The 70716-nt window shown below is 36.7% G+C and overlaps 7 protein-coding genes, 1 non-coding gene and 1 pseudogene across 11 annotated transcripts in view; 4 read left to right on the forward strand and 5 right to left on the reverse strand.

Annotated features, from left to right (window-relative positions):
- Positions 1-3547: 3547 nt before the first annotated feature.
- LOC147409171 (protein PLANT CADMIUM RESISTANCE 2-like) lies at positions 3548-6987 on the forward strand. Its single transcript, XM_086459153.1, has 4 exons — positions 3548-3775; positions 3880-3951; positions 4047-4256; positions 6612-6987. The coding sequence occupies exons 1-4, from the start codon at positions 3571-3573 to the stop codon at positions 6686-6688; spliced, it is 564 nt and encodes a 187-aa protein (XP_086315279.1). The 5' UTR covers positions 3548-3570; the 3' UTR covers positions 6689-6987.
- Positions 6988-8335: 1348 nt separating this feature from the next.
- LOC147409172 (calmodulin-like protein 30 pseudogene) lies at positions 8336-9508 on the reverse strand (annotated as a pseudogene).
- A 2254-nt stretch (positions 9509-11762) lies between these two features.
- TIC22-IV (Tic22-like family protein) lies at positions 11763-21513 on the forward strand. 3 transcript variants are annotated; one of them, XM_086426196.1, is made up of 9 exons: positions 11766-12228; positions 12317-12379; positions 16169-16243; positions 17301-17351; positions 17920-17979; positions 18085-18156; positions 18508-18543; positions 18623-18809; positions 18928-21513. In XM_086426196.1, the coding sequence occupies exons 1-8, from the start codon at positions 11827-11829 to the stop codon at positions 18713-18715; spliced, it is 852 nt and encodes a 283-aa protein (XP_086282322.1). In that variant the 5' UTR covers positions 11766-11826; the 3' UTR covers positions 18716-18809; positions 18928-21513. The 3 variants fall into 3 exon arrangements, with proteins under 3 accessions (XP_086282334.1, XP_086282327.1, XP_086282322.1); XM_086426208.1 differs by lacking the exon at positions 18928-21513 and having other exon boundaries at positions 11763-12228; positions 18383-18543; positions 18623-18754; XM_086426201.1 differs by lacking the exon at positions 18928-21513 and having other exon boundaries at positions 11763-12228; positions 18383-18784.
- Positions 19658-22413, reverse strand: LOC147409174 (Leucine-rich repeat (LRR) family protein). Its single transcript, XM_086426187.1, has 9 exons — positions 22257-22413; positions 21610-22150; positions 21049-21512; positions 20825-20960; positions 20664-20735; positions 20489-20557; positions 20322-20393; positions 20144-20215; positions 19658-19942 (listed from the first exon to the last, which is right to left on the reverse strand). The coding sequence occupies exons 1-9, from the start codon at positions 22327-22329 to the stop codon at positions 19906-19908; spliced, it is 1536 nt and encodes a 511-aa protein (XP_086282313.1). The 5' UTR covers positions 22330-22413; the 3' UTR covers positions 19658-19905.
- A 4172-nt stretch (positions 22414-26585) lies between these two features.
- Positions 26586-30309, forward strand: PGSIP3 (plant glycogenin-like starch initiation protein 3). 2 transcript variants are annotated; one of them, XM_086426168.1, is made up of 3 exons: positions 26586-26811; positions 26932-27556; positions 29203-30309. In XM_086426168.1, the coding sequence occupies exons 1-3, from the start codon at positions 26638-26640 to the stop codon at positions 30135-30137; spliced, it is 1734 nt and encodes a 577-aa protein (XP_086282294.1). In that variant the 5' UTR covers positions 26586-26637; the 3' UTR covers positions 30138-30309. The 2 variants fall into 2 exon arrangements, with proteins under 2 accessions (XP_086282294.1, XP_086282300.1); XM_086426174.1 differs by having other exon boundaries at positions 26679-26816.
- On the reverse strand, positions 27705-27777 carry TRNAR-CCU (transfer RNA arginine (anticodon CCU)). Its single transcript has one exon. It is a non-coding gene; the product is annotated as a tRNA-Arg (tRNA).
- Positions 30310-37577: 7268 nt separating the features above from the next.
- LOC147409177 (protein DETOXIFICATION 48-like) lies at positions 37578-40499 on the reverse strand. The gene is made up of 2 exons (XM_086426218.1): positions 39502-40499; positions 37578-39407 (listed from the first exon to the last, which is right to left on the reverse strand). The coding sequence occupies exons 1-2, from the start codon at positions 39658-39660 to the stop codon at positions 37965-37967; spliced, it is 1602 nt and encodes a 533-aa protein (XP_086282344.1). The 5' UTR covers positions 39661-40499; the 3' UTR covers positions 37578-37964.
- A 9412-nt stretch (positions 40500-49911) lies between these two features.
- LOC147409178 (initiation factor 4A-like protein) lies at positions 49912-54441 on the reverse strand. Its single transcript, XM_086426223.1, has 7 exons — positions 54292-54441; positions 54128-54176; positions 53876-54013; positions 51350-51583; positions 50508-50547; positions 50337-50434; positions 49912-50263 (listed from the first exon to the last, which is right to left on the reverse strand). Exons 1-7 carry the CDS (start codon positions 54366-54368, stop codon positions 50246-50248), a joined length of 654 nt encoding a protein of 217 aa, XP_086282349.1. The 5' UTR covers positions 54369-54441; the 3' UTR covers positions 49912-50245.
- Positions 54442-57588: 3147 nt separating this feature from the next.
- LOC147409179 (uncharacterized) overlaps positions 57589-70716 on the forward strand; it is a 15148-nt gene continuing 2020 nt past the window's right edge. Inside the window, exons 1-6 of the mRNA XM_086417559.1 lie at positions 57589-57837; positions 57887-58128; positions 58221-58371; positions 60146-60347; positions 60435-60773; positions 65032-65678. Of these exons, the coding sequence (XP_086273685.1) occupies positions 57589-57837; positions 57887-58128; positions 58221-58371; positions 60146-60347; positions 60435-60773; positions 65032-65678 (1830 nt within the window). The remainder of the gene's footprint in view (positions 57838-57886; positions 58129-58220; positions 58372-60145; positions 60348-60434; positions 60774-65031; positions 65679-70716) is intronic.

Genomic DNA, 70716 nt, shown 5'->3' on the forward strand with positions numbered 1-70716 from the left:
TCCATTCTCTTTAGATCCTCCCTCTATTATATATCCTATTTCTCAAGATCAGGATTTTTCTCTTTATTCGGGATTTGATCTCATAAGATCCCATGATCATGGGGATCTTACTCCGAAAAATGGAACGCTTCTTATTATGTTCTACAAATCTTGAGATTTTTCTTAAAATTTTGGAACTTTACAAGAAGGGCAAAGAATCATGCTAATATTTTGATTTGGTCTGTCCTATTAGTCAGGGCAAACTTTGATCCATGCCCTACCCTCGTGATGGGTAGAGCTGAACTATTGAGCTATCTTATATACCACTTGCCTTTCACAATCTTCTTTTTCTACTCGCCAATTCCTATCCTCAACAGGACACGTGTAAAGTCTTGATGAAATATCAATTTTACCCTTTACACGTAAATATATTTTTTCCTTGGAGAACTCATTTTGCTATGTTGCAATGAGACATATATACTTCAAAGATTACATATGATGTCAAATATTTGTAAGTGTGGTGTTAATTTGAGAATCGTCATATGCCAACAAGTATAAAGACTATTCGACCGACATAAATTCAAAAAGTAGAATGCCTACACTACCTTAAAAACCCTTCTTAATTAAGCTGTTCTTGAGGTTTGAAGGATGAGAACAATGGTATAAATTTGAACCCTAGAGTTTGAAAACCATTGTTTTCTTCTTCTTTTCAAGGGATTTTGTTAAGAAGTTGAAAATAGGTGTATTTCAGTCATTTTATGTAGGTCTTTAATAAAAGACCAAAGTCATGGATAAGCCATCATTTTAAAAACTCAAGGGGTATCGATCTCTCTAAGTTCCACCAAACAGATAGCTCAAAATTACCTCATGATCAAAAGCTGCAATTTAATGGTATGTGAAAGAATCCGTACATCAATTTTACCATTATTTTTCCCTTGAGCCCAACTTCACCATTACCTTCCCCAAAAAAAATTGAATCATTTTCTTTTAAGAGTTGCACTGGAGTAACATTAAAATTGACATTGCTGATATGGAGGTGGTATAGAACCATAGATGCCTTTCACTCGTATCTCAATGAAAAGCATTTATGGTTCTGTACATACATCCACATCGATAATGTGTGAATCGATGTTAATTTCAATATCAAAAATAAAAATAAAAATAAAAATTATTTAGGACTTGGACCAATAGCTCAGTTGGTGCGAGTGTGTAACACATTGCAAAGCAACTCTAAGGTCATGGCTTCAAGTCCAGCTAATCAATAAAATAAAAAGAATCCATAGATCAACGGCTACGATTACTTAAAAAAGTTGAACATTTTTTTTGTTGTCCTTGTCCTGATGTAATACGAACAATAGGAAAATTTTAAACCCACAAAGATTAGAGGAAAAATACAGATTAATTTTCAAAGAACACATGTTTTATCTATTTGTTTGAAGTAGATCCCGAAACATTATTATTTCAGACTTAGACTAGTATTTTCTAGATATTAATCACGACTTCTCTAATATTTATTTATTTTTAAGTTGACTTGACAAATACAAGACAAGAAAGGTGTGGCCAACCCAATAAAAATAAAAATGCTTCTCCGTCCCACACTCCCACTTGCCTAAATATATAGAGAAAAAATATAAAATATACATATATAATAGAAACTCACCAAACAGACAATTTGTCACTAACCTTCACTCAAATTATTAAATTACTACTTTATGCTTAATTTAAAAGATTCTTTTGTTGTATAATATTCTAATTTCAAGGAAAGTCTATTTGGGATTTGAGAAAACTACGATTTTATATGTTAGGATTATTATTATTGTAAAATGTAGAAGTAAATAAAATGGAAAAGATAGCTGCTATTAGGTCAAATATGGCAGCTAATTCTTCTTTTGAAATAATATAGTGAATTTGATGGTTTATAATTGGAAAAATAACGAATTCGCTGCTTTTAAAAGAGTTGTGATTTTTTGATGCCCCCTTTGACATACACCCCCATACACTCTATGACATAGCATGGACTAGAACCATAGATGATGTGCAGTTGTGTATCTCAAGGAAAAAGATCTATGATTCTAGCCCATGCCATGTCAAGGGGGATGGGGTGTCAGAAAATCATTGTTCTTTTCTAATGCCCCCTCCGACATACACCCCCATACATTTCATGGCATGGCATGGGCTAGAATCATAGATGATGTGCAGTTGTGTATCCCAAGGAAAAAGATTTATAGTTCTAACTCATGCCTCATCAGGAGGTGTATGTCAAAGGGGGGCATCAGAAAATCATTATTGTTTTTAAAAAGTAATAAATTTATTACTTTTAAAAGCAGTTGATTCTAAAGAAAGCATCGTTGCCCTTTCACTCAAACGGTTGACAACACCACCAAATTACTTTTTTTCCCCACTTAATGATTTTTTTCTAAAAACAATTTATTTTTTTAAAGAACGAGACACCATATTTTTCAATGAAAGATTAAATCTTTAAAAAAAATAAATATGTTATTCACCACTACAAATCTTCCAAAGTATTGCAATTGTTGTTTAAAATAGGGCTGCAACTTGAGTGGGTTGGGAATCAACCAGTGCCCAACCCACTCTTGACAAATGCTAGCCCGCGCTTGTGCTCAATCTGACCTCTAGAATAAAATGCTCAACCCAAACTTAGCCCAAGTCGGTTAATTCATTCCTAATTAATATTAGATAATTTAGTAATGATATGAGCTTATATAAAGAAAAGTGTTATATAAAAATAATATAAAACTTGTAATTAGTTGTCTTCCAGATATATTTCAAAGTTTACTTACATAAAATTATAAGCACATGTAAAATATGATGATGATAATCATTAACTAAAGTTTGAAATATGAATTTTTTATGAGAAAGAGAAAAAATATTTGAAAATATTTTTAAATGATAATCATATAAAGTTCGAGTTCGGGTAAACCGGACAACTCGATATCTATGCCCGAACCCAACTTGATGTGATTCAGTCAAATTTTTATTTGACCAGACCCAAGTTAATTGTGCTAAAACCTAACCCAAGGTCTGGTTCAACCCATTGAATGCGGGTTTTACCCAAGTTGTAGCCCAAGGTGAAAATCTCAAGAAAGGTAAAAGAAACAATTGTGAATTTTGTTGACTCAAGAAATATGACATGATCCTGATCATGTAAACACATCATCCAACGGTTGGGATTTTATTTGTATCCCGATAATACATATGTCGAAATAATTTATCTCAAGGATAACTCTTGAGTCAACAGAACCCAACCTTATGTTAAGTTGTCTATTGTCTAAACGACTTTGGTGATTATAAGATTGTTTGGTCACCAAGTTGGCCAAGCATTCGAGGGTCAATGGTTTCATTTTTCTAAAAGGAAATTGCACTGCAAGCAACCTTTCCTTGGATAAAGATAAAATATTAAAAACACAACTAGTTTGTCTTATTATATCATAATTTGTACTTGGAATCATATTGAAATTGCTTCCTTTGACCAAGTAACAATTTCCATGAAACTAGACCTCCTTCTTTGTCTATATTAGAGACATTGAGATCCCTCTTCTCCTTCAAAGAGGTACTCAAAAGGTCTTCAAAATGTATCCTTCACATCAACATGACCATGAGAGATACATTCCAGAGGCACATCAAGGTCATGTGCCATCTCCAGGAATTCCTAATAATATTCCCAAAGAAAATTACTATCCGCCATATAACGCATCAAGCTTGCGCATTCAAGTTCGGGTTCCCTCGCAACCGTGGTCCACTGGTCTTTGCCATTGTTGCGATGATCCTGCGAATTGTAAGAACATAAGAAAGGCCTCACTCAGCCTTAATCACTCTTATTGAAGAGTTTGGGTTGTAATATAATCTTTGTTATCTAATAATTTTGTTCAACTGTTTAAGGTTTGATCACTAGCTTTTGCCCATGCATCACTTTCGGACAGATCGCTGAGATAGTGAATAAAGGCTCCTCAAGTAAGATTAAGTAAAAACTCTTACAAGAATTTTGAATCAAACTAACACGAAGGATTTATTGCTTAATAATAATGCTTGTATGTGTGCATGTGCAGCTTGTGCCACAAATGGATCGGTGTATGCGTTACTGGGTTTTACAGGTTTGCCATGCTTGTACTCATGCTTCTTCCGATCCAAATTGAGGGGGCAATATGACTTGGAGGAGTCCCCTTGTGTGGACTGCCTGGTGCATTTCTGTTGCGAGATGTGTGCCCTGTGTCAAGAATATCGAGAGCTCAAGAATCGTGGATTCGATATGGGAATAGGTACAACTCATTGAAAAAAAAATTGCATATAGAAAAATCAATTCGGTATGTCACAGAAACTCGGATCAACCAATCACAGAAACCCTTGTGTATTGAGTGTATCCCCAATTTACAAAACTACTCTCATTACGTTCCGTGAGATTGGTCATCTAAGATTCTGTGAAATCTCAGATTAACTTTCCTGTGAACAAAAAATCTCTCTAACTCCAACTCATCTGATTGATAACCTTAAATATTTTTTTTTTCTCAATTTTTATTGAATTTCATAGGATATAATTAGACCATATGAGCCCATTCAACATCTTAATTTAAGGGGTGCTTGCATATGGGCTTATTTAATTGAATTAGGATCAGGTAATAGAATAGGAAAATTGTCTTCGAGGCACATTCTAATTGGATATTAGAACACATCAATTCCTAACCATGCCGTTCTCTATTGTACCTCATATTCCACATTTGGAAAGTGCGATATGAAGTACAACTATAATCTTGAGGTCACTTCAGCATTATTCTTGTTATTTTTATGAGTTGTGTTGGAGTGACCTTAAGATGGACCTCAATTCACACTTTGATGATGTGGAGGTGTGTATCATAGATGCTTTTATATTTGATGTTTTCTCTATAATATATATATATATATATAGCGTTCTTTTGACAAAATCCCAGATAACATTCTAGACAAAATTTTGTCTTATATGACTAAAAAGTTTCGGAATGGACTGATTTTTTTGTGAGGATGATCTCTACAATCAGTAGATCATCCTTACAAAAAATCAGCAAATTTTGAAGCTTATAACCCCATGAAAAGTGGTTACAAAGTAACAGTAAAAATTGATAATTCACGATTATTTATTTTATAAATTAGAGTTATAAATTTCAAAATTGGTAGATCATTCTCACAAAAAATCAGCTCATTCTGAAAATTTTAACCCATATGAGACAAATTTCTTTGTTTAGAATGTTGTCTAGGATTTTGTCAAAAGAAATCGAGCCTATATATATATATATATATATAATATTAAATTTTAAATAATTAGAAGTTTGTTAAAAATTCAATGAGGGTGCAAAACATCTTAAAGCTTCACGCTTCCTATTCCCATTCTAATAATGAATTCCAATCCCCAAATTTAGCTTTATTGATTTTGAAGACTATACCATGATTTTAAAACTCGGTTTCACGTCTCGTCTCATCCATGCCAGATACCGAGTCGTCTTGGACGATTTTTAGAAACGTTTGAGACGTCTTGTTCAAATAAATGAAAAATGAATGTAGGGTTTAAATTTCGTCCGAAAAATTGACTTTCCTGTCTGTCTCATCCATGCCTGACACCAAGATGACTCGGACAATGCGTCTCGGTCTCAGATGAGTTTTGAAACCATGGACTATACTCTCAACACTTGAGTCAGTAGAAATTTTGGTATAAAAAAAAATTTAGAATGGAATTACATACTTTTACGTACCTTCACCACTAATATTTATATAATTTTTGAAAATCTTCAAATGTATCTTGTTTTGATATGCTTGCATCGTTTTTACTGAAAATTGCATGGTATATCTTTTGAGACATTGTGGGGCTCTTCTGCACATAATGGACACATGATATTGTTTGATAGCAGTATCTCCACTTTATTTAATTGTGAGACCACGTGTTATTTCACTACATCACTATTTGCTCGTCACTTGGGATGAATGTTCTGAATTTTGGATCGTGACATTTATCTTATTGAAACAATTCTAATTGCACCATAAGAAGGTTCGGCATTTTACTTTTCCAACTTTGGAACGATGAAAATGGATTTTCTTGGGGACTGTTGGAGTCGATTTGGATCTAACGGGTCAACCCGCTCCACGCACATATGAAAAACTGGTCTTAAGACCATGAGTACAAACGCATGTCCATAATGTGGAAACCCTGCATCCAAACATCCATTGGTACCAGTAGAGGGCCTAGGTTGAGTTTGATAATATCATGCGTCATGATGACATCCAGACCCATGTCATCATGGATGATGCATGCAATGGGAACAAGGCCATTAAAAATCAAGAAGTTAATGTGAATTGTTTATTGGGTCAACTTAGAAGAGACAATGTTTATTTATATAATTAAGACACTTTCTTTCACACATTAATTAAGAGTGCTGCAATTAGCACACCAAAATTTTCGTATAACACACCAATCCATATTAAATTTCAAAAGGTTTGGTATGTTGTAAGTAAAAGTTGGTGTGGCACTAGAATTTTTCTTGATTAATGCATCCTGAACAAAGCAAACTCTCTTTAAATATAAAAACACAGCTGTTTATTTATAATTATTATTAATTTGAAGATTTTTTATTTATTTAAATAATCTGAAGGTTGGCAAGCAAACTTGGAAAGACAAAGCCGTGGCGTTACAGTAGCCCCATTTGTGGAAGAAGGCATGAGAAGATAAAAGAAAGATGTGCTATTCTAGTCCTGCATTTTGTGTGTTTTGTGTTGTATATTTGTTGGTGCACCTTCCTCTAAACTCTGTCTATGTTTTACACGTGTCGTCGAGGCTTGCTATCTCAATATCAGTGTAAGTTAAAGAAAAGTACTATCGTCCACTTTTTTTATTATTAGTAGATGTGTCCCAATCACCGAGCATTGCCTATACACGAGAGTCATCTTTGGAATCTTATCTTATCTTATCTAATTACTTGGCCCCACTGCTCCATCCAATGTTCCTAGATTGGCACTAAATGATATAAGGAAAATGAAACTTTTGTCGACTTTTTAAATCACTAGAGAGCTTCTGTTGGCACATCAAAAGTTATTTATCGAGTCGTGCTGGGTGACACAGGATTTATTGTGATTTTCACAATTTTGACGCGGACATACATACATAATCGTAGATGAATTTTACTTGTATCGCGAGAAAACACATCTATAATTATGTGCACATCTCACGTCAGACTTGTGAGAATCACAGTAAATACATTTTTCCATTTCAACATTTTCATTATTTATAATACCACAAATCCACAATCATTAATTTAGAGAGTTAATATTGCCACACCAACTGTGTGCAACTCTTTGATGATTTACTTAAGAATTGGCGTGGCATTAGTAAAAGTTGGTGTGGTAATAATAGATCTCTTAATTTAAATGAGAAGTTAGGGATAGAGGTACCTCTGATCTTTCTTGTCCAATAATAATGCCAATCCAGGAGACTTGAACAGATCCAAAGATGACATGCTCTTTTGGATCGGTAATTTAGGGTTATCTTTTATTAAAGGAAAATTATTAAAAGAGGGCTAAATATTTTAATATTTACAAAAGAAATCTATTTTTTCTTTTCAAAAATTACAAAAAACAAATTAAGTCACTGGACAGTCCAACATTTTAATAACTCGCTAGACTGTCTAGCGTTCATTCAGAGGACATTTTTTGAATCTTAACACATTAAAACACTGGACAGTCAATGACTTAATTTGTTATTGATAAATTTTTTTTAAATGAATTCTTTTTTATAAATATTAAAATATTTGACCCTCTTTTGATAATTTTTCCTTCTATCAATAAAGATGGTATTCTAAATTTTAGTTACTGGATCCTTTTATTAGGGACTTCGCTCCCAAATCTTGTTTAGAAGTTTTGGGAGCCGATCCTTCTCCGATCCCTACCCTCAAAATGAGGGAATCCACTCGTAAAATATTGGGAACTCACTTTCTATGAAGAATCTCGCTCCATCTAACATATTAAGTACTTTTTCTAGCTAAAACTTATGATGCTTTCCTTCCTTAAAAAACAATGATTGTAATAATATGTTGGCAACTGTTGCAACTAGAAGACAATTAAAGAATTCTTCGTAGGAGAAGTCTAAACTTAACAACACATTAAATATGTTTTGCGAATCCATAACAATACTAGTTGAAATCTAAATTGCTCCAAATACATTGTGTTCTTGCCAATCGGTAAGTTTCACGATTTTACCAATTTTCATTGGAGCAGTCGGGGTTGAGACTTGGATCGTGGTGGATATCAATTATCTATAATGAGATTCCCAACAATAGATTTCATATAAAGGGAGGGCTTTTAAAGTCGTTTATTAATCCAGTTTATGAGCCTTGTACCTGGTAGTAACAAGGATTTAGAACCATTCGATGGGGTCAAATAAACCGATTGAGGGATACAACTATGAGGATGAAGGTTAGAGAAATAAAAAAGCTTTGGATTGAAGGAATAAGAGAACTTGTCAATTGGGATTTGAGGTTGGAAATAATATGTGAGAGTCTCCATTCTGACTTCTAACTTCCCTCAACAGCTTAGAGAAAGATAGGATTGAGGATCAGAGAGAGTTCAGGAGGATGAGAGTGGAAAGTGGAGAGATTATATTTAATGGTGTGGTTGTTTATATATTGTGGGGTGGCATAAGATTTCATCATTTGGGGATGTTACAAGAAAAAGGTTGGTGTGGTTACATAAATTTTCTGCAATTATATTTCACAACCCAACACTAACATACAAGTGCAATCAAGCCAAAAAACAAAACTCTAACAGAACTTCATGGTGCTTGTCATCATTTTCATGAATTCATCCATGTCAATCAAACCATCCCCATCAGCATCCACACCTCGAACCATCTTTTGACATGAATCCAAGTTGCACCTCTCCCCCAATCTCTTCATCACCTCCAACAATTCCTCTGCACTGATCTTCCCATTTCCATCCAAATCAAAACTCTGAAAAGCTCTTTGTATGTCACTCTTCTTTACACCGCCTCCTTCCTTGTGCAAATCCATGAATTCTGTGAAATCGATGTACCCATCTCTGTCTACATCGGCAACTTTAAATGCCCTCGCCACCTCTGTCCCCACATTTTGCTTCTTCAGTGCTTTTAGTGCCGATTTGTATTCCTCTTGAGATATCTTCCCATCCTTGTTGACGTCGTATATATCGAAGACCCGCTTCATCTCCTCCACATTTGGTAGGAAAGTAGGTGACATGACACTGCTCTGTTTATCTTTGGATCCCCAACGCCCTAGTTTTGGAGGGAACCTCCTTGAAAGGTTGTAATGGAAATCTAGAAAACTCAATCTTGGCATTTTTCAGTGGTGTGGTAGTGAGTGAGTAAAAACCTGAAATGATGATCTTCTTCTAAATGTGCATAACCTTTATATAGAAGCAGAAAACCTCCTCTTTATCCCCTCTTTGAAGCATTATGTCATTGTTCAATTAAAATTATGGGCTTTAAAGAAAAATGTGTTCTATTCTTTTATTCCTCAGCCACTTTCATGCAATTTGGAAAGTAATGATTCTAACAGATGAACCCAAGTCAAAAGAAGAGAGTAAAAGAGTGGGTGCAATACAAAAGAATGTGGCCACAGTACAAGTTGTGTTGCATTTCCTTATTCTCCTTTCCACCATTTCAATGTCACCTCTAATCAAATCCCATTGCTAGTTTCACTGTTTCATGCTCCATTACTAGTTTAAATTTCTAAATGATAACTATTTCAAACCCAGTGGTGGCCTTCGTAAAATTGCGAAGCATGCACCATCATTGTCAATGGCTTGTTCCAGTTATTTGGTTCACCAACATGAAATCGGTTTCATTGCCTAGAGCCACATTTAGAGCATTTTCTTACTATCTCAATCCGCCCCATTTTCAGGTTACCTTTTTTCCATTTTAGACCTCTCAAATTGTGCCAAAGTACTTTTTATGTGCAATTATTATTATTATTATTTATTGGTAAGCTTGGTTTTAATGAGTTTAATAACTTATTATTGGCGGGATTTGAACCCAAGTCACTATTATCATCACTTAAAGACTTTACCAACTAAACTAACTGACACCTGCCTTTATGTATTATTATTGATTTTCATTGTACATGTCTAAACCATATCAACCAACTTCGTCTTTTGACCCCCTATTCCTAAATTCCCCAAACAATCTACTTTGATTGCATCTCTCCTAGTCTTTCCACTCATCCATTTCAACATGTTAACGTATGCTATAGATTAAAATGCCTCATGGTACAACATCACGATGCTGGGCTTTTTTACATTAGAAATAATAAAAGACAAAAATCATCATTACCAAGATAAAAAGATTATGTGAAAGAATCGTGATAAAATGACCCCCCCCCCACGTGGCATACTCAATTGATTCCCCCCTGGCATGACATGTACTAAAATCGTAGATTTATACTCCTCGAGATACACAACTACACTTTTATGGGGATGTGAAGTTGTGTATCTCAAGGAGTATAGATCTACGATTCTTGCACATGTCACGTCAGGAGAGTTGATTGAGTATGCCACGTGGGGGAGTCATTTTATAATTACTCTTCGTGAAAAGACGTTTTATCAGCATAAAAGTAAAAACTTTTGGTGAAAAGGAAGAATATCGATACAATGTTCTTAAGGAATCTACGTAAGAGGATATCTAAGGTGGCTCCATTGGGTTTGCTAGATCATGTATTTAGCATATACTGTTCTTAAGGAATCTACGTAAGAGGATATCTAAGGTGGCTCCATTGGGTTTGCTAGATCATGTATTTAGCATATTCTTTCACATATTTTATAGGGAGGGAAATTTTCCACAAAAGAATCTTGTTATCAATTTGGGGTCAGAAAATTTCTAGCCCATTGAACAGTGGATTCTATACCCTGCTTTTGTTCCATCCACCAAGTACCCCCATAAACATATGAAGGGGCATATCATGGTTAGTGGATGAACTATTGCATTGTGCACAAAGAAGTGTTAAATGGTGATTGGTGACAACTCTTTGGCCCTTTTTGACATATTTGTTTGTCTGAAATAAACAAAGAAGCCTCATCTTTGTTGGGAAAGATTATGCTTCTCAATTATGAGATCATAATCTATGTTTTTGGTTTTATGATTTTTTTTGCACAAACAATTCGAAAAGTTTAAATGAGCATGTTTTGAAGATTTTCTTTTCATTTTAAGAGTTGATATGTAACGAGAGATCCTAAATTCAGGGTTGGGTTTTGAGTTGTTGGTTTAATTGTTTCCTTCCTTGGTTTGGCTTATTTTTCTTTGTTCTCGATCTCTTTTTATATTTATTGAAAATATATTATATATTTTATTCTTCTAAAAAAATATATATATAAACATATGTTGTGAGCTCGATACTCAATATGAGCAATGTTTCCTCGAGGCCACTTGTAAGGACGTACCCTCACTTAATCAAAGCTCAATACCCATGTGCCTTGGCTCCAGTCCTGACTCTTCCAATCCCCCTAGTTGGATGCAAGTTTGGACTACACCCCCGTCATCAAATATATATATAAAATATCCATCTTATGGTCTTAATGTTTATTTACTTATTGTTTTACATCCCTATTTCACTATCAACATTGAACCTATCACCCAAATTTTTTTTTAATTTCTTTGATCGTTGGTGTCATCCAATTCCAACCCATAACAATACATACATGGGAACCAGTATTTTAAAAATCAGACATAATTAGGGGTTATTCAGTAAGAAGACCATAAATTAGGGTCTATAAATAAATTTCTTATATATAAAATCAACAAAAGAGTGAAGCACGAGAGAAGTGAATTTTCGTTCTTTCCTTTCTATCATGGAATTCCCCAAACCCTCAGGGCGCGCACCTCCTCATCCAATCTCATCAGTCAGCGCCTTCATCCACCAGCATTGGCTTCGTTTCGGGACAGAAATCAGTAGCCGAGTCGAAGAAGGCAAGCGATTCTTGGGAAATGTGGTCACAAATTGGCCACAGAAGAAGCGCGATCGATTGGCGCCTTCTCTATTCGCTTCGTTGACTAATGAATCGTGGCATCCAAAGCACGCATTCGACCTCGCTTTAAACACTGATTACGTGGCAAAGACACTTGCAGGAACAGCTGTGTACACTGTGAGCAATTCCAACAATGAATTCGTTCTCATATCAGATCCAAACAGTCTCAAATCCCTTGGTATGCTCTGCTTTCGTCAAGAAGATGCCGAAGCGCTTCTCGCTCAGGTTCCATTTCCACTCTTCGTCCTTATTGTCTCTTAATTCGACTAGTTTCATTTATATCTCTAATGCTCCATTGTGTTACTTATTTCAGGTTCAATTAAAGCAACCTGCTGTAGGGAGAGGGGCTCGGGTTGTTCCTATCACCCTTGATCAGGTATACGCCTTATTGGTTCAAAATTTAGGGTTTTAAGGTTCTTATTATGTGAATATATCTATATTTTTAAGTCCCAATTGAATTGTGTTTATCATGGAATGTGAAAATTTACTAGGAAGTGACTCGACATATGGAGATTGGACTAGGAATATAAAAATGTGTAGTTAAGGCATTTAAAATCCTCAGAAAGAAGGCACAGGTGTCAGAATAGTGAAGTTGTTCGGCAGGTGATTGTTTGAGGGCTTGGTGTGTTTACTGACTGATGAGTTCGAGCTGTGGTCGATAATTACTTGCAAAATCAAACTTGAACACATGAGTATCAGGTTGAATATCTTATGTTTCTCCAATGTCCTTCATGGTAAACTCTACGTTTGTGCTAACATACGTCTTAGTGGTGCTGTGTGGACATCATGCTTTTAAATCTTGTCTGAGATCGAGTTAACTCGTCTGATACGTCTTGGTATCGTCCACAAACGGGACGGATAGACAAGTCACATGTATCAGATGAGATTTAAAACCAAAGTTCATTATTTCTCATTGTTGAACGAGACGACTCAAATGTGTTGGAAAACTCGTCCGAGACGACCCGGTCTTGTTCATGGACGAGACAAGATGTCAAAACGAGTTTAAAAACCATGGTGGACATTGCACGAGCTCACATTCATGGGCATGCATGGAAAACCTTGTTCAAACTCCAATATAGAGAAGAAGTCCTCCCTCTAGTATTGTATAGGATAAAAGTCGAGTTGAATCTGGGCATTGCATGTGTCTAAATCAGAGAGTGAGTTAGCAGCAGGGTTGGTTAGGCACTAGTGCTCTCCAACCATGTGGTACCTGAGGTGCTTGACTGCCATGTGCAGAACAACGAGGCTGAGTTGATCACAATAGAATCGTAGGACAAGCTTTCATATTTTCTTTATGTTATGATAGGGAGAGAATCCCGAGAATTTTTAAGTGATCGACTATGTTAGTTACATTCTTTCCTACATGAATAATTTCCTATTATATAGGTGTTTTCCATTAGCAAGCCCGAGGCTTTAGAAAGATGTTATATCTAAATTGCCCTGAATAAGGAATATGGGGTGACTTGGCAAGGAGGGCGGTTAAGGAAAGATGGTGACCTATAAGTAGAAAAACAAATCTTCAGAGAAAGGACTTTTGGAAGGTGGTTGAAGCTTGTAACTATTATTTTCTGTAATTTCCATTCTAACTTGAGTGTTGGAGAGTGTTTGGTAGGTATCACACTGGTGCCTCATCTTGCTTTTGGAGGAAGAGAGTCCATCGTTGGAGTAATCTGAGTTGTTTGAGGTTAGTTTCAAAGATTACCCTTACAAGTACTATCTCTAGAGTATCAGAAAATAAAGGGGAAGAAAAGGAACTAATTGAGCAATGAAGATCAACCAGAGTTTTTTTTTTTGCTTACAGTTAATAGGGTCATCTACTCAAACAACAATCTACATTGTTCCCTTTCTTCTTCCGTTACAATTGTTGTGAACACCATTAGGGTTTGCCTACCCCTTGAACTGACCACTCAAGTCTCAATCTAGTACGCAAGTCTTGGGAAGACCTACAAAGTTGCAGGCCAACCTTTGCCTACCTCTCGATTTGACTCCTCGTGCCCCAAATCTTGTAATTCTTGGGGGTCTCAAGCGAACATCAACTTACCTTTTGACCAATCTCTCAAGTCTCAATACGAAATACCTTCAAAATCTCAGGTTAACCTATGCCTACTACTTGACATAATCCTTTAAGTCTTGACCTGGCTTGCATGTCTTAAGAAGACCTTCGAAGTCTTAGTGACTACCTATGCCTTAGCTAAATCTGTCAAGTATTGTCTTAGCTAAATTTTTTTGGAAAGACCTGCATGGTCTAAAGCCCACCTTTGCCTACCTCCCCATTTGAACCCCAATCTCGATCTAGCTCTTAAGTCTTGGGAATACCTAATAGCTCTTAGGCCAAACTCTCTCTACTCCTTGAATTGATTCTTGAAGTTTCAACTTTGCAAGTTTCAGGAAGACTTCCCAAGTCTTAGGCCAACCTCTCCATGCCTCTTGGGGACACATCTTAAGTCACAACCAATGTGACCCCCTTGACTTACTTCACATGTCTTGTCTTGACCTACAAAGTCTCAGACTAACCTCACAACTTCTTCAAGGTGTTTGGCTACTCAGTCTCTAGGCTGACCACACATTTACTATTGTGCATTTCAATTCCTAGCTTTGAAGGCTCGATGGTGACATGTGAAGACAAAGTATTTGCTCAATAGTTCCGCATAGTAATGATGCAGCATGCAAGTAGTCAAAAGCAAGGAACATCAACTACCAAGGAGACCTTGATTGGGGAAAATCCAACTGGACCTGGTGTTGTACAATGCTTTTGGCCTACCAAGGGCCACTGTTTGACTCGAACTAGAGAACTCAAGTGGACCCTTGGTTGACTCCTAAAGAGGCAAGTTGTTAATAGCAAGAGTTTGATCCTAAAGAGGGAGAAACACCTGGTTGAATCCAACTTGAGAACCCGAGTGGATCTCTCCTAGCAATAATGAAGATCAAGCATTCACGACAAAACTCTTGATGATGATGTGTGCTAGACTTTGCTAAAGCATGCACTCCATCATGGACAATAAAACATCCCACCAATATAAGGGACATTATTCCCAAAGGAGGCGAGCAGATGGTAAATGGTGTCGAACTAACTGTATGAATCACACACCAACCTCAAACCAACATACTATGAGACAATGGGGTAGTAGGAGTGCGGACGTTACATTAGTGATGGGTCAAAGTCACATGCTGGCCAACATGGGTCTTCTCTAGACTACCATAAGATCTCAGGTCTCAGACTGACCTATTTGCTTGGGAGTACAAGTACTAATTGGCTAGCTACTTGAAGGGGTGTAAGTCTCAGGTTGAGGTGTCAAGCTGCCACTTTAAGAGGTGCAAATCACAAGCTGACCTATCATTTGAATGATGCTGGTCTTAGGCTACCCTCCCACTTTGAGGGATGTAGGTCTTTGGTCAACCTGTCTTTTCTTCTTTGTGATGCTCCTTCATTCAAGTCCCAGGTCGGATTCAAACAATTCTGGCTAAGCCTGCATATCTAGACTTGAATTCTCCATTGGTGCAACGACACATGCGAATAATCCAACTTTATATATGAATAATTCATTAGAAATATTATCTATTGACGCATGTCTCAAATTAAATCACCACGTCCTAGGTCGAATTTGAACAGTTCCATCTAAACCCACATATCTGGACCAAACTTTTTTTTTTTTTGATAAACAAAATTTATTAATAAGAAAAGTGAAAGGTGGCCACAAGCAAGGCAATAAAAAGAACAGCAATCAGAATACAGATGATTCAAATATCACAATGAGATCCCAATTAAACAAACAAATGGACCAGACTTCTCCATTGATGAAACAATACATGCAAATAATCAAATAATCAAATATCAATATTCGACTTAGTAATACTGCCACTGGTACAAGATTCGGGAAACTAGGAGTGGATCAAATTTTTAAGCAATTGAGGATTTTGTACTAGAATTATCAAACTGTCAATGCTAATATTTAATGCATGAAATGTGAAGACTTTTTAGAAAACCATGAAATTACATCATACAACCATGGAAGCATATGTCGACTCTCTTCTTAACTCAAGTGGGGGCTACAATTTTGCACTTCAGTTGTTTATATAGTGTTCATTTCCTGGGGATTATTCTGTCTACCCTGTGAAATTGTCTGCTGAATTATTTGCTTCTAATTTTCTTTTGTTCAATATGTAGGTCTATATGTTGAAGGTTGAAGGAATTGCGTTTCGGTTTTTGCCTGATCCTGCACAAATAAGGAATGCATTAGAGGTTAGATCTGCATGTGTGGTAAAGGCGCTATTAGTTGTTGACTCTGGCCTCTGTAAAGAGTGATCATCCACATGTTGATGTCTCACAATTACATGAGATATCTGATACAACACCTTTTAGAAGTAAAAGTAAATATTTTAATATACCGTAATAATCTTTATAATCATCACCATCTTTTCCTTATCCCAATTTATTGGATTCAACATGTACTCCTTTCTGAAATTCAATTCAATCCAGAGACATGTCGTCAATCAAGGCATGTGCCATCAAATATTTTTACACTACCCCGGTAGAGCTATTCAGCAACTTGATAAATTTAAGTATCCCATTGTTGGCCGTATTGTTATGTATCAACAATCACAAGTAAAGACACAACATATTTATTCAAATATGTTGTTTTCAGCTAATACATTTGTTGTTAATATGATTTCATTGTATATCACCTTGTACAAGTATGGTAACATCGTATGATTTACGGACCATTAATCAAGTGGCTTTTAGAGTAATCTTCTGGATCATGTCTGGAGCTAAGGCTCCTGTGCTATAGTTTTTTATGCCAATGTAGAATTGCAACTCACTTAAATTGTTGTAGTTTTCCTAAACAAAATGTTGGTGCACAGAAAAACAAGTTATAGTCAGGGTATCTCACCCTTACTTATGCCATATTACATTCAACCTCAACTTTTTGTTCATTCAACATGTGACCTACGGACATGATACTCCATTTGCATGGCAATATCCAATGAAAAAAATATGTCAAAACTGAAGCCTGGGTTTTTCGTTAAAATATGTGGTTCACATTTTAGGTAGGTCTGTTTGAGCTTTCCCTCTCTCCTTTTTTGTTTTCAATAAATTTTTATGCTTATCATGAAAAAAGGAAAAAATAGCTTAAAAGTTGCAAAGAAGATACTTCACTTTAGACTTTAAAGTAGCTGGACATTTTTTAGGTATTGCTTACTTTTGCTGAGTTCTTGGGTGTTCAGTTTCATCCTCTTTAATGGTTGGAAATGAACCATTCTAGAGAGGAGGCTTACTCATAACCTTTTCTGATTTCTAGCTGAAAGCTTCTGATGTGAAGAGAGGGTTTGACGGAGTTCCTGTGTTTCAGGTATGCTTATAAAGCATCTTTCTGTTCGGATACTTGGTACTTTGTCTTTTAGCATATTTTATTCCAATCACTGAGATCTAATTGTTGATACATAGAGGTGGAAACACCAAATTTACAAGGCTGTACATTCTAAGTTTTTGTTACTTTTTCTTCTGCTGTCACAACGAAATAATGAATGATAAAAAATGAAAGAAAAAACAAATTTGGGTTGTTTCGATCATCCTGTTAGACACAGTTTTGACATGGGAGATAACCAGGTAGGTGTGACCCATTGAGTGGTGTCTTCCACTCTTCCCATTCCAGTCCTGGAACATCTGCCATTTGTGATTTCGCCAACTACAAAATCCAGTCACGACCTATATGTCTCGTATGTTTTACCATTCCTATGAGCAAAAGACTGAGATGTTGAATGAGCAGAATTTCCGTTAGTGTATGCTTTATCTATCCACTCATATGGTCCTTTTGCTTTTCGTTGCATGTTCATTTTTAGTTTGGACTTTTGTTTGTCTTGTACTCTGGCTTTGCACCCATGGCTTGATGACACATTCTAATCAGTTCATATCTGCAGTCAGACCTTTTGGTTGTGAAGAAGAAGAACAAACGCTATTGTCCCATATACTTCCAAAAGGTTTGTTCAACCATGGTCTCCCTGTAGATCTTGCCTTCTTGTAAACAATATAACAAATTGTTAATTGCAAATAAGTTTTACTGATAGTTTGGTTCTTGCCCACAGGAAGATATTGAAAAAGAGCTGTGGAAGGTCTCGAGGGGATCAAGAGGATCAAGCGTTTCTCAGCACATTATGGTACCACTGGCCAATCACAGCTTTTCTTTTCAGGAGTTTTTAAAGATATATACAGTAAATTTTTCAAAAAAAAAAAAAAAAAAAAGAAAACTAGAAAGAAATGATAGGACCACATGTCTCTAAAATACTTGGTTACAACAATCTTCTTGAATTTCAGGATGAGAATCAACTTATTTCATGATATCTAATTTGTACTGATTTTTTTTTCTCTGTTCCTTTTTTTCAGACTTGAAAAATATTTGAGATGTTTTTGCCAGGGCCCTGCTTATATAAACTTCCTTCATGTAACTGTTTGCTTCTACCGTGCTTATTGAGTTTACAACATTATCATGCATTTACTCCTTTCTACAGGTGGGAAGTTTGGAAGATGTTCTGAAAAAGATGGAGGTAAGATAGACCTGATTACTTGATTAATTTTAAACATTCATTCGAAGTATCGGGTTTGTGTATGTCTTGTTCAATGCAGATGAATGATAAGAACTCAGGCTGGGAAGATCTGATATTCATCCCACCCGGTAAAAGCCATTCCCAACACATTCAGGAAGTGGCAGTGGCATGATACATTGGTGGACGAAAAGCTTCTATTGACCATTTGAAAGGAGGATTCAGAAGCTGCCAAGTGCATTGAGTTTTCAGATTCCTTACGAAAGCAGGTCAGCCATCAACACTATTTAATAAACCGTCATAATTTATTGATCATTTAGATTTAAAATGTTACTTCATTCCCTAGATTAAGAAAATGGATTTCTTGACGTTCAGGTTACCAATCAGGTTACCAATCGGGAGTAGTTCAAAGATATGGCAGAGCAAGTTTTTTAAGAATTGCACAGCTAACCTGGACCTTTTGTTAGTGTGAGCTGGTCTTATTTCTTTCTGTACAGTTTAGTGGATTTAATGTTATTTGATCTGTGAGGATTGTACCTGTTATGACCAATTCATCAAAGAGCAATTATGTTTAATTGATAATGATCATTTGACACCTTTAATTGGTCCATCAAACACAAGACACTGAATCTCAATGTGTCAACCTGTCACCAAATAAAAGGTTTGCTCAGCTGTCACCGTTCAACACTGCGTGAGATACCATTGATGATATCCTTGGCCAACCATGGTGTACTTTCAACAGCTAAAACATGGTCTGCCACCATGAGTGAAAACATAGTTTATATCACGTGTGATGTGCTAAACTACTTTTGTCGACTATTCCAGGTCAAAAGAAATTTAAAAAAGAAAAAGAAAAAATATTGGCATGGAAATTCCCAGTATATAACTGGAGGACAGGTGAAAACAGATTAAACATGTTGAATCACTGTTCATTCAATTGTTGGATGGTGCTATGAAAGGGTTTGCATGGTTATTGGGTCTGTTTGATCCTTAAGAAAACTTTTTTTCGTGCTAGTGTCCGAATTCTATCAGCCTATGCATTAGTCAAGGTTGGGGGCATAGGCTGTGTAACCAATGTGGGCATAAACAACTTTCATGGCAGGGTAAGCAGAGAATATATGTATGAATATTTATATTTGGTTTATATAAAATTGTTATCTATGTGATACAAGGAGACATCAAAGTCAGCAAATTGACCCCACATCCATACCAAGTCAATCAATAAATACAGGAACCTTTGGCCCATAAAGCTTCTTTCTCCACCTCTTAACATCCGGTGCAAGTAAGCTCCCTAAATTTAACTTCCCCAATCTCTCATGTCATTGTAGATCACCTCTGTTGCTGCTCCAACCATTTGCCTCGCTTTCATGCCGATTCAGTAAGATGATTCCCAGGAGAAACCCTAGAGGACAATAAGCAATCAACTGTTAGAAGTAGATCAACAGTTTGGAAGAGCATCTATTAATCTGCTAATGTAGATGTTTTGTTTGTTTCATGATGGAGATCTTCCATGGGATTATAAGATGAAGTTGGTTTTTCCAAAAAAATAAATATTTGTAATAGTTTCTTTTACACGGAGAGATGGGTAGAGGTCTAGGCTTACTGAATGTTGAGTCCACTTCTCTTTTTCAAGGTATCAGGAAGCTGGCCCTCGAGGTTGTTGTTTTGGAGGAATCTGTCATACAAAACAATAAATTTTAGTTGGTAATTGAAAACGCTTGAGTGTTACTGTTCAAAATGACCCTTGTCTCGCACTTTACACAGACAGATATAAAACTTACATCTCCTGAAGGTTCTTCAGTTGCCCCAACGACCGAGGGATCAATCCCTCTAACTGGTTGTTCTCCAAATGCCTTCCATGAGGAATTACAAACCACAATAGATCATCAAAAGGTGCAAAGTTCAGAAAGAAAATTGGAACTTTTAAATGTGCTGATGAGGAACTCACAAAGAAGCCAACTCATTCATAGTGCTCATATCTGGGATGGAGCCTGAGAGTTTGTTCCCTCCAAGCCATCTGTAGTCATCATCAAGTACTCACCAAGTATCCGAGTTAGACAAACTAACTCAGTTTAGTTCAAGACTTTAACAAGATCAAAAGTTGGAAATGAGAGGGTTCTTACAGGCTTGTTAGTGCAGTTAAATTAGCTACGCTAGAAGACAATGATCCAGACAGTCCAAAGCCTGTTAAGTTCCTACACCAAGTGCAACATCATCAGAATGTTGTAGTTAATTCTCTTTTCTTTTCTACTACTGTAGAAGAGACTCATGTTGCAGAACTCACAACGAAGAGACTCGTGTTAATTCGCCTTGTGAACACGTAATCCCTGTCCATGCGTTCTGTTGAGGTAGACATGGATCTCCACTCCAATCAGAAGGCGGGTTATCCAAGCTTCTTGCCACTTCATTCATTGCCATTACTGCCATATCAAGATCAAAATGAAAGCTCACATTATAGATGAGTAAACAGATACATATTTTATATATAGAGAGAGGGATGACAGGTACCATCTCTTGGGAGTGTCCTTCCTCCAAGACGCATTATCTGAAAGATCTCTGCGGCGTTAATAACGGGTCCTACAGGTACCCCAATCTCAGGGACCATGGCAATCTCGGTCATCCCCGATAGAGGCCAATTTGTAGCGAACACAGTCACACCCGTATCTGAGACATTGAGGTCTGTATAGAAGTTCATTCCATTCACAGAAACATTGAAGACTCTCCAACTATACGGGCTTGGTGTCCGATTGTCTTGAAAGTAGAGGGAAATGTAGTAGTTGCTACTAGGTAGCGGAACGGTTGGCCATTGTACGTTCAGTATCTTGCCTCGGCTTGTCGTTAGAGCTGTCTCGAACACCTTTGTTGGTGGAAGATTCCAGAAATTTGATGAAGTTATATTGGAGTGGCTGGTGACTACGGGATTACTATCTTTGAAGGGTTGCCAATACCGGTTGAATTGATCATCTGGAAAACTAGTTCAATATTCACACATTCATCATTACACTCACTTAGATTTTGAAAGAAATTAGAAATTTCTTCATCCACATCAAGAAATATAAGTTTTCATACCAAATAAGATCCCCATCATGACCGAAGCTGTGTCGAGCAACAGTGCTAAGCGCATACTTGCTAAAATCTGTCGAGTTATACATGGAATCTTCCAAGAACTCCAATTCGAGAGCAGAGATGAATGGACTTGAGACCGTGTGCTCATTTCTTGCAAGACAGACACTCATTGTCTTCCCTAAAGCGGCTACAATAATTTCATAGTAGGAACTAAGCCCATTGGCGTAATCTTCCGTCGTGTTTACCGTGCTCCACTTGGTCCCTTCAATGATTTGATCGAACACTGGAGGCTCCTTCCCACCATCGAAACCTCCATAGTAATACGTCGTTCGCACTATATATTTTCGTCCTTTAATCACTGGAATCACATAGCAATACTTTCTTGCAGATTCATCGGGGAAGATCCTCATAGTAGTCAAAATGGGCATCAAATCGGGTGTGTTGAGGGTGGTTTTATTTCCCACTCTAATGAACCCATCATCGGTTATCCATTTGAGGTTACCCACATTGGTCTCCTTTGATGCACCACAGCTGAGGAGGAAACCTACCAAAGTATGTGGCCATGAAGAACAAAAGATCAATAACTAAAAGAAATTAAAGCAAACAAGGAAGAAATAAAAAAAGGACAAAAGCATGAATGTGTGTTTTACCTCTTGGGGCAGGAAGGGCATGGATGGAGAGAGGGATGGAAACAAGCCATAAGAGAAAGATTGAGAGAGACATTGCAAGGAAGAAAGAGTTACTGCAAGAATAGAATTGGAGGTTTTGTTAGGAAAGAGAGAGATCTTGGAATCAGAAATGCTGGTTGGCTTAGTTAGGGTCTTGCACATTGACACGTGCATGGATGTGCTCAAAGATCGATTACAAACAAAGAAGGTACGTAGAATTATTTGACCAGGGTTGAGATAGTGTACACCCAGGTGGAGGATTGGAACCCTCCTCCCACACCTCACTACATGCCACGAGAGAATCCAAGACGATTATGAAAGAGTCACTCTAGTCTCACTTAAGATTTAAAATCTTACGAAGGGTCGTGAGCTCAAATCTTGGCATTAAAAACATGATCCGATTTCACATTCGTGTAGAGGACAAATTTCTAATAAATTTTTTTTTTTTCAAAAAATCATTACTTTTCACTGTTAAATTTTAATTTTAAGTTTTGGAAATTTGATGACCATCCATTTTCAAATCAAGTTATTATTATTATTATTATTATTATTATCATTATTGTAATGTTTTTATGTTTTGAATATGAATTTTTCAATGAAATCTAGAAGACTGTGGTGTTGGATTGCCAATGTGGTAGCAACGACCCTTAGTAAGATTTGAAGTGTTACTAACTAGTAAAGAAAGTGTTTTCCATTGTGCAAAATTTTATGAACATAAAATTTCAAATAATATATCATTAATCTATCTATAAAAAAATCATTAATTTATCTATAAAAAAATATTAATTTATGTCCTAACTCCTAAAATAATTCATAATAAATTATTATATATATTAATTATTAATTTATTTCCTAACTCCCAAAATTGACTGGTTCTCCATTTTCCTAAATCAGAATTGAATCACAACTTGTTCCAAACTGAACCAAAACAAACCAAAGTTATTAGTTTGATTAGGTTCTCAGTTTGAACCAAACCAAGTTGCATCCTTACTAACAATGTCCAATCCAACTTGTTACTATATTGTATATTTATATATTATAGAGTTAGCTATATAATTTTGTAAAAAAAAAAAAAGAAAAAACTATACATATAATTAAAGAACAAGTTTACTCTCACCTCTAATAATTTTTCAACTAAGATGGAACTTGAATGTCTATTTTCATGAATTTAGTATTTTTATAAAGTCCAATAATAAATCTGGGTTTGCTAGGATGTCACTTGGGCTTAGCTGATTAGGCCCGATGAGAAGTTAGGGCTAATCTAAAATATAACTGTCCTCTTTACAATTGGGTTAGGGTTCATCCAAACCCAACCCAAGAACCACCTGTTAACAACCCTAGTCACAGGCCTAGTAAGTGTTTCCTTTTAAACCTTAATCTATTTTAAAAGTGTGTATATTCCCAAGGGAATGGTTCAACAGTAGAATTAATATAATAGGGATTTGTTCTATCTGTAATCGTATGTTCGAAATTGGGTGGTCTTCTCACTTATCTTGTTGTACGTTGGGAAACATCCATAAAATCGGGGCATGCGATCGTAGGGACTAATCCCATCCAACAAAAGTTATGGGAAACCAACATCATTAAAAAAAAATAGAAAAGATTATAAAGTAAATATTATAAATAAATAAATAAAAAAGGAAAAAGAACCAACTTCAACGTTTTTCCAATCGACCACTCTCATGATTGCAATTTTGTGATAGAGTTTGAACAGCTTTAATCGCCTAAGTACAAATCCAAAATACATAAGAGAAATAGGAAAAGGTGCAATTTAACAAAAATAAATGTTTAATTCACACCTAGGCATCGTACAATATTTTTGTGGAAGAAAATAAAAAATGTTGGTGTTGGTGTGGGTGTGGCGCATAAGCTCCCATTTTTAATTATCAGTTAGTAAAGTTTGGTACGAGAAGATAGACATTATTGTCTCGACTTGGGAGTTGTTAAGGGTGAATGTTCTTATAAGTCTCTCTCTCTATCTACAACCATACCTACTACCATGACTGTGTTCTCTTTAAAGGTATTTCGTAGTTTTATGAAAGAAGAAGGGTAAAAAGGACATATTCTCTTTAGTTTCGAAACTAATGGCTTTACGCGAAGTATCTTTTGCAGGCCTTCCAACTACTAGTTGGTTGCTCCGTCCATTTTCTCCTAGAAGATGTCACATTTTCCTGTTACGAAACGTGAGCGATCTCTCTCTCTCTCTCTCCATCCATGGTGACCATCATGGATTGGTACTGTAGACCATAGTTTTAAAACTGAACCTAACTTGAATGTCCATGGAATTAACTCGGATGAGTTAATTAAAAATATATTTTAAAATAAATACAAATATTTATATTTTATTCTCCACAAAAGTATTATATAGAATCATGATAATCTGACTACCCCATGGAACATACTCAATCGACTCTCCTGATGTGACAAGTTCAGAAACCATAGATTTGTACGCTTTGAATACAAAACTGTATTTCCTCTTAAAAATGTGTTTCCTAAGGCATACAGATCTGCGATTTCAGAATTTGTCACGTCAAGAGAGTCGATTGAGTGTGCCATGTGGTGTAGTTTATCATGACTCTATTATATTTAGTAGAATAACTCAATCTAATTTCTGACCAGACTCGATACATTTTTTAATTGACTTACTTGAGTTGAAGAGTTGACTTTTTGATTTGTAAACATGATTCCATGAGTTATGGGATCAAGTCATCTTAAAATTCAATCAAGTTGAGTCATCCTTTTATAATTTTAACGAGTAAGCTGGACTTGAACCCACGACCTCAAAGTTGCTTTACAAATGTGTCAAATCAATTGAGTTACGAGTCTAAACCCAACTCAATGGATTTTAAATCTATATATGCTTTCACAAGAATGGAGGCAAATATACATATATATATATATATATATATATATATATATATATATATATATATAATATATATATATATATATATATATATATATATATGGGAAATGTTCAGCAACAAACATTTTGACAAACATTTTGACAAACATTTTGGCAAAACATTTTTCAAAATATGGGTTAGAGGTTTTGGAATGGGTTGATTTTTGGTGAGGATGATCTCTACGGTGAGGAGATCATCATCACCAAAAATCAGCCCATTCCAAAACCTCTTACCCATCAAAAATGGCTTACAAAAAATGGACGGTCCACGATTTCCCAACTTGTAAACATGGGGTTAGAAGTTTTGGAATGGGCTGATTTTTTATGAGGATGATCTCCTCACCATAGAGATCATGCTCATCAAAAATCAGCCCATTCCAAAACCTCTAACCCATGTTTTGAAAAATGTTTTGCCAAAATATTTGCCAAAATGTTTGTTGCTGAAAGGGACCCTATATATATATATAGGGTCGGGTTCCTGCAACACACATATAGACAACGTGTTTGTCTTATATGGGCAAAAATGTTTGGAATGGGCTGATTTTTTGTGAGGATGATCTCTGTGATGAGAGAATCATCCTGGCAAAAAATCATCAAATTCCAAAACTTCTAACCCCATCAAAATTGATTTACAAAAATTGGACGGTCTATAATTTTTCAACAAAAATTGGACGGTCTAGAAGTTTCATAATGAGCTGATTTTTGGCAAGGATGATCTCCTCACCACAGAGATCATCCTCACAAAAAATCAGCCCATTCCAAACATTTTTGCCCATATAAGACAAAACGCGTTGTCTATATGTGTGTCTATATGGTTGTCGTTTGAACCTGATCCATATATATATATATATATATGGGTAGCGTTCAATGGCTAACTTTTTGGCAAAACATTTTTCAAAACATGAGTTAGAAAGTTTTGGAATGGGCTGATTTTTGGTGAGGATGATCTCTACGGTGAGGAGATCATCATCACCAAAAATCAGCTCATTCCAAAATTTTTAATCCATGTTTACAAGTTGAAAAATCGTGGACCGTCCATTTTTTGCAAATTATTTTTGATGGGATTAGAAGTTTTGGAATGGGCTGATTTTTGGTGATGATGATCTCCATTCCAAAACTTCTAACTCATGTTTTAAAAAATGTTTTGCCAAAAAAATTAGCTATTGAATGGGACCCCTATATGTATTTATCTTTTAAGGGAAGCTTAATCAGTTTACTCTAAAACAAGGAAAGGACACGTGGAGCTCTCAAAATGCATTACTTCCATTTACTCTTCTTCCACCACCAAGTCCTCTAACCACTACCAGCCAAAAACCAACCAATATGTGAAAATAATATTAGTTAATAATTAAGAATCAAGAAATCAAATATTGATGGGTAGACTCTTAGATAGATATATAATTATATATAGGTGGTATCACCCATGCCTAATGCATTTGGAGGACTTGGGTCTTCAAGATGATGAAGACCACTCCTTCAAAAGCTCTGATTATAAGGGTCAATCTGGTCTTCCTTGCTTTCTTCTTGATCATCTATGCTTTCCTTTTTCTCAAACCGTCATCTTCTTGGGCCTATCATGAAAATGCAGCATCTTTTGTTATGTGCTCGTTACGTGAGTGCCATCAGAAGAAGGTAAGGTGAGTAGACATTAGTGTTGTTATGTTGAGATATCGAATAAAAATGAAATTAAAAAAAAATTATATATTTAAGCAAAATTAACTACCCATTTCTTCCAATTAATTGATTTTGTAGGTTGATGAAGGAATAAAGATGAATGCAGTATTAGAGGAGACAGAATTGCAAGAGAAGAGAAAAATGGTGAAAAGGGAGAAACCAAGCTTCTTGAGTGAAATGGGTCAGGGAATGAAGATTGGAGTGGTGAATATGGATGAAGAAGATATGAGTGATTGGAAAGAAATCGGAGAAATTAAACGAATTGGGTTCAAACGGGTATCGGAGAATTTCGAATGGAAGGATTTGTTTCCTGAATGGATTGATGAAGAGGAGGAGAATGATACTCCATTGTGTCCTGAGATACCCATGCCGGATTTCACACGTTTTAGCGAAATGGACATAGTGATTGCTAAATTGCCATGTCGATATCCCGAGGAAGGGTGGGCGAGGGAAGTGTTTCGGCTTCAAGTTCATCTTATATCGGCTAATTTGGTGGTGAAGAAAGGAAAGAGAGATGAGAGAGGGAAAAGTAAAGTGGTGTTCATGAGTACATGTAGGCCAATGTTGGAACTGTTCCGATGTGATGATATGGTGAGGAGGGAGGGTGATTGGTGGTGGTTCGAGCCAGAGATGGGGAGATTGGAACAAAAGGTCTCATTTCCTGTTGGATCTTGCACATTGGCTTTGCCTCTATGGGCTGATGGTATGTGTTTAAACTATGAACTCCAATCATAATTTCTAATAATATCGGAATGTTTGGCCTTTTAATGATCGTATGGACGATATGCAAAATATCGGCCGATACGCATACAAAGCTTTTTTTTTTCTCCCATGAAAGTGCAAAACAATAACGCGCCAGGTAGGGGTCGAACCTACGACTTTCTGCTTAGGAAACAGACGCTCTATCCACTGAGCTACAGGCGCTTTGCTTTGAGTATTTTCGAAGATATTTTACCATAAAACAGATGTACAACAAGAATAAAATAAAGTTTTTATGGTTCTAAGGTATATTGGATTTTTTCAACAAAGATTTTAGTTTTTTTCTAAGATTACAACAAAAATAAAACAATTGTTTTTTATGGTTCTAGGTTATTTTGGATATATTCAACAAAGATTATTAGTTTTATTCTAAGATTAAAACAAAGTTTTTATGATTCTAATGTATTTTGGATGTATCCAACAAAGATTTTTTGTTTTATTATAAGATTACAACAAAAAGAAAACAAAGTTTTTATGATTCTAAGGTATTTTGGATCTATTCAGCACAGATGTTTAATTTTATTGTAAGATTACATATTTTAATTTCATTTTTTATTATAATATGATTTGTGAGAAGGTCAGACTTAATAACCTAGGCTTACCTGTGAAAATAAAAGTTGGTAAGTTCTATGGGTCTTGATACCACTAATTCGCTGGTGTACCAAACTCATCATTATTAAAGCCTCATCCTAATCTGTTGAGCAAATCATTTCCCTTTATTCAATTGTGTCAAGAGTCATATCTTCTTATATATCTCATTTAAGTGGGAGCGGATCCTTTGTAATACTTTTTCTCTTTAGTTATTTGTAGTAAATTTGGATGGTTGAAATCTTTCCACGTCATCCAAAATAGCAAATACACACCGTTTATATTTGAGGTTTCAGTGACCAATATCTGTTTTCAAACCTTTGATCTTGGCTAAAAAATGGTTTTAAAAAAAAAAATTCCCCTCAAATCTGATCTATGCTATAAATCTAGAGGATTGAGGTGTTAATGATTTTTTAAGGTACTCTATCTTGATTGTGGAACATTCCCTACAAGGAACTACATGAAAGAAGTACCACACATGATCATCTCATCATTTAAGTTGGAGAATCATTTTTTAACATACAGAAAAGGTAAAAAAAAAAGAAAGAAAAGTAGCATTTGTTTCATTCAAGTTCTTTGATCATGATTTATATGGATATAATTCTAGGATACTTTTGCTATGGTTGGTTGTTGAATAAATCATTAAGACTTATAAGATCATCATGATCGTCTGTGTGCACCTTATGGAATAAATCATTGAATTAAAGCTTTAAGAGATTGAGAGGATGACTTAAAATAATGTTGATCAAAAACAGTGAAAGTATATATGATCATATTTTTAATAATAGAAGACGTGACTTTGGACAAAGTGGAATAGAACATGAATTGTTTAGTTGACCCCAAATATTTGGAATTAGATCGACTTTGATAATGATAACAACTAGACTGCGTAATTGGCTTTCTTTATGTAAAGAGCAGATGAATTTTCCTTTATAAACAAGTAAATAGAGGGAAAACTAGATGTTATTAACACTTGCACCATACCCAAAAACAATGTTGCAGGAATTGACAAGGTGTACAATCTCTCGAAGATTATAATGGACACCACAACTGTGAAGCGGGAGGCATATGCGACAGTTATCCATTCCTCTGAAGCTTATGTCTGTGGGGCGATAGCACTTGCACAAAGCCTCATCAAAACAAATACCAAGCGCGATCTTGTAATGTTGATAGACAACTCCATCTCTCAACCAAAACGTGATGCCCTCACGGCTGCTGGATGGAAAATCCGTGTAATCAATCGAATTCGAAACCCCAAAGCTGAAAAAAACTCATATAATGAATATAACTATAGCAAATTCCGGCTATGGCAACTCACGGATTACGACAAGATCATTTTCATTGATTCCGACATTATAGTACTAAAAAATCTAGACCTCCTATTCCATTTCCCCCAAATGTCGGCGACAGGCAATGATGCGTCAATCTTCAATTCAGGGATTATGGCAATTGAGCCATCAAATTGTACATTTCGAATTTTGATGGATCAACGAAAGGAGATTGTATCATATAATGGTGGAGACCAAGGATTCCTTAATGAAGTTTTCGTATGGTGGCATCGATGGCCTAGGAGGGTAAATTTCTTGAAGAATTTTTGGGCTAACACAACATTGGAGGCCAGCGTTAAGAATCATCTCTTCGGTGCTGATCCACCAGAGCTGTATTCAATACATTTCCTTGGGCTTAAGCCTTGGCATTGCTACAGGGACTACGATTGTAATTGGGATATCGGTGAACAACGTGTGTATGCAAGCGATGTCGCGCATCGGAGGTGGTGGAAGTTGCATGATGCCATGGATGAGAGTTTGCAGAAGTTTTGTGGGCTCACACCACAGCGAAAAATTGAATTGGATTGGGATAGAATGAAGGCTGGAGAAATGGGCTTACAAGATGTGCACTGGATGATCAACATTACGGATCCAAGACGTCACATTTGATTATTGTTTCTACTTTGTAACGATTGTTTTCTATCTTCTCTTTTTTTCTTAGATTATTTTGATGGGCTATATTGATTTCGTTTAATTTATGTGTTAATATAGACAGAAAAAGAGAATTTGTGGTGAATTAGACTGTACTTCTTGTTATTTTTATGAGGATTCCATTCATCCATGTCAAACAGAAAGACTTACATACACTATACAGTCTATACTTACTCCTTTGTAGGTTCACTTGTACAGCCCACAAAAATATCACATCGTATGATCGCTAATCATATGTAATTCATCTGAATTAATAGTTAGTTCTAAAAATTTTAATTTTACATCAACTTTTTTATGGGGTAAGGATTATGAAAATGAATCATGACTTCTTTTTAGGACATTTTCTACAATATGGAGAATTTTCATTTTTACGGATGGATCTTGTGGGAATGGGTTATAGTTGGATCAATCAAAATAGAATCCATAAGGCAGAAGGACGGTCTAGAATTTTTCTTTATTTATTTGATTATGTCTTTTATTTTGTGTCTGATCTGTTCATTTTTGGGTTTATAATCAAACATAAATTTTTTACAAGCAAGAATATATACAAATGGTTACATCGGCTTTTTTCAAGTCTCGAGACAATCTAACATGCCAATTTCATCTTCTTCCCCAAATCCTATCAATCAGTCACCCATACAAAACCAATTAATTGGACCCCACGATTAGTACAAGTAACAGCAGGGGCCGAAGGTTCAAAAAAATCAAGAAAAACAAAACAAAAAATGAAATCGAAGTATCAAAAGAAAATACAAAAAAATTAAATCAAGGAAGACACGATGATGACTAGTCAGGTTATGTGAAGTGCTCATATAACAAAGAACAATTGATTAGAAGATAAGATAACATTATTGTAAATAAAATAGGGTAAACAGTCAATTAAATGGTCTGCATCAGTAGGTAAGACGTGCATCTAATAAAAGCTAATAATGGGTGCAAAGTAAGAATTAGTGTGATATAGATTACAAGAAAAGTGAGGTAATGGTTGGTTTGGGCAATCCAATTAGGTACAACAAACGTCCTGGCGTGACATGTCATCTTTATAAGTTTGATTTGGTTCCTCTTTATATGACCCACATGCACACCCCACACACACATGAATCAGGTGATCCACAAGTCATATTTGTCTGCAATTTTACTTAGTAAACAAGGCAATCATAGAGATGAATAATTTAAGGAGTTGAAAGACAACATCGAACACTTAGGGAATAATTACCGATTCGGAGCATAGGAAAATTTTGGCACATAATTAATTGGAGCATGAATTGGAATATACATTCTTTCGGGGAAAACATGAAGAATGATTTCGAATAATTTGGGTCTAACCCTTCAAGAAATTCGACCATACTTGTACACTTTACTTAAATTTTATTGAAGTTGGAGATAAAAAATAATAAAAACCATGTCCAAATCTCAGCCTATTAATACCCAAGCAAAATATGTTAAGCTTGGAATTATGTTCCTCAAGTCCAAAGCATTTCTGTTCAATCCCAACGCCAAAAAGATTACCTAGGGGACAGTCTGGTCTCGAGAGGGTGGTCAGGCGGAATCTTCAATTACTAAAAAAAAAGACTTTAAACGTCACTTTTTAAATGATTTCTATAAGAAAAAAATGTTGTGTATTCTTTGGATGAAAAAGTACGTGTAAAAGACGGCTTTTAGACATCGATTTTTTCCAAAATCAATGTTTTAGGATCAAACATAAACTGATGTCTAAAGTCTTACATTTTTTTGCACAATCCCTCCACCTAAGAAAAATGCACGTTAGATTTAAAAATTGATGTTTATTTATAGGAAAGTGATGTTTAAAGTCTTTTTCGTAGTAATAGCATCACCTTGACATGAGGTGGTTGACTTTACCTAAATACACACCTTAACATGTTGGTAGGCAATAACGCTACATTGATGTAGGGTAGTTAACATACTCAGGCATGCATCAGGACATGCTGATAAACAATATCGTCACCTTGACAATGTAATTAAAGTCGGAACAATGTCGACACATGCCATATTGAACCCATGCCAACATCCCCAAATCTGATTACATTTGGGCCTTTTTTTTATTCAACCAGGTATTTTGAACTTTATAAATAAAAAATTATTGAAAGGCAAAGGTATGTAATCTCTTCATTTTTCCTCTTACTCCATGTTAATCGATTCTGACTTGATCGTGGAAGTGAAATCACAATTCTCCACTCATGAAACAAGGGGACAATGACCAACTTCAAGATGAAGAACTAGGGACTAAGGTACAACAAGTATTTTATACCCATAATAACCTAATTAAATATACAAATAAAACATAAAATGAATAAACATGCATGTCAAAACTATTAATTAAGTAACCAAACTAATCAAACTTGTCACTATCATCATTCACATATCTAAGAAACTCCCCAATCTACTAAGGATTCATCATTTTGTTGTATCTTTCCAAATTTTCATCTTGTAGAACTCATCCTTATGTAAAACAAGTCCTCTAATGTATATGATGTAAATCTATTTCTAATCTTTATTTATGAAACTTCAAATATTAACCAATTTTGCTTACATGTTATGATTGTCTTAAGATATAAATAAAAATCTTATGATCATGGGCAGAAGAAAACAATCAAAGTCCCACAAAGTTCTTTTATAGATCAAGAACACTCAAATACTTCTAGACATATTTGTTAAATATTTTAATTTTATATTCTAGAATAGTATAAAACAAATTTAAACTAAAAAAAATATACATTTTTTCTAAGAGCTAATCCCATCAATGGTTAACAGAACTTTATAAGCACATGGTAAATACTCTCTTACTGAAGTGAGTATGATTTTCCACAACTCCTTTCCGAGAGAGAGAGAGAGAGAAGAACAAGAAGTATTACCATGAAGGATTGTGATAGAAAGAATTTTATAAAAAAAAAGAAAAATTAGTTTTACCCCTTTTTACAGTTTTTTTTTTATTTGTTTAATTCGAAAAAAAGAGAGCATAAACTAGACTAATTAGTCAAAAGTTAGAAGTCCTGAATTTTATTATACATTGTTTTAATTGATGACATTTTGTTCATCATCTATATAATAAAACACAAGTATGGACTCCACCCCTTTGTCTCAAGATGCATACCCCATAAATAACGTATCTCGAAGACAGTGGCCCCTCCTCCTTTGTCTTCTCTCTTCTTCCAGGACCCTTCTCAAGAATACCCCCAACTTCATCGTCTTTCTCTTTTACCCTTTTAAAAAAAAAAAAAAAACAAAAAAAACCCTACAAGTTTTTATATTGCTTTTCTTCTTTTTTAACTTTTTCAATGATAACCTTGCAAATTTGTTATTTTCCCTCTTTCACCCCCTAAACTCCAAAGAACTGCAAACTCTAGTTTGTCTATAAATGTGATGTGCCTACTATTGTTAAAATGAAAAACAAAAATCATTCTCTTCCCCTAAGGAAAAGGGTTCCCCCCTAATCAAAATAAATAAATAAAGTGAGATGGCAAACCCAACTCCATATACATCAGCAGATGTCCTGTTAGCTAATGATCTCATTAGTACCTTCAAGTACTCTAATATAACTCACAGTCTTTTATCCAACAAATTAATCGCCAATTTTTTTTTTTGGAGGGTGGCTTGAGGGGACACCCTTGAGCAAATTTTTTTCCTTCAAATTTTGAATTTTGTGACTATGATAATGATAGAAAAACTTATGCCTGACCTGGTTTTGGAGCCGCAGGGAACATTTTTTTGGGCCCATGGACATTTGATCTCCCTTTGGTGAATCTAAATCCCCCAAATCAAGTTCATTAGTGATTTTTTTTCATATCAAATTCAATCATTTCTACCATGGGCCTACAAATAATATCCTTCTATGGGCTCTATTGCTCCATTAATAAAACCTATGATAGAAAGCCCTTAATCAAATGGCTAAGAGTCGTTGATCAGGTTGACTTTTGGGAGGGGAGATTTTTTTAGATTGGTTTCCATGGAATTAGAGCATTCTTTGTAACATATTATTAAAACAAGCCCACTTGGCTTTTCACCTAACATGGAAAAGAAAGTGAGTTGGAAGTATTAATGCAAATAGCCCATGAATCAAGCAGTATATTGGGATTATTGGGTCGGTTGAGTCGATCAACAAATCCGAGACCTAAAACATCAGTCCAAATCATACTCCTGTAGACTATCTTTGTATTATTTGGCATGTTGACATGTTTTTTCGTGGCCATAAAGAATTGCACTTGATTAGATGGTTAGGATTATCATGTCAGATAGATTTTTTTTCATACTATTTTCTAAAGTAATGTGCTCCAACCACCCAACATGTCTAAAGTAGGAGTAAAGAGCGTTTAGCAGCTTCACATTGTCCCATCTTAAGGCAAATATTCCTCCTTTTCAAACTAAATTCGCGGGATTTGTGTGGTCCACTCTATCCGGGTCGGGTAACCATAATTTTAGCATGCAATTACTCTATTTTCAACAACCTGAAAAAGGGTGTAAATTTGACGACAATGTCCGTCAAATTTGACGCTTTTTTCACAGTGTTTAATTGAGTCACGTTGAATTTACCAATTTTTTCACGTAATGCAATCTAGCTACTTATTGTCTTGGATGATTTTGGTTGGAATCCAATTTAATTTAGGTCTTCTAATTCGAGTTGAGTGTGCTGATATGTAATGGTCGTACATATCATGCTTTTAAACTCATGGAATCGATTTGACTAGATTTCAAGGTGACTCAAATCAAACTTGATCGAACCAACACATTGAATCAACTAAATCCAGTCAATAATAAATCAAGTCGGGATAGAAACTCCACCAAGCTATTCAGCTACATATAATATTTTTGTAGAGAAAATAAATTATATGTATATATATATAGGAATACTATCGTCCAAGACCTCATGAAGACATTAGCATTCTCTAATACTTTTTTTTTTTCTTTCAATAATACCTTTACCCATTGGTTATTTAGTGAAAAAGATAAAGGTGTATTAATCTTTTTACATAATAAAGAAATAAGGGTATATTAATTTTTTTACATAATAAAAACTTATTTATGTAATTAATATTTGTCTCTTTCATAATAAATGTTAAAGACATTTCATCTTTAGAATTAAATGTCTAGTTGCAATATATGATTTGACAATCAATGCAAACAAGCATTTATTGAGTAAAAGACCAACATAACCCTATTTATTTTCATTAAAAGATAAAATGAATAGGGATATTATTGAAAAAATAAAATATCGGAGAATGCTAACATCCCCATAAGGCCTTAAACTTAGCATTCCCCATATATATATATGTATGTATGTATGTGTGTGTGTGTGTGTGTGTTTTCTTTTTTTTTTACTCACGAGTTTTCAACTTGACTCGACTCATTGAACATTCGAGTAAAGATGACTTTTCAAATTTTAGAACTGTGATTTATATTTTATATAAGTGGACACATTAAACCAAGGACATGTACAAGACACATGCATACATGATCATTACATTGCCCCATATGTTTCTTTCTGTTTTTCCTTGTGGTAGATGTGGGTATGTCATTCAGCCTCATAAAAATATTAGTAATATCTACCTGGACATAATTCAAACTTTTATAGTACTTTCCAATAAATTTAAATGTCGACTCATGTTGGAAGACATGTTGTATGCTTGTTCTTAATATTTTCAAGCCAGTCATCATTTTTTTCTTTTACAACAGTTTTAGAAGTAAGTTACATTCCAACTTAGGTCAATAATAAATGAAAATTTTAGTTAATGATGATATAATCCTAACGTTCTAGAGTTTAGATATGCAACTAAATATTTTTTATTTAAAAAAGGTTTTCTAATCTCGAGAGATCGGGCATTTCAAAGCATAATAATATGAGACGCTCACTTAGGGAAGTAAGAATGTTTAGGGAACATTCCAACCTCTCGAATGCATTTTGGATCTGGATTTGTTGGAATAGTTGCGTCTCATACTCAATCGAGATGCCAACATTGACATAGATGACGATGGTTCTCAATAACAAGTCTATTATAAATAAAACATAATTACGGGTCAAAGGGACGTATTTTGACCCTAATACCATTTCAGTGAACAAGATTTCTGAATTAGTTGTCGGAAAATTTTGGTCTAGGCACAACTAGGCTCATTCAACATGTAGTTCGAGGTTCTTCATTCGAAATTTTTGAATCCCAAGGCTCTAAGTGGAATTTCATCTCCGCAATATATTTTGTTTGCCATGCTTCAAACATGGATATAGTGCCTTTGTCCACTGTTCCTTTCCCATATAAAAATTATCAAAATTTGATGAGCTCAAAGGACAACAAGTATACTATGATATGGACAAGGGCACCCTCCATGTGGGAAATTCAAATGATTGTCTATCATGGGACAGTTTATATTATTGATTGTAGCCTTCCACCTAAATATGGTACTGTTGTGAAGATTTTTGTAATTTACCTCCTCAAAACATTTTGCTAATAATTAAAGAAAACTTTTATCGTGGCCATCTATGTCTTATCCCAAGTATTGGGGTCTATGACATAAATTCCTTTTTTAAGCCTTTAAGTTGCATTTTCTCCTTATTATCATTTTTAATTTAATTGTATATGTCCAAATCATCTCAATCATATTTCCGTTATTTTATCTTATCTAGGTTCCACAAATATTTTCATTTTTTATTTTAATTTTAATTTTCAATCTTACAAATAATTATCTCTGCTATGTTTGTTTCATAAGTATGATTTTTTTTTTAATCTCCTAAATTAGTTATAGTTATAGAAATGAATCTATCTTCTTGTTCATCATCATTATCTATACCATAACTAACCTTTTCAAATAAAGTTCTTTAATTGAATCAATTACAAGTTGGACAAATAATATTCTAGCAACATACCTCAAGTTTAAAAAGTTGATTTAGTTTTATATGTTACATCATCAGAACCTCTTCCTACCATTTATGGATCATTCAATTTAAACTAAAATAATCTCTTTTAGGATATTTATATCCATTCCATCTTAAACTATAATTCATATAAGAGTTTCATCACTAAATATCTTGCTTTCCATCATGCATCCTATAAATCATACATTAAAGATTTGGGGACGACTAAATGAATCATGATCTTTCATTCCACTCTAGCAAGAGCTACATGTATTTTTATTTTTTGGTTTCTCGATCTTAACTCAAAAGTCAAAACTCTCAGTTATGGTTCTAGTTTTGAGTTTACTAATATCATTAGACTAGTTCTATACCATTTTATCAACTAGATTCAAGAATCCCTTTCATGAAAAATTGACTCATAAAGAAACAAGCAATTCTAACCTTGCAAACACGAAAAATAAGTATCCCTAAAATACATCACACACCTCTAAAACAAGTCAGATTGTTAGATTTTATGTTTACACGATCATGATATCATGTTTGTTTACATAAGTCTATGAATCCCAACAATTTACCAATATGGTACACCAAAGTAGTTATCCTTTGGATGGTAACAGTTATAACACAGTTGTACAATAAAATATCAAATCATATATATATTCAAATACACAACCACTACTTTGAATCTCTTATACATCATTTTCAAGCAAAGAACAAAACAAACCAATCCAAATATAACTTTTTTAAAGCGAAAACATTAGTAGGTGAAACATCTCTCCAAATAAATGGGTTTCATATGTACTGTGCGAACTCACGTGCCATCCCCATTTGTATGTATGTATAAATATATGTAAGGACGACTCGGTTTTGACTCAGTGAGTCATGAACCAAAAGATAAGCCCCTAACATGTAATTAACAGCTACTACTAGGGCCTTTCAACATCTTTGCTTTCCTCTACTGGGTTCAAAAGAGGGTTTTTCTTCTTCTCTTCTTTTGTTTCTTTCTCTTCTTCTTCCACATTAATACCAATAAGCTCTCGAGCTCTCTTTGCTTCTAAAACCCAATCTGTCCCCAATAACACAAACGTCATTACGAAAGCACACGTGGCTTGGGCTGCTAATAGGCCGAACCAAAGGCCCAACAATCCCATATCCATTGCAAAGCCCATAATTACTGCTATGGGCATTCCCACACCATAGAAGGAGCCCAAGTTTATGTTGGCACCTAAGGTTGGCCTTGCACTTCCTCTCAACACTCCACAGCCAGTCGTTTGTGGGCAATTCCCGAGCTCACACAATCCGACTACTGGCATTGCCATTGTCGTCAACGATATGATAGCTTCATCTGCCGTGAAAGCACGTCCCCACGTGTCACGAAGCGCCGTCATAAATGACATGGCAATGAACCCGGTGAACACAGCGCAGAATAGTGCGATTTGAGTTGAAGCTCTAGCTCGATCAGGTCGATTTGAGCCTAACTCGTTACCAACACGAGTTGACACGGCAAGACTCAGTGCAGAAGGGAAGATGTAAACGAGTGAGGTGGTTTGTATGAGAATGCCCATTGTGGCTACTGCCTCGGCAGAGTCCGAGAGTAGACCGGATAACAAGATCATGAACTCGTACCACCACCATTCTAAGCAAACCGAGATGCAACTCGGGATGGCTAGAGAGAGAATTGGTTTCCAATCACGAAAACATTCTTCTAGAGACCAACAACCTTGAATTGATTTTCTATGAGTTTTAGAGAAGTAGAGATACAAAGAAATTGATGCAAGAAGGTTGAGATCTGCTAAAGCTGCTGCAATGGCGAGGCCTCGAACACCGAGGTTGAGATGGTAGACAAGGAAGTAATTGATGGGTGCGTGAAGGGCTAAAGAAAAAGCAGCACTGTGCATGAGAGGTTGAGTTATGTTCTGTGATCTTAAGTAAATCTTGAGAGGGCTGAGAAGAGATTGGAAGAGAAGAACAGGGAGAGAGAAGGAGAGATAAGTGGAAGAAATGGAAGCAATCGTAGGGTTTTGGCCGCAAAAGAGAAGGATGGGTTCGACGTTTAACCAAAGGAGAGAGATGGGTAGAGAGGCTGTGATGAGGATGGCGATGGTGCGTTGAAGAGAGTGACCCATGAGGAGCCATTGTTTGGCACCATGGGCTTGAGAAGAAATGGGTTCTAAGCCCATAGAGAGACCAGAGAGGATTGAGTAGCCAGTGATGTTGGCAAAGCTGATGGAGAGAGAACCACCTGCAAGTACTTCTTTACCAAGTTTGCCCATGAAGATCATGGATATTACCGATTTACCATAGATGAGTAGACCTGTGATGATCATGGGGAAGGCTATGGTGAAGAGCTGTTTGATTTCTTCAACTACCTGCCAATTGAGAGTGATTGAGTGGGTTAGAGAGAGAAGTAATAAAAAAGAAGAGATAAAGCATGCAAAGAAATATTGAAGAGAGATGACTGACCTCTGTTGTTTGTCTCCATGCCTTACTGTGGTGGTAGTAGGGGAGTTCTTGGTTTGATGAGAAGTGGGTGTGAGTGTTACTGTGACTCCTTGTGGATTTGGGTAAGACATGATATATCAGTGGAGATGAGGATGCTGTAACCTCATCCTTCATTTTCATCAGACAGATCTCTCTCTCTCTCTCTCTCTCTCTCTCTGCGTGTGTGTGTGTTGATGAACTTAATGCAATAGTAAGTTAGTAAGAAGAGATGGAGAGGGTGTTATATAATTCCAAGAGAGCATAAAAGAAAAAAGAAAAGGCATATGAGATCGTCCCCACAGAGCTCATAAGTGAGAACCCATCTAATTAATCCACCTATCCAATCAACCAACAAGAACCTACCCATCTTTCTCTATGTCTCTCTCTCGCTCTCTCCTAGAGAGAGAGAGAGAGAGAGAGTAGAGTAAATATTTATATAATTTTTGTTTGATGGTTCCACTGAAAATTAAAAGAAGAGAACAAAGGACTGGGGAAGAAGAAAGAGAGTATATAAAGATGTAGTGATTTAGAGAGGACAGTGAGTGATCTAAGGTCACAATCAGAGAGGCTGATGAAATCAAGTCGTTTACATTCCCCGACAGACAGCTGAAGTGAAGATAGAACATTCCCTTCCTCTCTCTCTCTCTCACACACACCACCCACCCTTGTTTGTATATATATATATAGGTAGGTAGTCTTCAGTATTAATTTTCATCTTTGTCTTCCTCTTTAGCTACTTTAATATGCCCAGCTGTATATATAATGACCCCAACCCAAACACCCGCTCTCTGTTGCTTCTTTCATGGCCTTGATGGATCTATATGACTGTGTTTTGTGTTGAAGGCCTTGATGGGTGTGCGTAGGATAAGGTAACAACACGTACGGTTCATCTTTAATTGCTCATCTCTGGGACTAGAGTCCAGTCCTGAAGCGGACCCTCTTATTGTCATGAGAAGGAAAGCTGCCAAAGAGTAGAGAAGTGACCAATACCGACCCCTAATTGGTCCCCCTGGTGCACCCTCTGACCGTCTCTCTCTCTCTCTCTCTCACACACACACACACACACACACACGCACAGTCTCATACGAATCTTACAACTCTACACAACCTGTGTGCACTCGTGCGTACTGCGCACCCTGTCCTAGACCACGCTCCTCCTCTCTCTGGTCTCTACACATCATTTTCATTCATGTACGAAATACGGATAAGAAGACCAATGTGTCCCTGACCCACCCCCTTACCCCCCCCCCCCCCCCCCCCCTTTTTTTTTTCTTTCCTTTCTACTTAATAATGGCCGCCATTAATTAGTCAAAGTGTGAATTGCTTTATGTTTACGTTGTTGATGGCAATCATCTTTTATATATATATGGGTAGTGTTCATGCGCAAACTTTTTGGCAAAACATTTTTCAAAACATGGGTTAGAGGTTTTGGAATGAGCTGATTTTTGGTGAGGATGATCTCTACGGTGAGTAGATCATTCTCACCAAAAATCAGCCCATTCCAAAACTTCTAACCCTTGTTTACCAGTTGAAAAATCGTGGACCGTCCATTTTTTGTAAACTGTTTTTGATGGGGTTAGAAGTTTTGGAATGGGCTGATTTTTGGTGATGATGATCTCCTCACCATAGAGATCATCATCACCAAAAATCAGCCCATTCCAAAATCTCTAACTCATGTTTTGAAAAATGTTTTGCCAAAAAGTTTGCTAAAAAGTTGGCCATTGAACGCCCCCCTATATATATATATATATATATATATATATATATATATATAACCATACTTTCTGAACAACTTTTGTAAGATAAGTTGTTGTCATTTGACATTTGCCAAGAAAATCTTGCCATTGTAGGGAAGATCAGACAATGAACTTTGCTTAACCCCCTTTTGGTTCAAGTATTTTCTAAGACGACTTCACTATTGGGTAGGGCATCCAATGAAGGGATGCCAAATGAAATTGATCCTTGACCATACCCATGAGTACAACTTTCTTGTGTTATTTTTAATTCCTACAACTCCTCAAATTGGAATCAAAATCAGATTTAATTAGTCTTATCGACGGGGATCTACAAATTAGAATACTCAGACGATGAAGTTAGTTTAATAGCTAAAGTTTAAATTTAAAGAAAGAAAAAGTGTATAGTTTTACTTTCAAATGAATTTCTATTTATAGAGATAAGAATATCTAGATATATTGTGAACCTCGAGATTTGTCAATAACTAATTGTTTCCCCTCCTCTGGGATAGGCATTGCACTCTCGAGATTTGTATATCCTCACTCTTGTGATTTTATCCATGGAGCTAAGGGAATGGTTGGTGCGTGCAAACTGGCTTAGATACCCTTCTAATAAAAAATAAAAAAAATGATGTCTTGGGAGAAGTTTTCTCCATCTTGGATTGCATCTTCTTTCACACTTGGAGTTGTTTTTTCTTTTTGGACTCAATAGCATGTAGAAGATTTTATTTGCTCCCACAATCCCCATTTCAAGACAACCTATTTTGAGAAATAGGTTTTTTATCATCCTAACATTTGATAAGATGCCTTCACTGATGGAAGAATAAGATTCAATTGGTAATCAACCCCTTTTTTTTTTTTTTTTTTGTTTTGTTTTGTTTTGTTTTGATAAGTCATTGTTAATGTAAGGGGATTTTGGTTCTTGGATAGATATCGTGGGCAGCTATATGTGGTGACCATGTCCGTAACATCTCTCAATTTCCACAAGGCCAAGGTATCTATGGATTACATATCAAACTTCTTTACATTAATAATCCAAATGTGAGTAGCAAGTGTTTTTGACTCACTTCATGCTCCTAAGTCTCTCTATTTTTATTTTTATTTTTCTATTTATTGACAATCCTAAGTCATAAGATCACGAGAACCTCATCTTGACCTAAAGATTAATTCTTTCTAATCACAAAAATTCCTAGGCTCAGTGGAATTGATTAATCTCTTTTTAATTTTCTAACAATTTTATTGAGTTTTATCCATAAGAAATTCTACGGGGATTGCTCCAAACTCTAACTTGGATAACATTTACCTTGTGGCCAATGTCGGATTCTCAAATGATATTTATCTCGAGGTATTTAATAGAGATGAGTGAAATCCATAGTTTTAAAGAGAAAAGGAAGTGTACTACTATGCATGATGTTAACGCATGATGTGGGAACATGAAAACTTTGCCATTTATTATTTTGTAGAAGACGTTAAGCGAGGTTCTAAGGTATAATGGGAACCCTTAAAATATAGACGAGAGTGCTCCCAAGATACACTATCCTTATCCTTTCAATTTGACAAGAGAGGACAATACACCTACCGCACAAATAACTTAATAAGTCTGATCAAGTTGAAATCAACCTGCAAGGTAGTTTTTTTTTTGAAAGCTGATGCAGGGATTAAGGCAAATCCCCCAAATCAGCTTAAATAAATGGCCAAATAATTACATCCTTACATAGGGAAGCCGTTGGGCATCCTCCCTTACTAGGGGTGTCAATGGGTATCCATTTACCCAAAATCAAATCGGAACCAAAATCGAAAACCTCAGTTCTGGTTCTCTTTTTACTGGAACTGATTAGAGTCGAGTCTAATATGAAACCAAGCCGATAGGAACCGAAACTGTAGAAGTAATTTTTCACAGCTTCCTGATATTGACCGAGCTGTGGCTATGTCTTAGATTCCAGGGTCGCACGTTGATAATTCTCTCTTTGCTCCGGCTTGTTCCTACAAAAAGGAAGAAACTCCGATGCCAAAGTAAGATTCTAAAAGATAAAAAGAAGAAAGAAAAGAATCCCCATTTTTTGGATCTTCACTTCCCTATTTATAGAGCTCTTCTTTCCTTTCTCTCATTGAAAAAGTAAACGCTCAATCCCTTAAAATTAGGAATTTCCCTAAAATCTGGTGCTCCTATCCCAAGAATCCTGGGATTTATGCGCCATATTCTCTTAGGTAGTTATTCCCTTAAATCGTACCCGACCTATGTAGATTCGGAAACGAGAGCCCCCGAACCATAGGACCCTTGAAGCATACCTTCGACCCATTAGCCTTACCTCGTGGTCATAGATTTCACTCCTCCATAGAAACCATTAGGTTCTATCCGATGGGTACCCGGAACCGATTTTTTTTGTCATTTATTTTTACATTATACATGATTCAAAATAATCCTATATTTTAAAATTAGCAAATACAATATGAAGTTCTTCAAATTTCATATAAACTAAATATTTGAGTTTAAGATAAGTCATTTCTTTTTAAATTTATTACTTGTAAAGGAAATACATTTTAATTTTTGAAAATAAAAATCATTAAATCATCATTTTAGTGGAACAAATTATTATTAAGTTGATACTTTACAAATAATATGTTAATTTTTAGAAGGAATTTTTTATTATAATGATTTTGAAATAATTTGTCTCATTCGATTCTTGAGAACCATAACCGACGGGTACCCGTGATTTTTAATGGTTCTGATTCCACTTATTTTAAAATCAGAACTGGAACCGATAAAATATAAAGGTTATAATTCCAAATATCATAGAAACCGACCCATTGACAGCCCTATCCCTTACAAGATAAAGCAAATCCCTAGGAATAAAAGAGGTATCTAGGACCACCTCTTGAGAGGGGGTCAACATGGAAGCAATATTGTCGGTCACTCTATTAGGCTCCTTGTATATAAAATGCAAGGTAGTTACTTGATGGGGTTTTTAGTCATTCTAAGCAAGTAACCTACTCCGTACTAGTAAAGTTTGTTAGAGTATATAATGCAATAATATGATACATGAGATATATTGAATTATCCATACTGGAAAGTTGTGATGTATAGAAGACTAGTAGAAATTAGGAATAACATTTAGAAGATTAAAACTGTGAGGTGCGATAAAATAATATGATACATGAGAAACATTGAATCATATTCCATGTATCTCATCGATTATAGAAAGTTGTGACATATAGAAGATTGTGGTAAAGATTAGTAATGATATTTAGAATGTTAGGAAAGTCAAGATTATGTATGTTTTTGACTTTTGTAATGTTCTTTATAAACCTATCAGTGGTTAATGTATGATTATAATATCCAAGATTATTGAGAAATCACTTCGTTTATAAAGTCACTCAAACATTGATATTGAGGCCGATTTGGCTAGATGTCAACACTTGTTAATTTAGCCAAGTGTTAGCTCCCTAAAACTTGATAGTATCAAAACTCACAAGAATACAACTAGCTAAGGGGACCAAGTCAATAAAAAGGGAGCACGAAAAGGCCAAGGTTTGCATTTTTTTTCCCTCTTTGATCCATTATTTATTTGGAATTTCATCTTACTTGATCATCAAAGGTTTGCAGGTTCCCCATCGATGAAAGGAGAACAAAAGATAGTGTTGATCCTCTATAGGAAAAGAACAAAGACAAAACGTTAATTAGGATCATATTTTCACATCAATCTCCTCAAACAAATTAATAACATAGGAAAGTTAACCATCGGTTTTGAGGCATAGTTTTAAAATTCGTCTGAGTTGACTTAACTCATACAATCAACTTGACTTAGTTGGATTTCAAGTTGACTCGAGGAGTTGGTTCTGTTGAGTTTAGACCCGAATCACCTCAAAATTCAATGGAGTGGAGTCGATTTGATGAGTTCTAAAACTATGGTAGAGATGAGGTCTTGAGTAGAGACTATAGAGTATGGACTAGCTGGAATAGAAAAGCTAAGAAATGAGATTACATATAGGGTGAATTACCATTTCGTGAGTTGAAAATGAGTTATTTACAATTCCAGCTAATTGTTCATTTTAATTATCAAAACGTGTATAATCACGTTTTCATTTAAAAAAATTCAAAATGATAACGAATTTGGCAATTTTAAAGTGATAATTTCACAGGTTTAAAGTGACTATTTCCAATTAGTCACTTTAAACCTCCGAATTCATTATCGTTCACATTTTGGTAATTAAAATGAATAATTCGTCGAAATCGTAAATTTGTCAAAAGTTGATAACTTTTTCGTCAATATCACTTAATATATACAGGTTTTCCGGGGGCATTATCGTCATTTAGAGAAAGTTGTGTCTGAAGTCTAAATAACCTCAAAACATGCTTCCCTTCATCTCTCACTCTCATTTCTTTTTCTCTCTCTCTCACACAGTCTAATGTTTGTAACTTGGACTATGTGGGTAAAACTTAAAAAGTATTAATGATGAAAGTGAAACAAGAGTGTCCATTGTTTTGCTAAAGCTATGAACAGTAGAATAAGACAAAAAAATTGACCTAAATATCCTCTTTATTTTCTTCTGTGTGTTTTTGTATCATTGTCACACGTCGTCGTCATCACAAACTGATGGACACGAGGATTCCCTTCCCTTCTCATCATCTCTACTCCACTTACTGCGCTACCATGAATGAACCCTTTAAAGATGTAAAATCAACGGCTCTGATTATGATATCATGACACGTGGCAGAAGAAGTAAGGGGAGGTGATATCTCTAGGTACATTGACATAACAGCAAAAGCCATGATGCATGTACATCCTCATATAATATACATTGCAGCAGCAGCAGTCATTCTTGTCTCCTTTCTTCCCTTCTATTAGACAAGAGTCAGTACAGGTCTACAACCAACCATATTTCACCCTTTCAAGCCTAAGAGAGAGAGAGAGAGAGTTATTAATAATTTTTGAGAAGGAAAAGGGCGAGTTTCTGAAAATGGGCATGCATTAGCAACGAAGTTTCACGTGTGAAGATTCCCCGACTATAACGTCTTGGGGCCCATATGTATATATCTCTCTCTCTCTCTCTCTCTCTCTGTCCCAAGCTCCATTGATTATCACTTGAGATATTTCTTTCTAATGCAAGCGGGGACCAATTTGTCCAAATATAGCCTCGTAGTGCAACAACATACAAGTTTGATGGAGGTATATAATTACTTCGATTTAACCATAAATGTCAATCGTTATCTTCATGAAATTTCACTACATTCTTAACCTTTGTAAAAGATTAAAAAAAAATTGATATTCTTTGATAAAACTTTAGTACATTCTAATATCCTTGACCTTGTAAAAAGTTAACATGAATTTGATAGACTTAAACCTCAAATATGAACTCTTAGCTTATTTTGAAAGTATTTTATAAGAGTTGTGATAATATGATGCCCCCCTCTGACACATGCCACTCCTACGCCCCCATCACAAAATTGTAAATCAGTTGTATCAGGATACACAAGAAAAAGATTTATGATTATAAATATCTCAAGACAATTCATCTATGATTTTGTTATGAGGGTGTGTGTCAAAGGGGGGGCGTCAAAAAATTATTACACATTTTATAACGATAATTAATAATGTTAGAATGGATTTTTTTTTTTTTTTTTTCATTTTCATTTTTCCAAAGGTCCAAAGCTATGGTTAAGATCTCAATTCTGATAACATCTGGACAAATGGACTAGGAATATATCCCACATCACAATAAAGCCAAATCCCCAAGAGTTTAGATTCAGGATTTTTCGACCTACAACTATCTATCATAGATGGGGAGAAACGATGATTTAATTGACAAAATACCAACCATCATTTGCAAATTAAAGTACGATGCTAATGAATCGACAAAGATGATGCGTGGCATGGTCCTATGATATGTGCAGAAGGCCAACCTTTATAATCATCAAATGTCTTTTTTAATGTATGTGAAAAAATGCAAAAGAATGAAATTTAAGACATGACATCAAATCATGAAAAACAGACAAAACAAGTGATAAAGGTAAATAAAAAAAAATAGTGATACATCTAACAATATCTAAAAACTTATAAATAGAACAAATCCCTCAAGGAACATGTATGAAATTTTCGTTATACTCAACGCCTAAACTCTTTAACATATAAAGAAAGGAGGTTGCTTGCACTTCAGAAAGAACAACTTCGGGTATGATCTTTTGATGCATGTAGGTCTAAATTCAAAGAACCTTTACTAGTAGCGATGTTGGAATAAATCAATTTTCAACATTAATGATCATTTTGGTTAGAATAATTAACTTTCTATATGATTGGATCAACTATCATGATATTCATGTGGGCCACACAAGCGAGAGTACAAATATGTGTGTATTATATATAAAGGTTGATCTATATTTGTACTCCCCACTTGTGGGATCCATGTAAATACCATATTAAACTATGTCTAACCATAATGTGAATTGTCCATTTCTTGGAGACCATCCTCACCAAATACAATCCATTTTGGCATTTCTAATATCATCAGAAAATCTGATCTTAATTATCTGAAAATTTGGAATATTTTTTCTTGATGGTTATAATGTTAAAAAAGGGTGATTTTTGTTAGACAATGATCTGATATCACGTCAAGCATGACAACTCATATGCTATTGGATCTTCCAACATACTTATGAGCCTACAAACAGGAGTACAAAATTTGATTTTATATAAAAAAGAAGAAAAGTGCCAGCCTATAAGGTGGCAAAGTCCACGAGTGATTATACCTCAAAGAGGGGTTCAAAACCTTGGCCTCACTCTCTAGAATGCATTTCATTGATGTTGGCAAAGAGGACTTTGCAAGATTGTACCACTTAACAAGGTTGGGGTCTTGAGAACAAAAAAACAGCAATCTGTGATGTAAGGACCCAATCAGAACCATATTCGATCTGGATCAGACTCGGAGCATTCTACCTGGATCCATACCCAACTAACGTTTAAAATGGATCCAAAAGTCCAAACCCACTGAATATGGATCTGGAAAAAGTTAGATTTTTGGAAAAATCCAACCCATTTCATTCCTGGATTAGGACATAATGAATCTAAAATGTCTATTGTTAATGTGACATTTCTGTCTAAACCTGGCCAAGCAAATCTCCTCTGGAGCACATTTAAGGCTAGAGAATTTTTTATTGATGACAATGAAATCAAAGGATAAATATGTGGAAACACAAATACTTGCTGAAATTTCAAAGGCAGAAAGCTAATACTATATTTCAAGAAACAAAGAACTCTTATCTACTTTTGCTAAGGGTCACTAACTAGAAAGAATCAATAATTGCATGTCATCATCATTAATTCATTATCATAATCCTCAAAGCCTTATCCCAACTATATGGGGTCAGGTGAAAGAATTATGCCCCTGCATTCAATTCCAAACCCTTATCCTGCTCTACCTCAGTAAGTATAATTACTTTAAATCTCTTACTTGCTTACATGTGAAGTATTTGCCATCTATGCAAGTACATACCCATCTAAGCCGAGAGGCACTCTACAGGCATGCTTGCATGAAGATGAAGGCCTTGCAAGGAGCTTAGATGTTCGTTACAATGAGCCAAAGATAGAAATGTCTCAACATGATGCTTACAATTCGAAATTCTCGATACTAGGGGCAGTTGTAAGGGAGGACAAGCTGATCTCGAATGCAAACAGTTGAACAGAGAAATAAAATAAGAGCCCACTTCAAATGAAGAAATAATAAACTATTATTTTCAGAAATCTCAATTGGTCAAATTCGAAGTGATTGCATGTAAAAAATAATTAATTCTTTGTGCTTCAAAGGAAGGTCTTTCTTCGATGTACAGTATTCTATTTTTTTGCTACTGCTGTAACATAAGAGAATTGAAATCTTAGATCAAAACAAAATGTACAAATTACAATAAAGGAATATAGTAACTTCAACCAAGTAACAAAATTAGTAATTCTGATAAAGAACATGTTTGGGTCATCGGCTTAAGGTCCAAAAGCTTAGTAACTTTTTAAGTGGATAGCTATTCAGCACATTACTGTTCAAAACTTATGGTTTTACATGTGGTCGATGATCCAGGACAAATGAAACACTGCAAGATAGGGACATGCTGAATGGTCTCTAATATTCAGACTGACAGCTACAACCTTCTTATCCATTGTCCAGATGTTCAAGATATTTGGAACTGTGGAGTTCCCCTAATACGGATCATTTTTTTTGAAATACAACCACTTGAGCAAATATAGATAGGCAGTAAATCTAGTACAGGATATAGTTTGGATCTGACACATTCAAATAAATAGATCCAACCCATTGGAGCTGCTTTTATCCCTCTCAAAGCTGAAATTAGATGTTTGACATGTCTGGAAACTGGGACCAGTGGGTTTTATTATTTTTCTTTGCACTGTACATGGGACCAAAATGTACTTTATTTCTTTGTATCATGTCGAGCGTACAAATCCCAAATTACATGATTTATGGATTTCGGCAACATATTTTAATTGATTCAAACAATTAATACCTTTTAAATAATAAAACCACAAGAGGTTATACTATCGTATTATATAACAGTAATGTCATGTTTATCATATAAAAGCTCTCCCAAAATACATGATTTATGGATTTCGGCACTCTATCATAATTAAATTAAACAACTAACCACTCTTCAATAATAGAACTACAAGCAACTACATAAAAATGCATTGTATCTTAATTTTAGCACTAAAAACATAAAACTGAAATGTTGTGTGAGGGTACAACTCAAACTTGTGGGTTAAATATAATACTATGGTATCCATAATTCAGAAAAATAACTATAAAAAAGAAGTTACAGCAAGTCTTGCACTGGAATCCATGAAACATCTGAATGCGGCACAAGTACTTCACCCGTTCAGTTTTCATCAAACACTTTCTTTCAATTTGTGGAGTGCAAGGTGAATCATGTACAATCCAAATGTGGATATTCATGCAGATCGACGTGTCGCCTATTCTTGCAACTTGTACCATCTTCATAGAATCTCAGAAATCTGGATCATAAAAATATGTTGATGTTAACAAATTCCACAAGTTTTCTTGCACAAAGAAAATAAGTGAACTCACCTGTATGGGCATCTCTGCGATGAGTAGACCACTGCTTTCCTCAATGCTTTTCAAGGTCACCACTTCACCGCCAACAACCATGTTGATCACAATCCCATCTGCAAATATTACAAATCTGTCAATATTTGGACCCACTAATACTTAATTTATTTTTGTCCAAAAAGAGAGAACCTGCCGCCAAACAAGTCGACACACGCCTCAAATATGTTTCCTGCAAACAACCACCACAAGACACGGAAAGTTGATAAAAGAAAAAGGCTAAGTTGCAACTGTATAGAAAAATACAGCATTTCATGAAATCCAAGTAATTGATTGCAACCACAATGCTGCAGATCCACAGTTCTTTGTACCATCAATACAGTGCTGCAGATTCAAAGTTCTTGGTACCATCGATATAAGATATTTAATAAAAGTACATAAGGTAAGCAGCTAAAGTGAAGATTTCTGATTATATGAACGATAAAAATTCCTCAACTTCTAGTTGTAAATACAATATATATCTCGATTTGGTGAGAAATACATTCCATCAGTTGATTACTATTCAGTATTAACATGTCATCATGCAACTATATTGCCAAGGGAAACGATATTAGATCATTTTTTTTCAGTAAATGCAACATGGAAAATTCTAATAACAAAATTCATAAAGACGACAATGCTGATCGTACTAGGAGCACAATCTTGTCAAATTAAGAAACAACTATCACAAAACCAAATATCACAATCATACCAAATTGAATAAAATACCTATCAGTTTCTGCAGCAAAATGGTAACATTTATACCACATGGAACAAGTACACGAACTAAACATTCGTATAATTCCAGATCATTGAGCTAGTTTAGTAAATATCAAATGCTTGAGTGCCCATCCTCCAAATGAATAAAGTGGTCATTATTTATAAATAATTTAAAGGATAAAGATTCAGAGGCAATCACATCACTTCTCTATACGAAAAATGACTAGAGGAAAATTTGGTTGTATTGTATGGTGAAGAAACAACAAAAGCTGCACCTTCTTTGTTGGTAACTCGTAATTTATCAAAACGCGGGCTGAAATAGATGACTCCCCTGAAGTGAAAAGAGGAAGGCAGGCATCTGCTACAACAATAACACATGATTTATGTTCTTGATTTCCAGTTTCACTATCATCCCCTGAATGATTAGTGATGTTCTGGTTCCATTCCATGGTTGCTTGACGGAACTTCTCTAATATCATTGCACGTTCAGCTTCAGCCTGGTCACTGTACTGCAATGGGGACAATGCATGCACAAGTTACATACAAGTACAAGGACGAGTTAAGGAAAAGAAGAGTAATTTTCAGACCAAAATAACTGAAATTAGCACTAAAGTTTCATTAAAGAAACCTGAAAGTAGTAACCATTAAAAAAAAGGTATTTATGGTGTCACTCTTCTTTACGTCATAACCTGAAGTTTAGAATGGAAAACACGATGCTGAAAGAACCCTTATTATTCTAAAACAAGTACATTGATAAGGGGGCTATGCAAAAGGAAAGGTAACAGAAGCCCTTAAAAGTAAAACATTCCATCTCTAAATGTACTGTATATGCCCGAAGCAAAGAAAAAAACACAACAAAAAAGTCTTAAAAAGCACAGAGGATACCAAGTAGGTCTACTTTTGCAGCTCAACTGCCAGTTCAAGCAGGTTGAACGATATGGTCTCAGTACAATCTATTAGGTATGTGTGAAGCACAGCTGATTGAATGTTCCAGTAAATGAACTGCAGTCTTCCAATTTTTATTTTTACTTTTTTAATTAGATGATTCAGTAAGGGAAACTTCTTACTCAAATTAATTCAACAAGAACACAGCATAGCAATGGGTCTTGCCATTTCCATGAGTAATTTAACGTTTAAAAATTAAAAAGAATACGCATTGTTTCATAATTTACTTGTGGTCTTTGTTTTCCCTTTAGTTTCATTCTTTGACTATGGTGAATGATATGAAACTTGAAACCCTATCATGAATGACAGATGGGACTGACTTTTCTTAGACGTGCAAATGAAGCTGACATTCAAGAGTACTTGAGTTAAATTGTTATTTATAGATCACCCAATAGAAAGCAGCATGGCTAAAACACACAAGTAGTTCACTGATGACAGCTAACATATTGGCAAGACATACAAGCTATTGACATGTCCCTAAGCAATCACATGGATGAAGATCTTTTCAAAAATACAAATTCTGTGCATCATTACCAGTTATCAGGGGATATTTCATACACTTTGTGTCAAGACTTCATCTTATATATATATAGGGAGGCGTTCGGAGGCCCTAAAGAGAGCCAAACATTGTGCCAAACATTTTTGAAAATAGGGGTTAGAAGTTTCAGAATGGGCTGATTTTTTGTGAGGATGATCTATGTGGTGAAGAGATCATCCTCACCAGAAATCAGCTCATTCCGAAACTTCTAACCCTAGTTTACAAGTTGAAGAATTGTGGACCGTCCGATTTTTTATAAACCACTTTTGATGAGGTTAGAAGTTTCAGAATGAGATGATTTTTGGTGAGGATGATCTCCTCATCATAGAGATCATCCTCACAAAAAATCAGCCCATTCTGAAACCTCTAACCCATACATTGAAAAAAATGTTTGGCTCTCTTTAGGGCTTCCGAATGCCACCCATATATATATGGGGGTGTGTGTGTGTGTGTAACTTCATCTTATAAGGACAAGCGGGTTAATCAGATTGTAGTTCTTTGGTGTTAGGGTTGTTCCAGAATTGCAAGTGATAACCCCAAGAATGGAATCATATCTTTTAACTGTGGGTCTGGTGGTTATACATGAAAACTTATGGAGTTGGTCTAAACTAATTCAGTTGTACTAGACTTGGACTTAGTGTCCACAATCTTATAGTTGGAAAGATGAAGTTACAAAGCAACCAGACTAGATAAGCATCATGTTGAAGTTTCAGTGAGAACAAAGACATCCTTTTTATGAAGCCTTGGGTAGCAAAACGGGTGTTTGCTACAATTCAAGAAGAAGGGAAGCAAATCAAGAAGCACATTTCTTATCTTCCTTGAGTTCCTACTCTAAACTAGTATTTAGCTTCTTGTTAAGTTATGTCGGAACCTTCTTAACGATGACTGAGGTTGTAAATATTTATGGTCATAATTATTATTTGATCAATAGCTGGTACATCTCCTACAAAATCTCAATCTCAAATAGATGTTATCATTCACTCCAAACCTTCATAATTTTCCTTACCTGACCCAATTTCACAACTATAATTTTCTTCCTTCAATTAAAACTGGGTACTTTTCTTGGTTTATACAAGGTTAAAATTGTGTTTGCATTAGCAATCTTGGATTAAAGCATATTATGCAGAGTAACAAGTTCATACAAACCAACTTAACCAACAACTCAGACCAAATAAAATCAACAAAATTGGTAACAACCTCTGATTTCTTGTAGAAAAGTTCGTTTTCATTAAATTGTAAAATTTTCAACTATGGGTTGCAATTACTATTTTAAAAAAAACACACACACCCACACACACAAGGGGGAAACAAAGAATACCAGAGGATTAAAGGAAATGTATGGAAGGTTGGAGACAGCAGAGCAGACGGAATCGAGCTCGTCACGCGAGCTGCAACACAAGACCATTGGTAGTGATGAATGTCTCCCTGCCACTCCCAATAGATCCACCAATGTTTCCTACCAAATTTTACTTATCAGAGATTATATTTTCAACAAAATAAATCAAAATTTTGCTTTATTTTAAGAAATTTAACCAAAAAAATATTAAAAATGGAGAGAGAGATGAAGTACCATCTTGAATTGAAGTCTGTCAACGGCAAGGTAGTAGTGGCGTGGCTGACTGCAATAACATTATTCATGGAAATATAAAAATAAAAGGAGGGGCAAAAATGGAAAAAAATACTAATTATGAATTGTACAAGTAGGGAAAAAATAACTAACTATAACGATAATACCTGAATTGGGAAGGAGAAGGAGAGGGTGAAGATGGGGCTTCAACAACATCTATTGCCATTTCTTGGTTCCTCTTCATAGGCCAAACGAGGGTTTTGAAATGTTGTTACGTACAACTTTAATAAGGTTTACAGTTTGGGTGTGTTTGGCTGCAGGAGACGTGTTGTCTTGATGGGAAATTACTTAATGTCTTAATAGACCTTGTAGTTAGGGTTGGCGACATTAGATAATATCTACTTACCAGACTCATCCTACCGAGTTATTTCGGTATGGATACAAATTTTTTATCCGATTAAGAATTTAAATAAATTTATCTACAATTATTTTTATCCATTTTTTTTAAGGTCGGATATGGAGATGTATCATATCCCACCTGAATATTCATTTATTCAAATTTAATACGATAAATTCCTAATAAAAGATATGTATAACTCAAAATTAAGAGTTTTTTCATCATCTTCACAATGAGTTATGTATATATCTGACTTGGATATTAGCTTAAAATTTGGGTACAAGTCAAAATGAATATCTTTTAAAAAGTGGATAAATAATCAGATATGAATGTCCTTAGTATAAATGGGTAAAATATCGGATATGAATAACCAGATATAATGTTGGATAAAGATATAAAAATAGCTTCATCCAACTCACACCTGACCCACTGCCAGCCCTACCTACAGTGGAGACGTATTTCTAAATGCTCCTTAAGTTTTTGGTTATCTTAACAATTTACTTTAGTGAAAATGTTTTTTTTTTCTTAATGCCCCCTCGCTCCTAAGGTCATCACTGATATGAAATATAAATGATGTCCAAACGGATTTGATCCAAAAAATATGAAAATTTGATTTTTTAAATTCGGATTGAAATCTTAGATTCGATACAATTTCGAATGAATCCCAATCCATTCTAAAGTTGAAAAGTGATTTTCTTTTAAAAAAAAAAATTTATATGATTTTTTTATTTTTTTAATATTGATAATTTGAAAACAAGACATGCGTCCGGATCAAATTGATTTCGATTTTGGATTAAGGATGAAGTGAAACAGATCAGATTCAGTTTGCATATTCATTAATCAGATAGGATCGAGTGCATGTTTTAAAAAATTTGGATTAGTATGAGAGTAGTACTAATCCAATATCAAACCGTTCCTTGCCAGCCCTACTCACTCTCATAAACACAGCCAACTTAAAAGATTTCAAATTCCCAAAAACAAAGCATCATTGTGCACACAAAGAAGCCAATTTTCCATAATTGAGATGAACAATCCCTTGTTAAAGGACATTTCCTGGACCATAATAGCAAATAGGTTAGAAATAAGTGATTGATGGTAGAGCTAGCCAAAATATGTTTTTAAAATTCGTCAAAATGATGGAAAATGAAATTAAACAAATGGTTTGGTTATAAGATAATTTGAGTTCACACTATGAAACTTAGTTATCTTTAACATGAACATTTACGAAATCAAGTTCATAAAGAATAATTATCTGAATATATGATTTACACAAATAATGTCCAATTAATAAAATTCATCAAATTAGTGTTCTCGATCGAAGTCGAATGGCGTCCTCAGTCACTCTCGGGGGAAGCTCTTCTTCTCTTTTCTCCACTCTATAGGGCTTCTCGTTTACGAGTCTGTAACACGGCGCAAGATAAGAACCAATCCCATATCGTACGCCGTTGGAGGTAAACTCCTTAACCTACATTCTCTCTCTCTCACAGTTAAACTTATATCTGATCCATCTTTCTTTCTTTCTTTCTTCTATGTTTATTGCCCGCTTTCTGAAACTCAAATAGACTCACTTAGTGTGTGTTTGGTAACACTTCTGAAGTCTGAAAGGAGGTGGGTCCACCATTAAAATTCAGACTTCAGATGTTTTAATCTTGTTTGTTTATTTTCAGATTTAAGAACAAGAAGACATTTTCGACCGAAAAAAATCAGCCATAAAAAGTTGCTGGACGAAGTTCTGAAATCTGAAAAAATATTTTATACCTAAAATACCCTCCTCAAAATAATTATTTTCATCACTTATCCCTCTTTTGTAAAAATCTTTAAAACCTTACCTCTTATTTCTTTTCTACATCTCCTTCATGTCCAACTCGGCTGTCAAGATCTACAAAGGTATGTGCATCTACTACTCTATTGTTCTTCCTTGATCGATTAATAGCATGTGAATCTCATATTGAGAAAATCTCAAAATCAAAACTTCAACAAACAACCAAATCAAAAATCAAAACTTCAACAAAAACCCAAAATCAAAACTTTAACAAACAATCAAATAAAAAATCAAAACTTCAACAAAAATCCTAAAATCTCAAATAACCAACCGAACCCATTATGAAGAAATCGAACCATTTTCAACGTCTTTCCTTATTTCTCTCTCCATATTCTCTTTATCTTTCTTTCTATCTTTTTTGTTTTTCTTCTTGCATAAAGTTGGGTCATTAGACGAATAGAGAGAGAGAGAGAGAGAAAGAAAGAGAGATGAATAGGTTTTGTTAGGTGTATGAGTTGTTTCCTTAGTCCTTAGGTGGACTCTTTAGGGTGTATGAGTTGTTTCCTTGGTCCTTGGATGGACTCTTTAGAGTGTATGATTTGTTTAATTGGTTATTGTGTTTTACTTGGTTCTTGTATTTTCTTGGTTTTGATAAATTGGAAAGAGAGAGAGAGAATAATATAAATGAGAGAGACGAAAAACAGAAAATTGGAAAAAAAATTATATTATTTTATATATTAATGATTTGTTTTTGTACTTTGAATGAGAATTCAATTTGAAAACAATACTTTTGGATTGTTTGATTTGTTAGGAATTGAAATTAAATATGTAGATGGTTTCATTATACATGTTTTTTTGTTAACAATTTATTATAATTACAAAAGGGTAATATTGTCAAAATGATCATTATGTTTTAAAATTCTGTTTGTAACCAGAAGCTCTTATAAATTATAAACAAACAACTTTTCCAGAACAAGATTCCAGATTTCAGATTTCAGACTTCAGACTTCAGATTTCAGACTTTAGACTTCAGACTTCAGAAGTGCTACCAAACATACCCTTACAACACTTTTTTTTTTTGTTTTTCATCTTTTCTGAATTCTGGTCGATTTTTAGGTATTCTTTGATTGACAATTGGAGTTTGCGAGGGAATTTCTAGGGTTTGTTTGTGATCATTGTTTTACGGAAATCTAATTACGGATCTTGGACATTGTATCTTGTAAAGAAAGAATTTTTAGGGTCAGGGTTTGATGCTTTTGTCTGAGTAAGTGATCGACGGGACAATAATTTCAATCTGGTTCTGTTATGGCCAATCCCGGAAATGGGAACAAATTTGTTTCTGTCAATCTGAATAAGTCATTTGGGCAGTCTTCTCGATCTTCGCCAAATGCCACAACAAGCCAAGTTCGGCAGGGTTATCACGTGGGGGGAGGTGGGGAAGGTATGGTGGTTCTTTGGCGTTGTAATTCAGTTTTGGGTGCACAGAAGGGTGGAACACGCAAGCTTTCTGTTCCGCTATGGTTTCGTCATCCGTTACTTCTCACCAAATTCATTGTAATGAGAAATATAGTGATTTATTATCTATTTGATCATTCTATCCCAGGCTCCTCGGAAACCTCGTTCTGTTTCCCAAAGTAGTGTGGTTTCAACTAATTCAAACAAGCAATCTATACTGTTGGGCGGAGAAGCAGCAAACAATACTCCTTCTGAGTCCATTATCGCTGGTGGAAGGGACTTCGCCAATGTTGAAGTATCAGCTAGCCTTGCTTCTACAGTATCGCAGGCTCTGCCTCCAATTGGCACCGCTACTCATGCACAGTCAGATATAAGATCCCACACTATTAAGTATGTGGTCCACAAAATGTGAAAGAAATGTACATTATAAATTGGAGAGATATCTATAAGGCTTAAAGTTCTTTCTTTTCATTCTTCTACAGATCACTCTGGGCAGGCATCATTCCTGTCGTGTCAAGTGGTGGAACAAGCCTTGCACCAGGCAGAGGTTTGTCATTTGAGAACAAGAATGTCGCTTTGGATAATGTTCCAACATCTTTGGGTTCTTGGGGCAATGCACACATTAATCAGCAGGTATACCAAAGTTTTATTAATATTGTTATTCTATGGTAGGCTGGTAGGCGTGCCAGTTTAGCTTCTTGTGAATTCAAATGAAAGAGCTGCAATGGAATTGGAAACATGACATATGGATGAATGCATTAAAGCGATTTTAAAATGGTTCAACAGATGGATGGAATGGTAAGTCAGTGTCCAAATCAGAATGTTTTGACATGATTGTCTTCTGTAATCTGTCTGGCATAGAATTTATTAGGAATTCATATAATTATTATATGATTTGGTTCTCTTGAAATTGCTTATAAATTTTTTTTGGTTTTACTGTTTAAATGGTTTGAAGTTTATTTGCCTGAAAGGTTCATCTTATCCACTTGGTGCATACTGATATCTTGAATTTGATCTTGCATACATGTTGCATGTGAAGGTTGTTGGAACCTGGGTTCTTCTTTGATTCTTATACAGTACATGTATTTGTAATCTATCTTTCTGAGTTTATTTGGGTCATATTTTTTATAGTGTGAATCTTAAAAAGCAGATCAGTATTATATTTTGCTAGTTTATCATTCATTTTTGTCAACACTTGATATTTATGGTTGTTTGACTTTGTCCCCTGGTGGTGGTGGTGTTATTATTATTATTGTTGTTGTTTGTTTGTTGTGCAAAGAGAATAAGGAGTTTAGAGTTGTGTTTTTTGAAGCTTTTGCGGGTAGATGGACTTGGGTTTATAGCATTGCTGTATGGTTGGGTGCTGCTTTCCTTCTTTTTTGTCCCTTCCCTCTTTGTATTTGGTTGGTCTCCTCGACCTCCTTTCAACAAAATTCTGTAACTTATCCAAGAATTAAAAAAAGAGTCGTGTTGGAGTGACCTCAAGATTGGACCTCATATTGCACATCTTGATGTGAAAGTGGATAGGAACCATAGATACTTTTTCAGTCGTATCTCGAGGAAAAGTGTCTGTGGTTCCCATGTACTTTCTCATCGGGGTGTGCAATGTGAGGTCCAATCTTGAGGTCACTTCAGCATTATTCAATAAAAAATACAAGATATTGATAAAATATATTTGTTTTTTTTTTGTAAGTATAAAGATTTTATAAATATTAGGAAAAAGAGATGATAAAATATATTTGTTATGGGGAATCATTAGTGTGTTTCTTTTTTCTTCTTTGATTTGCTTTTTTCCTTTGTATCTTTGCTTTTTTATTTTTTTGATAGATAAACGGAAACAAATACAAACTGCAGATCGAGATGACCAACCAAGGGGAAAACACAAACAAAAATAAGAAAAGAAAAAAAGAAGCAAACACAAACCTACAGCTCTGACAAATTACAAATGCAATCCCGTCGAACTATGAAATCCTCAAAAAGATCCCTTTAAAATCCTTAAAGATCTTGCAGCCTGGATGATTACTAATGCTTGGCAGATCAAACTGTCATGCATGCATATGTTCATTGTATTTCTTGACTTCTTGATATTTGGGAATGGGGGGAGGAAGTTAACCCCTCAGCAGCAACTACAACTAAAACTTATATTACAAGACCTCTAGACGGTTCCGACCTCAAATTGTTTTAATTTTGGATATATTTGGTTTGTTTGTAATATGATCCAAAAATTCAATCACATGGGCCATTCAGGCAAGAGAGAGCTGGTTGGCCTGACGTTGTCCTTTGACTTTGTTTGCACAGTTTGCTAACAGATGGGATGCACAACATTGCTACGACATCTTCATCTCTGTTTTTTTTGCTATGCTTTCTCAATCTACAAAGTTATGAGCTATTTTTTCGACCTTGTCAGGTTATGGCTTTGACCCAGACTCAACTTGATGAAGCCATGAAGCCAACACAATTTGATACAGATGTTTCTCATGTCGGTGATCACACCAATACCATGAGTGAACCCAGCAAACTCCCACCGCACATCCTGGCACAGGAAACATTATTTTCTTCCTCATCAAGTGCTCTCAATTCCCTTCTTGCAAGGGAGAAAATTAAATTTGGTGAGCATTCAATGTCCTTTCCTTGAAAATTATTCAGTGGAGCAGTGTTCTTGAATTATTGATTTAATTAGAACACTTGGCATTCAGGTGCTGTTACATCTCCAATTATTCTCCCTCCTAGCAGCCATGCAGTTTCAAATGTTGTGGGGGCTCCAGTTCCATTTAGATCTGATGTTTCGGTTGACCAAAATTTGTTTGCAACCCAGAGCAATTACAGTCTGTTTTTTGAAAAAGAAAGGCACCCCAATGAATCATTTGTTCATTTAGAAGATGCTGAGGCTGAAGCTGAAGCTGCTGCTTCAGTGGTTGCTGTTGCTGCTATCAGTAGCGATGAGATAGCTGGGAATGGGAGGGGTGCATCAACTGCCTCAGTTTCAGATACAAAAAGTTTCAGATGTGCAGATATGGAAGGATTAACATCAGGAGGTAGGAAAACAATTCTTACAACTTTTGCTAAGCTCAAGATCTTTCCTTGGTTGTTGACAAGTTCAAATACCATTCGGTCTGACTGTCTTGGTAAGATGGCGGGAGAGAAAATGAAGATTCATGTCTCTAAAAACTTGTTCCAATTTTACCTATTAAAAAAAGCTCATTGGGATAAGCTGTGGGTCCTAGGTGGGGACTTCAATGTCATCAGATTCACTAATGAGAAGAATGGGGGGCAGCGCATAACAAGGGGAATGAGGGAATTCAATGATTTTGTGAATAGATTTGCCTTAATGGATTTACCCTTGCTCGGTAGAAGGTTTACTTGGTCCAACAATCAAGTGGAACCCCACAGGTCTAGATTAGATAGATTCTTGGTGAGCGGGGATTGGGAGGAGAGGTTCCCAAATGTAGTGCATACGGCAGCACCCAGTTTAGTCTCGGATCACACCCCTATCTTTATTGAGGCGGGGCATCATCGTACTAATCCTACCCCTTTTCGTTTTGAGAACATGTGGCTTATTCAACCACAATTTGCAGATCTAGTAAAAGTTTGGTGGAGTGAATGCCCAGTGGTGGGATACCCAGGTGTTGCTTTCAAAAATAAGCTCAAATATCTGAAAGAGAAATTGAAAGGTTGGAATAAGGAAGTAGTGGGGAGGGTAGAAGTGAGAAGGGCGGAGCTTATCAAGGAGATAGATGTTCTAGATTCCAAGGAAGAAGCGGGGGAGCTTGAAATAGATGAAAGAGTGCGAAAGAATGAGCTTAAGTTAGAATTCCAAAGGGTGGCCTTGATGGAGGAGATAAGTTGGCGACAAAAATCTAGGATCAAATGGCTTAAGGAGGGTGATAATAATACGAAACTTTTTCATAAGGTGGCCAATTATCATAGAAAAAATAACCAAATTGCCAATTTGATGATTAATGGGATTATGGTTGAGGGGGAAGAAGAAATTAGAGAAGGGGTAGTGGGCTATTACAAAGAGCTATATAGGGAAAGAGAGGAGAAGAGACCTCGTCCCAACAATCTCGAGTTCAATAGGTTAACGCAAGAAGAAAGAGTGTGGTTGGAAAGGAAGATTGAGGAGGAAGAAGTGAGATTAGTCGTGGCTGCTATGGGAGGGAATAAAGCGCCGGGGCCAGATGGTTTTACTATGGAATTCTTCAAACATTGTTGGGAGATTATAGCCAAAGACTTCATGAAGGTGGTTTGGGAGTTTCAGGACAAAGACTGCTTGGACTATCGCTTTAATAGTACATTTGTGGCTTTGATTCCCAAAAGAGTGGGGGCGGTTGATTTGAGTGAATTTAGGCCTATAAGTTTAGTGGGATCGGTGTACAAGATTATTTCCAAGGTTTTGGCTAATAGGTTGAAAGAAGTTGTGAAGAAATTAATTGGCTATGAGCAGGGTGCATTCCTTAAGGGAAGACAGATTTTGGATGGAGTGTTAATGGCAAATGAGTGTCTAGATTCTAGGATGAAGGATAAGAAAGAGGGACTTGTAGGAAAAATTGACATGCAGAAGGCTTATGATCATGTGAGTTGGGATTTTTTGGAGTATATGTTGGGGAGGATGGGATTCGGGTCTTAGTGGATTGGGTGGATTATGAAGTGTGTAACTACAGTTTCATTTTCGATTCTTGTCAATGGTAGTCCGGCGGGGTATTTTAGGAGTTCCAGGGGTTTGAGACAGGGGGATCCGTTATCCCCATTTTTATTTCTTATTGTGACTGAGGCCTTGGGGAAACTGTTCAGGAGAGGGGTTGAAATAGGGAGGTTATCGGGTTTTAGAGTAAACATTGAGGGTCCTTTGATATCGCATTTGCAATTCGCTGATGACACCATAGTGTTCCTAGATCCTTCTAGAGAACAAGTGAGAGCTCTTAGGGTCTTATTATGTTGCTTTGAAGCAATTTCTGGATTACATGTCAATCTTCAAAAAAGCAAGGTGTTTGCGGTTGGAGAGGTGCCGAACCTTCAAGTTTTAGCGGCTATCCTAGGGTGTAGTAGTGGTCAGCTTCCTACATCCTATTTAGGCTTACCGTTAGGAGCTCCGTATCAGAGTAAAAACATTTGGGAGGGAGTGATTCAGAAAATGGAAAAGAAATTGGGTTCGTGGAAGGCTAAATATCTCTCCAAAGGGGGTAAGGTGACTCTGATCAAAAGCACGTTAACGAGTATCCCAATTTATTTCTTATCTCTGTTTACAATGCCCAAGGTGGTGGAAGTGAAGATTGAGAAACTTATGAAGAATTTTTTGTGGAATGATATGAATGGTGGTAAAAAATATCACTTGGTGAAATGGAAGGTGGTTTACACTCCAAAAAAGAATGGAGGTTTAGGGATTAAAGGGCTAAGGGTAACGAATAAAGCTCTCCTAGGCAAATGGCTTTGGAGATTTGGAGAAGAAAGAGACAACTTGTGGAGGAGAGTGGTTCAGGCTAAATATGGAGAAAAGAGTTACGGTTGGTATAGTGACGAGACCAGAGGAACCTATGGGTGTAGTGTTTGGAGAGGTATTATGAAGGGTGTTCATGAGTTTGATAGGGAGATTAGATTTAAGGTTGGGTCGGGGGACAGTGTTAGATTTTGGGAGGACTGGTGGCGTGGAACTTCACCTTTGGCTACTCAATTTCCATCCTTGTACTCTTGCTCGTTGAAAAAAAATAATCCTATTCGGCAGTGTTTGATTCGGGACGGGAGCACAGATACTTGGGACCTGGGATTTAGGAGAAATTTCAATGATTGGGAATTGACGGAGGTTACATCTCTTCTAGGTCTCCTAAATTTGACTCGACTTAGAGAGAATGAGCAAGACAGGAGAGAATGGTTCAAGGCTAAGGATAAGAGGTTTTCTGTCAAGTCTTTCTATAAATGTTTGCTTCCGTCTTGCGAGATTTCCTTCTCCCCATCTATAATTTGGTCCGCTCTCATTCCTTCTAAGGTGTCTTTCTTTGTTTGGCTTGCCTCTTTGGGTAGAATCCTCACATTGGATAATTTGATCAAACGGGGGTGGGTCACTCCAAATTGTTGCTTACTTTGTTCGAGAGATGGGGAGTCAGTTAATCATATTCTAATTCATTGTCCCTTCTCTAGTGTTATTTGGATGTTCTTTTTATCCCGTTTCAAGGTGGACTGGGTCTTTCCTTTCTCTTTTCTTGATCTTTTGAAGGGGTGGAGTCTCAATACTTTCTCTTCTAGAAAGAGACATCTTTGGGCTATCCTTCCTTCAGCCGTTGCTTGGGGTCTTTGGAAAGAGCGCAACAACAGGGTCTTTCATAGTAAGGAGAGCTCGTCCCACACAGTGATTTTAGAGATTCTTGGACATCTGTTCTTGTGGTTCAAGTTGAACAAAGCCTTTGAGGAAGTGCGCTATCAAGATTTCTTATTTAATTGGGAGAACATTTGTGATTAGCTTTCAGTTGTGTAGTTTCCCATTTATTTTGTTTTTTTCTTTTGCTCTTTTGTTGTTTTGCTTGTTGTTCTGTTTGGGGGCTATCTCAGCCTCCTTCTTTTCTCTTCTTCATTTATAAAATTTTATACTTATCAAAAAAAAAAAATAAAGGACATTTTATGATGACTGAAGTTGTTTGATACTTAAATTAGGTTGCGGTATGGGAATGTACTAACATACCCCTACGTGTCATCTCAGTACCTTGCCAAAATGAGATGTCTCTGCTGACGACCTAGAAAGCCTTTGGGCTATGTTTCGTGGTTATGTTGTAGAAAATATACTAGAGTTTGCCTGTGCTGTAGGCACCGGCATCCTCTTTGGGGTGAAGGGGTAAAAGCAAAAAAATAATAAAGTTGGAGGGGTATTATTAAAAATCTTTAACGTTAAAGGGGTGAAAGAGAAAAGACAGCAAAGTTAGAGGGGTATTATTGAAAAAGGTGTAAAAGAGGAAAGATAGTAAAATTGGAGGAATATTATTGAAAAATGGGGGAAAGGAGAGGAAAGGCAATAAAGTTGAAGGGGGTGAAGAGAAAAAAGCCATAAAATGGTTAATGTGGACCTCCGATAGGATGTTTATCCTCACAAAACTGTAGCAAAGTGGGCCCTACAGTTGTGTTTTATTATGTATATATTTTTTCCTAACTATGTTACCCCATGTAACAAGAGTATAGGACCTGTATGACATGAATACAAATCAATATAAAACTGAAATATGTGATAGGGTTATGTCACCCATTGTGAAGTATTTGGGTAACATCAATACCTGGTTATATTTTATTGAAGCATAATTGAATTTTTGGCAGGTATGATGAGTGAGCAACAATTAGCTAACCAAGCGAGTGGTGATGAGTCCCTTACTATATCTCTTCCTGCTGATCTCGCTGTGGAGACTCCATCATTGTCGTTATGGACACCTTTACCAAGTCCACAAAGTTCTACCAACCAAATGCTTTCGCATTTCCCTGGAGCCTCACCTTCACATTTTCCTTGTTACGATATGAACCACATGTTAAGGGCCCCTATCTTTGCTTTTGGCCCCCAAGATGAATCTTCTGGCACCCAATCACAATCACAGAAGAGTAGCGCATTTGGTTCTGGAACACTGGCAGCCTGGCAACAATACCCATCTGGTGTGGACTCCTTCTACGGTCCACCAGGAGGATTTACTGGCCCATTCATCAGTCCACCCGGATGTGTTCAAGGCCCTCCTCATGTGGTTGTGTACAACCATTTTGCACCAGTTGGACAGTTTGGGCCTGTTGGGTTGAGTTTTATGGGTACCACATATATTCCCTCTGGAAAGCAACCTGACTGGAAGCACACCCCCCTGCGTCCTCTGCAACGGGTGTTGGTGAGGGAGATACCAACACTCTGGATGTTGCTTCTGTGCCACACAATCCCCCAAGCATGCTTCCCATCCAACATCTGGCCCCAGGATCACCATTCTTGCCCATGTGTAACGGCCATGTACTCTGACACCTAGAGTTTAGGTGTAGCTCGCCCCGGAGTCACCCGGGAGCCCCTATGTAACACTATGTAAGGCTCGTTATGAAGCCATGTCAGCCCCCGTACCAGGGCATATCTGTTAGCTTAGGGTACGTGTCAGCCCCGTGCCAGGGCATCCTTGTTAGCTTAGTGGCATTTTAGTAATAAGGGAGTATGACCGGCCTCTACTTTTGATGTTCCCTTCTGGAAATCTAGTAAAGACTTAGCATACACTTTGTAGGAAGGGTGTCAGTGCTGTCCCAATCCCCGGCCTACACCCACGTTGTTGAAGCCCTTGAAGCCCAGCTCCGTGGAGGTCCCGCGTGTCATAGGATCATCAATTGCTTGTAACGCATCTATTTGCTTTTATACCGCGTTACACCGTGTAATCAATATTATATCAACAAAGTTGCCTTCGGGCTTTATCTCGTGTTGCCTCGTTTACTTGTTTGCTAGCTACGTGTGTGTGGTGTACGATCATTTTACAGGCTTGCAAGTGGATTTGACCCCCTTGCGCCGCACGACCCCGCTTCGAAAGAATAGGGCCGTGACAGTTGGTATCAAAGCAGCAGTTGTTTGAGCACGGTTGGTATTCCCCCTAGCTATTCCCCGGAGATCCCATTTAGTTCACGCGAACGATGGTAAGAGGAACTACTAGTACCGCGGATCAACCCGCTCCAAACACACCAGCACCACGTACAAACAAGGAACGCATTGAGGTATTAGAGGAAAAGGTAGGTATGCTATCCGGGATAGTTGATGGTATTGCGCAATTGGATGATCGACAGAACACGCTGGAGGAAAGATCCGAGACATTCCGAGCCAGAGTGACTGACCTCGAGGAAGATACCCGAGGATCCATAGCTACATTACAGGAACAGATCACGGAGCTCACTACTAAGGTAGGCCTCCTGGTAAGAGCCGTTGGTAACGAGCGGCCTACCGGTGGTGATGCTCCTCCCTCGCGCTTGCGAGTCCCCGAGCCACGCGCCTTCAGTGGTGCACGCGATGCGAAAGAGCTCGAGAACTTCCTGTTTGATATGGAACAGTACTTCCGTGCAGCTCGACCGGATTCAGAAGAGGTAAAAGTAACAACTGCTTCTATGTATCTTGCAGGTGACGCTAAGCTATGGTGGCGAACAAGTACACCGAGATGGAGAGTGGCCAATGCTCCATCGATACATGGGAAGACCTCAAAAGGGAGCTGAAGAATCAGTTCCTACCCGAGAATGTGGAGTTCATTGCCCGCAGGAAGTTGAGGCAACTCCAACATACTGGTACCGTGCACGACTACGTCAAGCAATTTTCCGCATTGATGCTTGATATCCGTGATATGTCAGAGAAAGACAAGCTGTTCTCGTTTACAGAAGGGCTTAAGCCTTGGGTTCAGACAGAACTACAGAGGCAACGTGTGCAAGACCTCACGACTGCTATCGCCGCAGCTGAGCGGTTGACGGATTATTCTCCCGTGGATGGGAATAAGAAGAAGGTATCCAATCAGTCGAAAGGGTACTCTCAGCAGAGTGAACGCACCCATGGGTCTTCCAAAGGTAAAAATGGAGGATCTAGACACAGTCCAAGCAGGAGATCCCATCGGGATTCCTCCCCTTCGAAGAACACCGGTACCCAGTCCAACAATCACCGCAACAAGATTCAGTGTTACTTGTGTGGTGGTCCTCATAAGACGTTCAATTGCCCGCAGAGAAGCAAGTTGAATGCACTGTTAGCTTCCCAGAGTGACCCTAGTCACGAGAGTTCAAGTGAGAAAGATGAGGATGAATCTTCTCATATGGGAGCTATGCATCTGTTGAATGCAATGAAACAGACCTCTGAGACTAAGACGATCCGTCAGCGTAAGGGTCTCATGTATGTTGATGTGGAGATTGGTGGTAAGACCACCCAGGCAATGGTTGACACGGGAGCTACGCATAGCTTCATTTCCCCTGCAGAGGCGAAGCGCCTCAATATCCGGCTCGAAAAGGATTCAAGCCGTATGAAAGCTGTTAACTCCGAGGCCACTCCTATACAAGGGTCGGCCAAGTCCGTGGCCATCAAGATAGGTCCATGGAAGGGTAAGCTAGATCTTCTCGCAGTTCCACTCGATGAGTTCCGAGTTATCATTGGGATGGACTTTCTGCGACAGAACAGGGCCGTTCCGATGCCATTTGCCAACACTTTGGGCTTGCTAGGTGAAAGTCCAAGCTTCATTCCTCTCTCTACAGGTAAAGAAGAGGGAAAGATGATCTCAGCCCTTCAGCTGAAGAAAGGGTTGAAGAAAGGTGAGCAAACGTTTCTTGCTACCTTGCGAGTTGAACCTGATGATCAGGACCATAGTTCAACTCCCCCATTGGTTAAACAGGTTTTGACTGAATTTGATGATGTTATGCCGGAAGAGCTTCCGAAGACCCTACCGCCACGTAGGCCGATTGATCATCAAATCGAACTAGTACCTGGTACCAAGCCTCCTGCAAAGGGGCCATACAGGATGAGTCCTCCGGAACTAGCTGAGCTACGCAAGCAACTTGATGGACTTCTGGAGTCTGGATTTATCAGACCTTCGAAGGCACCTTATGGGGCGCCTGTTTTATTCCAGAAGAAGCATGATGGGTCATTGCGACTTTGTGTAGACTACCGAGCGCTGAACAAGGTTACCGTCAAGAATAAGTATCCGATTCCACTGATTGCCGATTTGTTTGATCAACTTGGAGCAGCCAAGTACTTTTCCAAGTTGGATTTGAGATCAGGGTACTATCAAGTACGGGTTGCAGATGGAGATGAGCCGAAAACTACCTGTTCTACCAGGTATGGTGCTTATGAGTTCTTAGTTATGCCTTTTGGCCTTACGAACGCACCTGCGACATTCTGCACCTTGATGAACGACCTCTTCAGACCATACCTCGACAAGTTTGTTGTGGTATATCTCGATGACATTGTGGTATATAGTTCTACCTTAGAAGAGCACGTTCAACATTTACGCAAGGTATTTCAAGTGCTTCGCGACAATCAGTTGTATGTCAAGCTAGAGAAGTGTTCATTCGCCCAAGAGCAGATTATGTTTCTTGGCCACGTTGTGGGTAATGGACAGATCCGGATGGACATGGAGAAAGTGCGAGCTATTGATGAATGGAAAACCCCTTCTACTGTCACAGAACTCAGGTCATTCCTTGGTCTTGTGAACTATTATAGGCGTTTCGTCCAAGGTTATTCCAAAAGAGCCGCACCTCTCACAGACCTGTTGAAGAAAGATCACACTTGGTCCTGGTCGGACAAGTGTCATGAGGCGTTTGAAGATCTCAAGCTTGCTGTTATGCAAGACCCAGTCTTAGCTCTACCCGACATCACCAAGCCGTTTGAAGTTCAGACAGATGCATCTGACTTTGCTATTGGAGGAGTGTTGTTACAGGATGGGCATCCGCTTGCTTATGAAAGTCGGAAGCTCAATGATGCTGAGAGACGCTATACCGCACAGGAGAAAGAGTTGTTAGCCGTCGTCCACTGTTTGAGAGTTTGGAGACATTATTTGTTAGGATCACAGGTTCATGTGAAGACTGATAATGTGGCTGTGAGCCATTTCCTGACTCAGAAGAAGTTGACACAGAAACAGGCTCGTTGGCAAGAATTCCTCGCAGAGTTCGACTTGGCCTTGGATTACAAGCCAGGAAAGAACAATAACGTGGCCGATGCCTTGAGTCGCAAAGCAGAGCTAGCAGCACTTCAGCGACAAGTTTCTCAAGTTACCAGCACTTTACAGCAGAGAATTCAGAATGGTTTGAACAGTGATCCCCAGGCGAAGGCCATAGTGGATATGGTGCAGAAGGGGAAAGCACGCCGTTTCTGGCTTCGGGATGGGTTGTTATATACCACCAAGAGCCGCATGTTTGTTCCACGTGCGGACGGGCTAAGACGAGAACTGATGAGGGAGTGTCACGACACTCCATGGGCTGGCCATCCGGGCTGGCGCCGCACATTAGCTCTCTTGGAGCGAGGAGGATACTACTGGCCGAACATCCGTGATGATGTGTTAGATTATGTGAGGACCTGCCTCATTTGCCAGCAAGACAAGATCGAGCGCGACAAACCTATCGGGCTGCTGGAACCGCTTCCAGTCCCCCAAAGGCCTTGGGAAAGTGTTTCTATGGACTTTGTCACAGGTTTGCCGAAGGTTGCGGAGTATGGATCCATCCTTGTGGTTGTGGACCGTTTCTCCAAATATGCTACATTTATACCGACCTCGACATATTGCTCAGCAGAAGAAACAGCGCACTTGTTCCTCAAGCATGTCATCAAGTATTGGGGTGTGCCCAAGAACATTGTCAGCGACAGAGATTCAAGATTTACAGGGAGATTCTGGACCGAATTGTTCAGATTACTTGGGTCTCAGCTTGACTTTTCGACCAGTGGACATCCACAAACAGATGGGCAGACTGAAAGATTTAATGCCATGTTGGAGGAATATCTTAGGCATTTTGTCACTGCCAACCAAAAGGATTGGGCGAATCTACTTGATGTCGCACAGTTCTGTTTCAACCTTCAGAAGAGCTCTTCCTCCAACAAGAGTCCTTTTGAACTTATTACTGGCCAACAACCTTTAACTCCTCATACTATTGTTTCAGGATATCAGGGACAGTGTCCAAGGGCGTACAAGTTTGCTAAGTTTTGGCAGGACAACAATGAAATTGCCAGATCTTACCTTGAAAAAGCGTCAAAGCGGATGAAGAAATGGGCTGATGGACATCGTCGACCAGATCGTTTCAAAGTTGGTGACTTAGTTCTACTCAAGACAGATCAGTTGAGAAGGTTCAACCGAGTACAGCGAGCACACAGGGGTCTACTACAGCGTTATGAAGGTCCAATGCTCATCCTCTCTCGAGTCGGCAAGGTCTCCTACAAGCTGAAGTTACCGCACTGGTTACGCAACATCCACCCTGTCTTCCATGCCAGCTGTCTCAAGCCATTCCATGCAGATCCAGCAGATCCAGCACGCAGCATTCCAACACGTTCAC

Source organism: Akebia trifoliata, chromosome 2, assembly GCF_017979445.1.
Source record: "Akebia trifoliata isolate Shusen 1 chromosome 2, ASM1797944v1, whole genome shotgun sequence".
NCBI classification, from domain to species: domain Eukaryota; kingdom Viridiplantae; phylum Streptophyta; class Magnoliopsida; order Ranunculales; family Lardizabalaceae; genus Akebia; species Akebia trifoliata.

Coding starts and splice junctions, on each gene's coding strand:
- LOC147409174 (XM_086426187.1), bottom strand. CDS start 22,329: ATGTCTCTCTCAATCTTTCTCTTATGGCTTGTTTCCATCCCTCTCTCC. Junction 20,394..20,488: donor ATGAATGAGTTGGCTTCTTT/GTGAGTTCCTCA, acceptor TCCTCATGGAAG/GCATTTGGAGAACAACCAGT. Junction 19,943..20,143: donor AGAAGTGGACTCAACATTCA/GTAAGCCTAGAC, acceptor ATTGTCCTCTAG/GGTTTCTCCTGGGAATCATC.
- LOC147409171 (XM_086459153.1), top strand. CDS start 3,571: ATGTATCCTTCACATCAACATGACCATGAGAGATACATTCCAGAGGCA. Junction 3,776..3,879: donor TTGCGATGATCCTGCGAATT/GTAAGAACATAA, acceptor CAACTGTTTAAG/GTTTGATCACTAGCTTTTGC. Junction 4,257..6,611: donor TGGATTCGATATGGGAATAG/GTACAACTCATT, acceptor AATAATCTGAAG/GTTGGCAAGCAAACTTGGAA.
- TIC22-IV (XM_086426196.1), top strand. CDS start 11,827: ATGGAATTCCCCAAACCCTCAGGGCGCGCACCTCCTCATCCAATCTCA. Junction 12,380..16,168: donor TTCCTATCACCCTTGATCAG/GTATACGCCTTA, acceptor TTCAATATGTAG/GTCTATATGTTGAAGGTTGA. Junction 18,157..18,507: donor GCGTTTCTCAGCACATTATG/GTACCACTGGCC, acceptor TCCTTTCTACAG/GTGGGAAGTTTGGAAGATGT.
- LOC147409177 (XM_086426218.1), bottom strand. CDS start 39,660: ATGAAAATGAAGGATGAGGTTACAGCATCCTCATCTCCACTGATATAT. Junction 39,408..39,501: donor CATGGAGACAAACAACAGAG/GTCAGTCATCTC, acceptor CTCAATTGGCAG/GTAGTTGAAGAAATCAAACA.
- PGSIP3 (XM_086426168.1), top strand. CDS start 26,638: ATGATGAAGACCACTCCTTCAAAAGCTCTGATTATAAGGGTCAATCTG. Junction 26,812..26,931: donor GTGAGTGCCATCAGAAGAAG/GTAAGGTGAGTA, acceptor TTGATTTTGTAG/GTTGATGAAGGAATAAAGAT. Junction 27,557..29,202: donor TTTGCCTCTATGGGCTGATG/GTATGTGTTTAA, acceptor ACAATGTTGCAG/GAATTGACAAGGTGTACAAT.
- LOC147409178 (XM_086426223.1), bottom strand. CDS start 54,368: ATGAAGAGGAACCAAGAAATGGCAATAGATGTTGTTGAAGCCCCATCT. Junction 54,177..54,291: donor CCTTCTCCTTCCCAATTCAG/GTATTATCGTTA, acceptor ATGTTATTGCAG/TCAGCCACGCCACTACTACC. Junction 54,014..54,127: donor ACAGACTTCAATTCAAGATG/GTACTTCATCTC, acceptor AAAATTTGGTAG/GAAACATTGGTGGATCTATT.